The sequence below is a fragment of the Zingiber officinale genome, chromosome 7B, assembly GCF_018446385.1.
Source record: "Zingiber officinale cultivar Zhangliang chromosome 7B, Zo_v1.1, whole genome shotgun sequence".
Taxonomy (NCBI): domain Eukaryota; kingdom Viridiplantae; phylum Streptophyta; class Magnoliopsida; order Zingiberales; family Zingiberaceae; genus Zingiber; species Zingiber officinale.
In genome coordinates, this window is record NC_055999.1 from 71,964,148 (window position 1) to 72,036,236 (window position 72,089).

The 72,089-nt window shown below is 40.7% G+C and overlaps 2 protein-coding genes across 3 annotated transcripts; both read left to right on the top strand.

Moving 5' to 3' along the window:
• Nucleotides 1–16,159: 16,159 nt before the first annotated feature.
• Nucleotides 16,160–30,915, top strand: LOC122004429 (merozoite surface antigen 2-like). The gene is made up of 4 exons (XM_042559319.1): nucleotides 16,160–16,316; nucleotides 24,378–24,607; nucleotides 24,874–25,023; nucleotides 30,613–30,915. Exons 1-4 carry the CDS (start codon nucleotides 16,160–16,162, stop codon nucleotides 30,913–30,915), a joined length of 840 nt encoding a protein of 279 aa, XP_042415253.1.
• Nucleotides 30,916–40,976: 10,061 nt separating this feature from the next.
• On the top strand, nucleotides 40,977–45,637 carry LOC122005997 (calcium-dependent protein kinase 1-like). Of its 2 annotated transcripts, none has more exons than XM_042561291.1 (8): nucleotides 40,977–41,696; nucleotides 42,474–42,617; nucleotides 42,708–42,860; nucleotides 43,145–43,260; nucleotides 43,340–43,516; nucleotides 44,047–44,174; nucleotides 44,260–44,359; nucleotides 45,253–45,637. In XM_042561291.1, the coding sequence occupies exons 1-8, from the start codon at nucleotides 41,111–41,113 to the stop codon at nucleotides 45,304–45,306; spliced, it is 1,458 nt and encodes a 485-aa protein (XP_042417225.1). In that variant the 5' UTR covers nucleotides 40,977–41,110; the 3' UTR covers nucleotides 45,307–45,637. The 2 variants fall into 2 exon arrangements, with proteins under 2 accessions (XP_042417225.1, XP_042417224.1); XM_042561290.1 differs by lacking the exon at nucleotides 45,253–45,637 and adding an exon at nucleotides 44,875–45,036.
• Nucleotides 45,638–72,089: the final 26,452 nt, after the last annotated feature.

Below are 72,089 nucleotides of genomic sequence, written 5' to 3' on the forward strand. Positions count from 1 at the left end.
TTGGGTTTTAGGGGCTTGGGACTTGATTAGGGCCAATCAAGTTGGATCAACCGACCGATTGACTCATGCTCAATCAATCGGTTGATCGATTGGGTGAGGTGTCGCGACAAAAACATCTCCCAATCGATCGGTGGATCGATTGGGGAGAATCGGCGCGAGCACAGAAAGCTTCCCAATCGATCGATTGGGAGCCTCCAATCGATCGGGCGATCGATTGAGAGACAGGAAATCGCGCGAGAACCCTGAATCGATTGGGCAATAGATTCAGGCGATTTCTAGAGAGCACATAGGTGCTCTGGATCGATCGACCGATCGATCCAAAGCCTCCCCAATCGATTGGGAGCAATCCAATTGATTGGGATCCGACCGTTGGCGCTGGATAAAGTCGTTGCGAGCGTTTTCTTCAGCAACTTTTTCATCAGATCTTCGCCCGATTCTTCTACGACACACAGCGATTTCTCCACAGAGCTCACCGCCAGTTCTTGAAGCTTTTGGAGCAAGGTGTTCTTTCACTTCCAAGGTCAAGAGGCAATCCAAACAAGAAGGGAAAAGCAAGCTAGGGTTTCTACCGTGTAAATCTTGTAAAGTTTACTGTTTTATCAGCTTGTAGTTTGTTCTTCTTGTGTATCTTTGTGTGTGAGTCCTGTACAGGCTTCTCCGTCTTCGGTAGTTACCGTAGAGGAGTGTTTTCATAGTGGAGAGTGTGTGTCGTGTGTGGATCTTTGGATTAGTCACCTCTTCTTGAGGTGGATACCAAGTAAATCCTTGTGTTAGCGTTGTAATTGTGTTTCTTGTATTTTCCACTACATATCATCACCAAGAAGCAAGCAACGACGAGCACGACGAGTTATTCACCCCCCCCCCCCTCTAACACATTTTGACCCTAACAAGTGGTATTAGAGCGAGGTCGCTCTTCATCGGAATCATCGCTGGAAGGGGCAACAAAGCTAGAGGGCAAAGAAGTTGAAGCAAATTCAAAAGTCGAAGACTTTATCAAAGGCTCAACTTCAAGATGGAATTCCGAGATGGACTCGGATTAAACACGAGGGTGCCTCCAGTATTTACTATGACGAGCTTCGATTCTTGGAAATCAAGAATCGAAATTTTTTTGATGATGGAGATAGAGAAATGGTTTGCTCTAATGGAAGGCTTCAAAGCTCCAAGAAATTCAAAAGGCAAGACTCTAAAGAGGAGCAAGTGGAGCCAAGAGAAAATTCAGAGGAGCAAGACAAATGACAAAGTGACCAAGCTTTTGGTCAATTTATTGCCAAGCAATATTTTGGCTCAAATTGGAGAATTCAAGGATGCCAAGGAGCTTTAGAGTAAATTGGCAAATATTCATGAGATCCCCTCCACTGTATAAAATCAAGAAGGATCCAAAGAGGGTGACTCAGTGGATTAAGAACAAGAGCAAGAGGACTCCGAAATTGAGAGATGCTCAACTTTCGAAGAAGAAGTCCAAGAAGCCTCATCTTCAAAGGAATGCAATGAAAAGAGCAAGGAAGGAGCATATTCCTTGTTCCATGTACAAGATGAAGATGAAGAAGCCTCCACCTCTAGGATTGAGGGGGAGAGACCTTCATTGGCACCGGATCAAGAAGAAGGAGAAGCTTCTACATCTGGGTCAAGTGGAGAAGAAGATGATGCATCCTCCAAAAATCAAGATACATCAAATGGAGGATCAAGTGTCATCCTTACACATGAAGGTATAAATGTTTAATTAAAAATAAAAATCATATTATATGTTTTGAGTGTAGGGAACATGGACACTACAAAAGCAAGTGCTCTAAATTGGCCAAGAAGGGCCGAGTGGCACCAAAGGGTAAGGAGAAGCCCAAGGAGACCGCCCCCACAACAACGAAGAGCAAGGATCACATTGTGTGCTTCTTGTGTCAACAAAAAGGACATTATCCGAGTCAATGTCCAAAGGGGAAGAAGGCAGTCAAAGTCAAGGGAGGAAGCACAAGTCAAGGGGGAGCTTCCAAGGTAAAACCCAAGGTATCATTTATTGAGTCTATCCCCTTGAATTATGGTAAAAAGCATGTTAATTCTAGTTTATATCATTTTAATATTATTTACCATAAAAATAGAAAGCATGATAGCATTAAGGAAAAATATGTAGCTCTTCATGCTAAAACTACTACACCTAGGATTAGGAAGGTAAATAAAAATCTAGGCAAGAAAACTAAGGATCATAGTTATAAGCCTAGAAATAAAAATGCTCAAGGACACAATGAAAAATCAAAATCTAGGGATTTATGGAAAAAAATCAAGTCTTGAGGTCAAGGCTTGATAAAATAGAAAAGACCTTAAAAAGGATGGAAAATATCCTAAAAGGGCAAAAAGAGCATAAAATAGGTCTAGGAGCACATAAGTCATCCAATGGTCATAGGGGTTTGGGATACAAACCTAGAACCAAGAAGAATATGCCTTCTTATCATAGGGTTCCATATAGTTATGAAATCAATCCTAGGTCTAGCGGTCAAGTCAAGGATACAAGGGAAGGTATCCCTAGGAGTATCTTTGCAACGAATGTGACTAAAACTTCTAAGAAGTCTAAGAAAGTCACTAAGAAGGTCACGAGGGAGGCAATCCCTAGACTTGACCTAGAAAAGGTGACCAACGCTTCTAAGAAGCCTAACAAGGTCATTAGGAAGGTATCTAGGGAAGTTATCCCTAGTGAGTACCTAGAGCATCCAAGCAGCACCAATAGGTTTTGGGTTCCTAGGAGCATTTTCTCTACCCCTTAGATGGGTTAGAGAGTGTCAACTCTAATTAGAAGAGTAGTTAACCTAACTTTGATGAAGTTGACACTTGAAGAGCATTTTTAAGGTTATTATTAACCTTTGAAAATGAAGTGGATTTTCATTTACTCTTTAAAAGAGTAAAATGTGTCATAATTTGAAAATTTTGATTTTATTGTAAATTGGCACAAATTGGGAAAATATAAGAAATACTAAGTTGGGGTTTTAGTATTTTCTTAGGAATTGAAAGTGTTTACTCTTTGGATGAGTAAAATGTGTCAAAGATTTGAGGAATATACTTAATTGTAATTGACACAAATGTAATCATGGGTTAAAGAAATTCCAATTTGAATTTTGACATTTTCATGAGTAGATAAGGGCAATCTAGGTTAATTTAGGTTTAGCTAAGGATTTAAGGACACTTAGATAGACGATCTAGGTATTTTATTTAAGTTAAATTACCATGATTTGTTTGTCCATCATATATCATGACATCATCTTTGCATTCATGCTTTATGATGAAAAACACAAAAATACTATGTCATGTCATACATACATCATGTAGTTATAGGAAAATTTTCTTTTGAAAATTATGTATTTTGATATATGTCATAGCATATCATGCATTATTTTTTTATTCCTTGCAATTAAGGACAAATGACATTCATTAACAAGTAACATCCTTGGGGATGTTCAAAATTCTTAAAATGTCTAGATAGAAATGCATGATCCCTAGTTTAGGGCAAAACCAAACTTTACATTTCACAAAGACTTATAAGATGACTTGTATGTGTTTTTAGTGCACATTAGATACAAGTGAGATGTTAGGATGATGAACAAAACTCAAGATGTTGATTTAGTGCATCTAGTTGAGTTTTAGGTTCATCAAAACAAATAGTTATGTGTTTTTCAATTATAGAAAAATCTAATGTACAAGTCATGTGCATTGAGCCCAAAGAATATGGTTGGATATTGGTTTTGAAAATGATTTCAAATACACTTTGGAAAACCTTGGTGAATACTATCTTTTGATAGTAATTATCATTGAAAAGTTAAACACAAACTTGAAGAAAATACTAAAGTTTTTACAAATTTTCAAGTTTGTGTCAATCTTTGAAAATAGGAAGTATTTTCATAGAAAACTATTTTTCCATGATAGTGTATACCCTAAGTAATGTCTACACGAATTTTCATGATTTTTAGAATTTTGTAGAATTTTTTGGGAGTTTCTGGAAATCACTGAAATTACATTTCAGTTTTTCAGGCCTTCAATCGATCACCCGATTGATTGAAGTGCCTCAATCGATCTAGCAATCGATTGAGAAGGGGTTTCTCGCGAACAAAAACTCAGTGGATCGATCCACACTGCTTCAATCGGTCCAATGATCGATTGAAGTGCTGAATTTGGCTGGGAAAGTCTGTTGTCAGCATTTTAGATCATATTTAGTCAAGGTAATCATTCCTAACCCCTCAAAACACATTTGTTTACATTTAGGAGGAGTTTTCATGATGAAAACAAGATTGGATTGGCTAAGGAAGACTAAGTAGAAGTTTATGTTGAGGTTTAGTTTCATTATTGAATTTTTAAACCTCAAAACTTCTAAATTTTGGATTTCCTAAAGATTTGGGGATTCCAAGTCATTGTTGGTGCAATAACAGAAGTTTGAAGCATGTCTTTAGGATGAGTTACTCTTCAAGGACATGAAATTTATTTTCCAACACCATTGAAGGTGGTTAAACCTTCGTTTGGAAAAGCAATGCTCAAGGTTGAGCATTGAAAAGCAATGAAGAGTCGATATCTTCATTGTGGGGTTATGGATGCTCTAGGATGAGCATTATAACGTGGAATAATGCTCCAGAGTGAGCATTTAATACAGTGAATGGTATGAGACCTTCATTGTTGGATTGGTTAACGCTCAAGGGTGAACGTTGAAGATAATGAAGGGTATGAGACTTTCATTATGGTGTTGTAAACAACGAGTGAAGTTGTGAATAACGGTGAGTAACTCTTCAGGAGAGAGTTCTTTTTGATGTGTGTCAATAGGGGGAGAATGTAGGGTTTAAGTTAGGTCTTCATTACCTAAAGAGGGAGTTTGCCCTCTAGGAAAGGGGGAGAATAAAGGAAACCCGCATTCATATTTTGGCATGAATGAAGGAAGTTGAGGCTATGAGATTAGCCTAACTTAAAGGTATTGTCAAACATCAAAAAGGAAAAGATTGTTGGTGCAATATTCTCTAGGTCAAGGTTGACCTGGTTGACTAAGCTTGAGTCTCGATGTTTGGGTTTCGATATTTGACAATACATGGAGACTGAAAATACATGGAGATTGCAGGTGCAATAATTCATTTGGGAAGATTATCCTCTGGTCAAGGTTGACCAGTTAGATGTGGAGAAGAGTCAAGTAGGCCAAGAGTGACTGGATACTTGACTGAGAAGTCCTGGTGAGTGAAGCCAGGCAGTTGGAAAATCCTGGTGAGTGAAGCCAGGTGAAAGACCTAGTGAGTGAAGCTAGGCAGAGGAGAAGTCCTGGTGAGTGAAGTCAGGCAGTTGGAAAATTCTGGTGAGTGAAGTCAGGTGAAAGACCTAGTGAGTGAATCTAGGCAGAGGAGAAGTCCTAGTGAGTGAAGCCAGGTAGTTGGGAAATCCTGGTGAGTGAAGCCAGGTGAAAGACCTAGTGAGTGAAGCTAGGTAGTATGAAAATCCTAGTCAGTGAAGCTACGTGAAAGTCCTGGTGAGTGAAGCCAGGCAGATGGGAAACCCTAGTGAGTGAAGCTAGGTGAAAGTCCTGGTGAGTGAAGCCAGCAGATGGGAAGTCCTAGTGAGTGAAGCTAGGCAGAAAGGAAGACCTGGTGAGTGAAGCCAGGCACGTGGAAATCTAGGTGGGTCAAGGATGACCGAATTCCTGGTACTGAGAAGTCCAAGTAGGTTAAAGGTTTGACCGAATACTTGGCACGAGGAGAAAAATCCAAATGGGTCAAAGGGATTGACCGGACATTTGGTGAGGAAGTCCTAGCAAGTCAAGGGCGACCGGATGCTAGGCATGATGTCCCAACAGGTCATGGTTGACCAGATGTTGGGTTTTAGGGGCTTGGGACTTGATTAGGGCAAATCAAGTTGGATCAATCGATCAATTGACTCATGCTCAATCGATCGATTAATCGATTGGGTGAGGTGCCGCGACTAAAACATCTCCCAATCGATCCGTGGATCGATCGGGGAGAATCAACGTGACCACAGAAAGCCTCCCAATCGATCACCCGATTGATTGGGAGCCTCCAATCGATCGGGCGATCGATTGAGAGGTAGGAAATCGCGCGAGAACCCTGAATCGATCGGGTAATTGATTCAGATGATTTCCAGAGAGCATAAAGGTGCTCTAGATCGATCGACCGATCAATCCAAAGTCTCCCCAATCGATTGGGAGCAATCCAATCGATTGGGATCTGACCATTAGCGCTGGATAAAGCCGTTGCAAGCATTTTCTTCAGCAGCTTTTTCATCAGATCTTCGCTCGATTCTTCTCCAACACACAGCGATTTCTCCACAGAGCTCACCGCCAGTTCTTGAAGCTTCTTGGAGCAAGGTGTTCTTTCACTTCCAAGGTCAAGAGGCATTCCAAACAAGAAGGGAAAAGCAAGCTAGGGTTTCTACCGTGTAAATCTTGTAAGGTTATCAGCTTGTAGTTTATTCTTCTTGTGTATCTTTGTGTGTGAGTCCTGTACAGGCTTCTCCACCTTTGGTGGTTATCGTAGAGGAGTGTTTTTATAGTGGAGAGTGTGTGTCGTGTGTGGATCCTTGGATTAGTCACCTCTTCTTGAGGTGGATAACAAGTAAATCCTTGTGTTAGTGTTGTAATCGTGTTTCTTGTATTTTCCGCTGCATATCATCACCAAGAAGGAAACAACGACGAGCTATTCACCCCCCCCCCCTCTAGCACATTTCGACCCTAACACATAGGCACTACAGTGGCACTATAAAAAGGGGTTCCCATCTAAAGGAAGACATGTGCGCAACTTCATCATTCTACACACTCTTTTGCTACAACATTCCTACTGTTCTTTACATCACCAGAAATTGACTTAAGCGTCGGAGAGCTAACGCCAAGAACCCCTTCCCAGCCCGGCATTAATGATTTTATGCTACAGGATCACGTGGAGTCTTCGCTTCATCAAACTTCTAACCACATCTCTAGGTTGCCATCTTCTCCGCTTTAGAACATGAACATATTTGACATTGTTTGTGAAAACTTCACCTGCATTCGAAATGAAAAGATGGAAGATGTTGGACGACTCACCATCGTGACGCTAACACAAGAGTGTTAGAATGTATACTAAAAGACTAGCTTTTGTATAAACATTTATTTTGAAATAAGAATCACATTGGTAAAATGTCTGCATTTGGTTAAATGCAGTTGCCCATTTAATTTATATTATAGATAACATGGTGTGTGGTGTCACACAGAAGATCATATTATCAGTTCCTTATAAATTATAAATAGAAGCTCACAACTAAGATGGATTGGGGCAAATCATAGGAATGGTTGTAGTGTAATTTGGTACTAATTTATCTTGACTATAAAATTACACTAGTACACTATGTGTGTATAGAGCAGAATCATTTGAGGTTGTTCCTTTTATACTGATTGCATAAAAGAACATAACCTCTGTTATTATGGATGTACGTACTCTTAATCCCGATAAAATAACAAGCACATGTACTTAGTATTTATTTCTTTAATTTATCAAAGGATGAGATTTATTCGTTAAATCAATAGGCTCAATAAGTTGGGAAATAATATTATTTATATGGTGTATTGTTGATTATAGAAGACAATTGTGTCCTATTTATTAGGATGATGATGCCCCTTTGAGGAGCTCATAAGGATTGTCATGTAAACCCTGCAGGTGGATTTAGTTCCGACATGACAATGAAGTTGAGTGGTACTACTCTTGGAGTTAGATGTTAATTAAGTGAGTTGTCGGTAACTCATTTAATTAATGGACATTCGATATCTTAAACACAGGGAGATTAACACACTCATGATAAGAAGGAGCTCATAATGTAATATGAGATTGGTGTGGTAGTTCAATAATAACTCTTTAGTGGTGTGAGTTATTATTGATGAACTTGAGTTGGGTGTTCGAGTCGAACACAGGAAGCTCAAGCTCATCAGGAGGTCAAAACTAATTCCTCCTCTAGGTCCCTATTGTAGCCTCTATGTATAAAGTCTCGCATCCACCCAAGTCATTCTTATGGTCGACCACATCCTTGCTTGGTGCCCAAGCAAGGGGTCGGTCAAGATGGGTTTAAAAGTGGGTTTTTAATTTTTTTAAATCTTTCTTTTTGTAGCCATCTACAATGTTTTAAAAGAGAGATTTTAAATTTTAAAAACTTTCCTTTTTTGAAGCCATCCACATGATTTTAAAAGAGAGTTTTAAATTTAAAAAATCTTTCCTTTTATAGCCATATATAATGGTTTAAAAGAGAGATTTTATTTTTGTTAAAATTTTCCTTTTTTGTAACCATGATTTAAAAGAGAGGTTTTAATTTTAAAAATCTTTCCTTTTTGTAGTCATCTATAATGTTTAAAAGAGAGATTTTTAATTTTAAAACATTCCTTTTGTAGCCATCCACAATAGGAAATTTAAAAGAGAGATTTTAATTGTTGTTAAAATCTTTCCTTTTAGCCATTACCAAGGATTATAAAAGAGGATAGATGATACCTTAGAAATAATAATCATCTACACAATTTCTATTCCTCTTCTATTCTCCTTGTGGTCGGCCCCCTCATATTCTTATTCTCCCTTTGCTTTCTCACCTAAGGCCGGCGACATCAAGAGGCTTCAACCATCTTGTGGCCGGCGGGTTGCAAGGAAGAAAGAAGAACAAGAGGTGGTGTTCCTAGCTTTGATCCCTTGGTAGCCGAAAGTCTTGGAAGAAAGAAGGACTTGGGTAGTTTTTGCGTCTTGGTAGATTGTCACCCACATGACGTCCAAGAGGAGGAGAGGAATACATCAAAAGATTAAGAGGTCTTTAAGATACAAAGAAAGGTATAACTAGTTAATTGTTTCCGCTGTGTACTAGTTTATTTTTCCTTTGTATGGATCCTGAAGTACCAAGACAAGAGGCTAGCGATCTTGTGCTTTGATTGAGGTCTCTGTAGTTTAACTTAGGGTTTACTGTAAGGAGTTTAAATATTCAATTTCTTTGAAAGGCTTTGACTAGGAAGTGGTGGATGATCTGATACACAAGAAGGTCGAGTGTCACGCCAACGACCTGGAAGCCAATCCTTGAAATAGATATTTAATCAACTTCTGTAATATGGTTTAACTTTTGATGAACACATGGGTTGAACTTGGATTAATAATGTTAAGTTTCATTTGCAATCCAAGTTTAACTTTTGAAAAGCACATGGGTTGCTAGGAAAAGTTCTGTGCTTGTACAAATTTTTGTATGGGGGAAATAGAATGAAATTCCAAGTAGTGCGAATAATTGGTATCAGAGCTAGTTTTCTGCCCTTGTGTGTTTGGTTTTCAGTTAAATTATATACTTTTCATACATAAATTTATGTAGGATAATAGTAGGATGTGCAAATAGATTAACTCTGTGGTTGTAGGAATCCTAGTTCTAACTATTCTGGCCCTATTGTGTTTGTGTGTGATTTGGACCCTCGGGCATGTCGAGGACATTTTATATGTGTGCATGATTGTAATTATTAAATACAGTAGGAGCTATATTAGTTTTAGGATTTTACATTCTGTTCGATCTATATTACTTGTACATTCCCTTGTGGAATATAGGATCGATAAATGTAAAATTTTATTTTTGTCGCGGATCGTATCCTTGCGAGGCATGGTGCTATTTGAGGACCAGAGGCGCAGCGGAAAAGGAAGCATGATAGACGTGACGACATGACCCGTTGGTGGTGGCTAGGGTTGGTGGCACATGGAGGACAGCTATGGATGAGGACATAATAGTTGGAAAATTATTTTTCATATTTATTGCCTTTTATGCTATTTATATGTGTTGTGTGTGTGTGCATGTTAAAATTCCTTGTTTTAAATAACTAAGTGGGAGAGGAACTATTTAAATTCTACGGTCTCCATTACTGGTTTGTAAGTGATGCATTCAAACTTGCGCGTTAGCTTTGAGTGTCTTCCTCCACATCGGATGAGTTTGTTTGCGAATCACTAGATCAAACTCCCTTTATGAATGATTGTAGGAAATTATTTAGGTTTGTGTGATCTTCTCTATCTGAAGGGGCACAATCATATTTAATGGACTAAGTATCAAGTAATGATATACACTTAGGTGCATTTAATAGTATTCTCCCCATCGGAGTCACTGCTATTATTTGTGTGACCAAAGAAAAATCAACTATTAATTTTATTTGTCATAAAGTTAGGTTGACAAGATAATAAAATTAATGGGTAAAACCCCCTCTTACAAATGTTTGAATTTGTATACGTCCACACTATCGTGGCATACAAAATTCACGGTGTTTTGAGGTATTAGTGAATTTAAATGATATTATTTGAGGAATTAATATCATTTTAAATTCTAAAGTTTTGACCAAATATTTTATAATTCTTAGGATTTCAAATGACTTTCAATCCTCTTGCTGTTATATTGAAAAAAACAAACTTACTAGTCCTAATTACATTGATTAGAAACGAAACTTAAACATTGTCTGAACTGCTGAAGGCTACATGTTCATACTTTTTGAAATCTGTCTAAGCCTACCTAATAGCGATTCTAGTGAAGAGGAGATTGAGTATCATAAGAAATGGGTCAGAACAGATGAGATGGCGCGGTGTTACATTTTGGCTTCTATTTCAAATGTGTTGCAACATCAACATCAGGCCATGCCTACCGCTTATGACATAATGCACAATCTCAAGGAACTCTTCGGACACCAGAATTGGGATGCTAGGCAGGAGGCTATGAGAAACTTGATGACAACCACCATGACTGAGGGGACACCCGTAAGGGATCATATCCTCAAAATGATGGCTCTTTTGAATAAGATGGAAGTCCTTGGAGCATAAATCGATGGGAAAACCCAGGTTGATATCATTCTCCAAACGCTGCCTAAAAGTTTTGAGCAGTTCCGCCTGAACTACAACATGAACAAAAGGATTTATTCGTTGGCGGAACTTCTAACAGAACTTCAAGCAGCAGAAGGGCTATTTCATCAATGTTCTCAAATTCACATTGCTGAAAATATATCTGCTTCTAAGTCGAAAGGAAGAAAGAAAAAAAAGAAATAAGTTGGTTCAGCAAAGAAAGTGAATCGATCTCTAGGGACTAGGTCGCATGTAGGTGTGAAGAAGCCGAAGGGCAAGTGCTTCACATGCAAACAGTCTGGACATTGGAAAGTAGACTGTCCTCGTAGAAAGGAGAACAATTAGGGTATATCTTATTCTCTAGTGGTTGAAATATGTTTAATGGTGTTATCTACCGGTACCTAGTGTGTAGATACGGGAGCCACTGATCATGTCTACAATTCATTACAGTGGTTCCAAGAAACTTGACGACTACATGAAGGGGAGATTACCGTCTACATGGGCAATGCTACAAAAGTGGCGGTTGTTGCAGTGAGAGATGTTTATTTATCTTTTGATAGAAATAAAACATTGATTTTGAGAAATTGTCTTTATGTACCATGTTTTAGAAAGAACTTGATTTCAGTTTCTAAACTATTTATGGATGGATATTCTGTTTCTTTTGATGACAAAGTAGTTGCCAAGAAAAATAGGGTAGTTATCTATTCTGGTACATTAGTTGGCAATTTGTATACTCTAAATCTAATAACTCACATGATACAACAAATGAAAATTAATAACACATCTTCTAATTCTAATAAGAGAAAGCAACCTTCAAAATAAACCAAACATATTTTTGGCATCTAAGGCTTGGTCATATTAACTTGAATAGGATTCAAAGGCTAATAACCGATGGACCTTTGGGTTCATTAGTGGTGGAAAATTTTCCAACCTGCAAATCTTGCTTGGAAGGAAAAATGACCAAGAGACCTTTTAAGGCCAAGGGGTATAGAGCCAAAGATGTGTTGGAATTGGTTCATTCTGATTTGTGTGGACCTATGACTATCCAGGCAAGAGGTGGTTTTGAATATTTTGTCTATTTTATAGACGACTATTCGAGATACGGGTACATTTACTTGATGCGCCGCAAGTCTGAGTGCTTTGATAAGTTTAAAGAATACAAGACTAATGTGGAGAAACACTATGGTAAAGGTATTAAGATACTACGATTTGATCGTGGTGGCAAGTACCTCTTAGGAGAGTTTAGGAGTTACTTATCATAGGTCAGGATTCAATCCCAACTGTTTACATCTGGTACACCCCAACAGAATGGTGTGGCAGAATGAAGGAATAGGACTCTTATGAAAATGGTTAGATCAATGATGAGTTATTCAGAATTACCAAATTTATTTTGGGGATATGCTCTGGAAATGACAGTGTATATTATGAATTTGGTACCTTCTAAGTCAGTAACTTCTACTCCCATAGAATTATGGAATGAGCGTAAGCCTAGTCTGAAACATATTCAGATTTGGGGTAGTCCAGCACATGTGCAGAAGGGAGATGTTGATAAGTTGGAATCACGTACAGAAGTTTGCTTGTTTGTGGGTTATCCTAAAGGAACGAAAGGTGGTTTATTTTATAGTCCTAAAGATCAGAAGGTCATTGTTAGCACCAATGCCTGATTTTTAGAAGATGCCTATGTAATGAACCACAAGCCCATGAGTAAAATTGTTCTTAAGGAAATAAGAGAAGACACGTCTACTTTAGTACCAACGGTACAAGATGAGATACCACAAGAAACTGCAGCATGTGTCACAAATGATGCACAATTACAAGTAGTACCTCGTCGTAGTGGGAGGGTTGTTAGGCAACCTGATATATTCATGTTTTTGGGAGAATCTTCAGACTTGATCCCTGGTGAATATGAACCTGATCCCTGGACATATGATGAAGCACTTCAAGATAAAGATGTAGCATCTTGGTAAAGTGCAATGAACTCTGAAATAGAATCTATGTACTCTAATCAGGTCTGGAGTTTGTAGAACCACCAAATGGTGTAAAAACCATTGGATGTAAATGAGTCTACAAAAGAAAAATAGGGACAGATAGGAAGGTGGGAACCTTCAAAGCAAGGCTTATTGCAAAAGGGTATACTCAGAAAGAGGGAATCGATTATGAGGAAACCTTTTCGCCGGTAGCCATGCTTAAGTCTATCCGGATTCTTTTATCTATTGTCGCTCATATGGATTATGAGATTTGACAAATGGATATCAAGACAGATTTCCTTAATGGAAGTCTTGAAGAAAATATCCATATGAATCAACCAGAGGGATTCATTGCGAAGGGCAAAGAACATCTTGTACGTAAGCTCAGTCGGTCTATCTATGGACTGAAGCAAGCTTCGAGATCTTGAAACATCTAATTTAATGAAGTGATCCAGTCTTATGGATTTATTCAGTGTCCCGATGAGTCTTGTGTATACAAGAAGAGTGATGGAAACGTGGTGGTATTTCTTGTACTATACGTAGATGACATTTTACTCATTGGCAATAATGTCAAAGTGTTGTCAGACGTAAGGGTATGGTTGTCCAAGCAGTTTGATATGAAGGATTTTGGAGAATGTGGACATATTCTTGGGATCAAAGTAATAAGGGATCGTAAGAAAAGAGTGTTGTGCTTATCCCAAGCTTCATACATCGATAGCATCCTAGCTCGTTTTAGCATGCAAAACTCCAAGAAAGGTTTTCTACCTTTTCGGCATGGAGTACCTTTATCTAAAGAGATGTCTCCTAAAACATCAAAGGAAATAGAGGACATGAAGGCAGTTCCTTATGCTTAGGCTGTAGGAAGCCTAATGTATGCGATGCTATATACGAGACCGGATATCTATTTTACCATAGGCATGGTTAGCAGATATCAAAGTAACCCAGGACAAGGACATTGGACTATTGTAAAGCGTATATTGAAGTGCCTGAAAAAGACTAGAGATTATATGCTAGTTTATCAGGCAGATGATTTGCTCCCTACATGAATTCAGACTTCCAATCAGATAGGGATAATAGTAAGTCGACCTCAAGGTATGTATTTACTTTGGGAGGTGGAGCCATAGCATGGAGGAGTGTTAAGCAGAAATGCGTTTCAGACTCCACCATGGAAGCTGAATATGTGACAGCCTCTGAGGCAGCCAAAGAAGCTGTATGTCTTAAAAACTTCTTGATAGACTTAGATGTGATTCCTGGTTTATCCAAAATTATCACAATTTATTGTGATAATAGTGGTGCAATAACAAACTCGAAGGAACCACGAGCCCATAAGGCAAGTAAACACATTGAGCGCAAGTACCACATGATACGAGACATCGTAAAGCGAGGAGAAGTTGTTGTTGCCAAGATTACATCAGAAGATAACCTGGCAGATCCTTTCACTAAGGCCCTTCCTGCAGAGCTTTTGATGAGCATGTTGAGGGGATGGGGATCAGATGTATGGCAACATATATGGCAACATAGTCTTTTAGTATAAGTGGGAGATTGTTAGAATGTATACTAAAAGCTTAACTTTTTGTATAAACATTTATTTTGAAATGAGAATCATATTGGTCAAATGTCTGTATTTAGTTAAATGTAATTTTCTATTTAATTTATATTGTAGATAACATGGTGTGTGGTGTCACACAGAAGATCATGTTATCAGTTCCTTATAAATTATAAATAGAAGCTCACAACCAAGATGGATTGGGGCAAACCATTGGAATGGTTGTAGTGTAATTTAGTACTAATTTATCTTGACTATAAAATTACACTAGTACACTATGTGTGTATAGAGAAGGACCATTTGAGGTTGTTTCTTTTATACTGATTGCATAAAAGAAGAGAACTTCTGTTATTATGAATGTGCGTACTCTTAATCTTAATATAATAACAAGCACATGTACTTAGTATTTATTTCTTTAATTTATCAAAGGGTGAGATTTATTCGTTAAATCAATAGGCTCGATAAATTGGGAAATAATATTATTTATATGATGTATTGTAGATTATAGAAGGAAACTGTGTCATATTTATTAGGATGATGATGTTCCCTTGAGGAGCTCATAAGGATTGTCATGTAAACCCCGCAGGTGGACTTAGTTCCGACATGACAATGAAGTTGAGTGGTACTACTCTCGGAGCTAGATGTTAATTAAGTGAGTTGTCAGTAACTCATTTAATTAATGAGCATTCGATATCTTAAACACAGGGAGATTAAAGCACTCATGATAAGAAGGAGTCCATAATGTAATATGAGATTGTTGTGGTAGTTCAATAATAACTCTTTAGTGGTATGAGTTATTATTGATGAACTTGAGTTGGGTGTTCGAGTCGAACACAGGAAGCTCAAACTCATCAGGAGGCAAAAATTAATTCCTCCTCTAGGTCCCTGTTGTAGCCTCTATGTATAAAGCCTCGCAACCACCCAAGCCATCCTTATGGCCGGCCACATCCTTGCTTGGTGCCCAACGTTCTGATGAAGACCGCCTCGACTTCTGAGGCTGACCAGATGCCCCAGAAGTTCCCTGACCTGTCCGACTGCGACCACTCTACTGTTGTGTAGCCTGTGGCTGCTGGATCTGTCCAGATGTCCGATCCGTCTGTTTCTTTTTCTTGTCTGGGTATGCTCTCCGGTGAGTTGACTCTATCATCAGGGCTCTATCCAATGTTCCTATGTAGGAAGAATTACCAAAATCGGCAATCTTTACTTGTAGATGTCCATCCAGTCCCTAGACAAACTATAGCATGTGGGATCTATCCTCAGTAACTAATTCAGGACAAAACCTGGCCAACCAATTAAACTCATCATTGTACTCTATCACCGAGCGGTTGTTCTTCTGCAGACTCAAAAAATGCTACCGACAACTCATCTGATATGCTCGTAGGCAATACTGTCTCTCAAAAGCCTCTCTGAAACTCGCCCAGGTAATATTCTGCTTGCCAATAATGGAACGCTGCGTATCCCACTAGGTGTCGGCCTCATCCCATAGGTGGAAAGCAGCCAGCTCCACTTTCTCCCACTCAGAGCAAGCCATGTAGAAGAAGGTCCGCTCCATGGTCTCTATCCAGGACTAGGCCACACTCGGATCAGTCTCTCCTCAGAATAGTGTGAATCGACTCTTCATCGGCTCTGCCAATGCTAGAATTCGGGCTCGTGCTGCGACAATATCAGTGAGGTGGGTAGGGATCGACAAGGGAACTGGCAGAATCCCTGGAGCTGGTGGTACAGGTAGTACTGCTGGATAGACCGGGGGAGGTACTCTCGGTGCTGCTGCATAAACTAGAGCATGTACCACTGGTGGTATTATAGGGTCGATATGAGTGGCCGCGGTTGGAGGTATGGTAGGTGGTGGTACCGGAAATGGAGCAACCAATACCGCTGGTGCGGGTGCTGGGTACACTATAGGCATTGGAGGCGCAGGTGCCACTGGTGCCGGGTACACGGTAGGTCCAGGTGGTGGTGGTGCCGGGTACGCAACAACCTCTGCTGGTGGAGGTATCGGGTTTGCCATGGGTGGTATAGTGTATAATGTATGGGTGGGTACCTCTAACGAAGCCACCGGAGTCTGAGAGCCCGACGCGCCCGTAGTATCATGAGTCCGTCCCTGACCGACAAGTTCAATCCCAGTAGGGATCTCTGGTGAGTCCGTTGCCAGAGATTCCAAAGTCCTCTTATGTGGTTGTCCAGTACCACGTCTCGCAGATACTGCCCGTGTAGATCTTCTCATATCTGTTAAGTTATAACTCAGATATTACTACAAATAACAAAAATTATAAAATTACCTTTTTACCTATTTGTCGTCTAGAGATGTTCCGTCGCTGTCCAGCCCCCATTTTATAACCTCGGAATTCCGTACGAGAAAATCGACGGAAACTCGTACAAATTCGAAAAATAAATACCCAAGTTAACTAGCAAACTTGGGCTAACTCTCAAATCCAGAACACGAAAAGCAAATATCGTAACTTGCCCTGATATCAACTAAATTGGTATCAGATTAACACACAAAACCAAAATACGAAAACAAAGCATCAAAAATCCTGGCTCTGATACTAAATAAATTGTCACGCCCCGGGAGAGTTCTTGCTAGAAGAAATTTCAGCAACATCTCCCCTGTACGGGTGACAATCTGAAACTTTCTACAACACAACCATACACAGCCAACACTGTCGGAATATATATATATATATATATATATATATATATATATATATATATATATATAAAATAAGCAAGCACCCATGCAGTTTAATAGTAAACAAACCAAACTAAAGCAACGATAAGGAAATCATCTCAAATATCCTACTCAACTACACCTATAAAACTCAAATCTTATATCCTACTCAACTACACCCATAAAACTCAAATCACCATCATACATCCAAATGAAAACCCATCGATAATAAAGGATCATTCAAGATCCAAAGTGCCAAAAAGATACAAGTCTGAAAACATAAACGATAACATAATAAGAACCAAGACAAAGATCCAAAACGGAAAATCCTTGCAATCTTGAGGGGGGGAGGACTAGTGACTGGAAATCCTCTGGACAGCCTCAACCTAAAATTAGTAATATCAACGGGGTAAGTCAACTCCTCAGCGGGTAACTACTGACATGCATAGTAAGAAATAACAACTAATAATAAATATACATACAGTCTCCTGGATATATATATATATATATATATATATATATATATATATATATATATATATATATATATATATATATATATATATATATATATATATATATATATATATAAATGCAAAACTGTAAGGAGCAGGAGCATCTATACTAACCAGGATCAAGGTATAGGGATAATAATATCATCATACCTAGAGTATTACAAATCCTGTATGCATGTCAAACATATGCATCCACCAAATATGCAACATATAAAGTGCAGCAAACACAAGCAATAAATGCAGTCAGTGCATATGATGCCAATGACATATCCTGGTCACCCCTGATGCCAGTCAGCCATCTCACACACGATGGTGAAACTGAGTGGGTAGGGCTGTGACAACCGTGCACTCTGCCATCACTACTCCTGAGTGACCGAGTGGACGGGATGCTGTCAGAGTACACCTATCCTCCTTACCCCAAATCATAAGTGGGGGAGCTCAATGCTCTCATCTCCCTGAGGTAGTTTGGAGGAGGGATCCTAGTTCTACTACCACGCTACGCCATACTACCAATGAGTGGATCAACGGAGCCCTTGATAAAGCAACCTGCTGCAACACACCTGCCTGATAAAAACCACTAACCCATGAGTGGTTGTGTGTGCAGATCCATGTAACTGGCGATGTGCTCAACAATAATGGAGCCAACAATCGCACAGCATGCAATCATGCGAGATGATGCATGACACTAAGCATGGAAATATCCTGATCCTATCCGTCTCTACCAAAATGTGCACCAAAAGATATATGAATCAAATAAAATATCCTAGGTACACCTAGTCAGGTAAAATAAATCAATGTCCTGAACATAATAAAGCATGGTATGTCATTACCTTAAGGTCATATTTAATCAAAGGAACATGAATGCAACAACATGAAATAAATACAACATGCTCAGGTAATAGATAATGACATACCAATGTAGAAATGAACATAAATATTACTACTCATTAAATATTACTATGCATATCAAATAACAATATCTTAAAAGATAAGTCAAAGTATCCGTCTCCAATAAGAGGATCGTATCCGAAATAGATCCCTCGTCAAGACACTATCTCAAATCAAAGTCCTGTAATATCAAACATATAATTTTAGCTAATTCCAAATGTAACAAGCTAAACTAAATCCTAATTTCATTAGGAACCTCCATTTGGATTGCCCTAAACAATCCAACCAAATTAACTAACCCAAATTGGATTCCACATACTCATTTATCAATCTAATACAAACTAATCGCCAATTAACTCATCTGTTAATTACCTCAACTCATACCACTTGACTTATGGCCAGAAATCGCAACTGCTATCGGGGAATGCCAACTGAAGGTTTACTGTTGCCCACCCTTCCTTCTCCTCTTAATAAATAATCCCAAACTTCTAAATAGAACTAAGATAGAGTAACCATGCTTAGGTTAAGAATTTGGTTACCTTTCATTTCTTGTTCTCAGATGACTACTCATGGCGACTAGTGGAACTGTCAAAACTGGTGGTCAACAAATCTGTGCAAGCCGCTCATAAAGGCCACAACCGGTGAGGCTACGATTTGCCCTCCAACGCAAGGGCTACGATGACTCAGGAGAAGACAAGGGCATAAACAATTATCTGCTGAAGGGAAAGAGTGGCACCGACAGTCAGTGAGGTGTGTTGGAACCTTGACACCGCTAGAGGGGGGGTGAATAGCGTCTCACCCAAATCGTCACTTCCTACACTTGTTAGTACGCAGCGGAAAACAAAATACAAATACTAACAATAGAAAGCAAACCTAACACGTTGATTTAACGTGGTTCGGAGATAAAACTCCTACTCCACGGCTATCCGTAAGGTGGATGATCCTGATCCGTCGGTGGATGATTCCCCGGAGAACTTCCGGCTATCTCACGTAGCTCCTTGTGGGTGGAGAAACCTCGCCACAACCTCGTACAAGCACGCTAGATCACTTGGAGACTCTAATTAGGGTTAACCACCACTAATTTCATCAACCTTAACCAAGCTTCCAATGCTTGGTTATATAGGCCACAAGTTAGAAAACCCCGCCTATCAGTCGACTGCCAAAACTAGCAATCGACTGCCCTCTATGGAAATTCAACTGTTACATCCCAACGGCTCGATACTAGAACTAGCAATCGACTGCCAAAACATGCAGTCGACCGCTCCACATTGACCGAATGAACAGAATCATTTTGTTCGCACCCAGTCGACTGTGCGGTCGACTATACCAATCGACTGCTAAAACATGCAATCGACTGGTACAGTACTGCTATAGTAAAACCCTAGAGTCTAGGATTTGACCCCCGAGTACATTCGCTCAGCACTCATCCTCGCCCGACCAACCTAGACCTAGCCTTGTAGCCTCCTCCATCAGCCTTGCGTCCCTCGGATGCCTCCCCATCCTTCATGTCTTGCCTTCTGGAGCCTCCATCGGCCTTGTCATTGTTGTCGGGTCTTCCTTTGCTAAGAGGTCACGCCTCTGGGACTTCATCCGTTGTCAAGTCATACTTGGACTTACGTTGCCAAGACTACATGCTTGGACTTACACCTCCAAGACTCATCCTTGGACTTTCCTCCTTTGCCAAGATCACACTTGGACTTTCCTTGTTGTACCTGTATCCTGCACACTCACAATGCATATTAAATTACAACAATAATCCTAACTTAAACCTTTGCCCAAACATCAAAACCTAGGGTCACTAGATTCCTCTAACAAGGTGGATAAAAATGCTAGGGATCCTCTGCCGACAAGCTCTCGGGTAGCACCATCCACTGCTCTGATTCATTCCTAGGCCAGAGGAGGAGGTAAAAAGCTCGGCAAACAATAGATCGGGGCTAGGGTACAACCATAAGAGGAAATCCGTGCGCTTGGCTTCCGGAGAGTGATCACGACCAGGAACCAATGGACGACGACCGGATCAAGGCTTAGGTAATCGATGTTGGTGAGAAGAAACGGTAGTTAGGGAACAGGGACGGTGGCGCTCGGGCGACAATGGTGGTGATCGGGGTGACGCGAGAGGCGATAGACGACTGATCGGAAGCGGAAAAGGAATCGGGTGAGGAAATGAAGGGAAGAGAAGTGTCGGCTTCTCTTGGCCAACGTTTTATGCACGCGGGAGGAGAGGAAGAGGAAACAACCGCGTGCATCACCGGTTAGGAAAAGGAGGAGATGGCATGAGAGGAGAAGAGAAAACGGTGAAAAAAGAAAGAAAAAGAAAAGAAAAATAAAAAGAAAATCAAACATTTCCTCGTTTAAATGGGGTAGCCTAAACAGGCTTTCTTGGGGCTCAATATTTGATCTCCTTAAACTCGTCATACGAGCTCCAAAAAAATTCCCAGAAAATTTCTAAAAATTACTAAAAATTCTCTTATGGTTATTCGCCCTTTTTCAGTATTTTATATTCTCCCCCACTAATAAAAATTTGAACCCCAAATTTTCGTTATTACCATCAGTAAGTACTAACAATAAATAGATAGTATAAATGCTGAACGAAAATTAACTCACATACCTCAAGTGAAAAGATGGGGGTATCGAGCTCGCATCGTATTCTCGAGCTCCCATGTAGCCTCCTCGTCCGAATGATGTTGTCATCCGACTTTAACAGCCGGATAGTCTTGTTCCGCAGCTGACGCTTTTTCTGGTCTAGAATATGTACTGGAACCTCCTCATAGGTAACGTTAGGTTGAATAGGAACTGAGATATCTATCAGCACATGTGCCGGGTCGGATATATATCTCCTCAGCATAGACACATGGAACACATTGTGAACGTCTGCCAGGGACGGTGGTAGTGCCAGCCGATAAGCTACCGCTCCAATCCTCTCCAAGATTTAGAAAGGTCCAATGTATTGCGGAGCTAGATTACCTCTGAGGTCAAATCTCTTCACCCCTTTCGTGGGTGAGACTCGCAGAAAAACATGGTCACCAGTAGAGAACTCTAGGGGTCTCCATCTCTGATTAGCATAACTCTTCTGGCGGTCTTGCGCCTTTGACATCCTCCGTCTGATAGTATAGACCAACTCTGCCTCCTGCTGAGCTCTATGGGGTCCTAGTAATTGGGCCTCTCCAACTCCTCCCAGAGGGTGGATATCCGACAAGACCTACCATACAACGCTTTAAACGGTGCCATCTGGATAGCCGAATAAAAGCTGTTGTTGTAGGCGAACTCTACCAATGGCAAATGGTCATCCCAACTGCCTCCGAAATCCAATACACAAGATCTCAGCAAGTCCTCCAGAGTCTGAATGGTCCGCTCTGACTGCCTATCAGTCTGCGGATGAAAAGCTGTACTGAAACGGAGCTGAGTGCCCAAGGCCTGCTGCAGACTCTGCCATAATCGGGATGTGAACCGAGGGTCTCTATCCAAAATAATATTCAAAGGAACACTATGTAATTTGATGATCTCCCGGTAATACATATCTGCCAATCGATCCAGGGAATTAGTCTTCTGGATCACTCAGAAGTGCGTGGATTTGGTTAATCGATCAACAATTACCCAAATTGCATCATGGTCTCGTGATGTCCTAGGCAAACCCACCACAAAATTCATAGTAATGTGTTCCTATTTCCACTCAGGAATAGAAATCCGCTGAAGTAATCCGGCAGGTCTATGATGCTCAGCCTTCGCCTGCTGACAGACAAGACATCTAGCTACAAATTTCGCGATGTCTTTCTTCATGCCATTCCACTAGTAGGAACGCCTCAAATCTTGATACATGCGGGTCCCGCCTGGGTGGATAGCAAATCGGGAGCGATGAGCTTCCTGAAGTAAATCCTCCCTGACCAGGTGAGATGGAGGTATGCATAATCGACTTCGGAAATATATAATACCCGCATCATCTCGGGTGAACTCTGTCTATTGCCCGGAAGTTATCTGGCTGCCAATAAACTGAAAATGTTGATCTCCGACCTGGGCCTCCCGGATCCTCATCCTGATCAACGATTGAGAAACTATCAAGTCCGTGACTGAAGCTCGATGGCAAGCCAAAGTCCCTCTGGACTTCCTGCTGAGTGCATCGACAACCACATTAGCTTTCCCCGGGTGGTAGCTAATGGTACAATCATAATCCTTCAAGAACTCCATCCATCTCCTCTATCGGAGATTAAGTTCCTTCTGGGTGAAAATATATTTGAGACTCTTATGATCCGTGAGAATCTCAAAGATAATGCCGTACAGATGGTGCCGCCAAATCTTCAAAGAAAAGATGATGACGGCTAGCTCTAAATCATGTACAGGGTAGTTCTTCTCATGCTCCTTCAACTGACGAGAAGCATAGGAGACTACTCTGTCGTGCTGTAATAGAACAACGCCCAAACCCTGAAGAGATGCGTCAGTGTAAAGTATGAATCTATCCTCTCCAGCGGGTAAAACCAACATCGAAGTCGACACTAATCTCCTCTTCAGCTCCTAGAAGTTGATCTCATAGGCCTCGGACCACGTGAACTTCACGCCTTTCCTGGCCAGGCGTGTCAGTGGCATAGCTATGTAGGAGAAACCCTCAACAAAACGTATGTAATATCCTGCTAGTCCCAAGAAAATACGGATCTCCTGTACTAATTTCGGCTGCTCCCAACTGGTGACAACCTCGATCTTCAGAGGGTCTACTGAAATACTTCGGCTAGAGACCACGTGACCCAGAAAATCGACTGAAGATAGCCAGAAGGCACACTTGCTGAACTTCGCATATAGCTGATGTCGTCGAAGAGTCTCCAAGACTGTGCGAAGATGCTGTGCATGTTTCTCCTCGGAACACGAATAGACCAATATGTCATCAATGAAAACAATAACAAACTGATTAAGATACTCCAAGAAGATGCGGTTCATCAAATCCATAAATACTACTGGAGCATTGGTAAGCCCAAATGACATTACCAAAAACTCATAATGGCCGTATCTGGTACGGGATGCTGTCTTCTGAATATCATATTCTTTGACTCTCAGCTGATGATATTCGGACCGTAGATCAATCTTAGAATACACTGATGTACCTCTAAGCTGATCAAATAAATCCTCGATCCGAGGTAAGGGGTATTTATTTCTGATGATCACTGCATTCAGCTGTCTATAATCTATGCACAACCTCAGAGTACCATTATTTTTCTTGACAAATAATATTGGAGAACCCCACAGAGAAGCACTAGGGCGTATAAATCCCCTGTCTAAAAGATCCGGGAGTTGAACCTTCAGTTCGTTCAACTCTTTTGGTGTCATACGGTAAGGAGCTTCCGATGCCGACGCGATTCCTGGAATCAACTCAATAGCAAACTCCACTTGCCTTCTGGGAGGCAAACCTGGTAGCTCCTCTGGAAATACATTCGGATATTCTCGGACTACTAGAATATCGAAGAGTTGAGAACTACTGCCGTCTTCAGTATGAATCAAAGATAACAGAAAACCCTGACAGCCATGTGACAGCAGCTTCTGAGCCTAAATCGTCGAAATTGTCGATATACCATCGTCTCTGATGCCAGTGAATTCCCACAAGGGTTGGTTTGGAGGCCAGAATGTGACCACCCTCGTCTGACAATCAATAGAGGCATGATATGCTGACAACCAATCCATGCCAAGAATAATATCAAACTCGACCATTTCCAGTACTAAAAGATCTACCGTAAGTATCATGTTGCCAAAGTCTAACGGGCAACCTCTGACCTCCTGGTTGACGTCCAAAGTATCACTGGACGATAGAGAGACGGGTAGTCGCTGCGATCTGATAGTGGGTAATCTACCAATCTCCCTCATAAAGGTCAGGATATAAAAGAATGCGAGCTACCAGTATCTATTAGCATATCAGCAGATAAGGCATAATGAAAATTGTACCATGGAAAATGGATATGTCGGCCCGCTACGCATCCTCTCTGGTAACTGCATGAATCTATCCAGTCTCTGGCGAAGGTGGAGATGGTAGTGCTGCCAGCGACGTTGCATCTGGGCAAGAGCCGACCACTGAGGCGGTGCTGGATACGGGGCCAGAGGTGGAAGAGAGGACTGCGATTGATACTGTACTAGTGGATGTGGCTGCGTCTAGTACTGAACCAGAGGCTGGAGTTGCCAATACTGGACTAGGAGCTGAGGCTACAGCTGATATAGAAATCCTACAACAGAACTCTGTGGTACCATAAGGGCACTAGAGTGCTCCTATCCATGCATGTCATATGCAGTGCTGCAGGGGGAGCCGTCCTCTACTGACGATGCGAAGTTTGGGCTCTGTGCCCTCCTCGCTGAGTCGTTAGCTGACTGAGCTGAACTCCATGACTAGAAATTCCGAAAGCAATATGCTGAGCCTTCAACGAACAATCTTGGCTCATGTGCCCAGGCAGCTTTTAATAATAGAAAACTAACTGTCCCAGGGTGCAGGTTGATGTGGTGTGCTCTCTAGACCCACACCGGGCGCAATGGATGTCACTGGCGGGTTGTTTCTGGGTCTGCTGAGGAGGCCAGAAACATCGTGATGAAGACCGCCTCGACTTCTGAGGCTGACCAGATGCCCCATAAGTTTCCTGACCTGTCCGACTACGACCACTCTGCTGTAGTGTAGCCTGTGGCTGCTGGATCTGTCCAGATGTCCGATCCGTCTGTTTCTTTTTCTTGTCCAGGTATGCTCTCTGGTGAGCTGACTCTATCATCAGGGCTCTGTCCAATGTCTCTATGTAGGAAGAATTATCAAAACCGGTAATCTTTACTTGTAGATGTCCATCCAGTCCCTAGACAAACTATAGCATGCGAGATCTGTCCTCAACAACTAATTCTGGACAAAACTTGGCTAACCGATTAAACTCAGCATTGTACTCTATCACCGAGCTGTCGTTCTACCGCAGACTCAAAAAATCCTACCGGCGAGTCATCTGATATGTTCGTGGGCAATACCGGCTCTCAAAAGCCTCTCTGAAACTCGCCCAGGTAATATTATGCTCGCTAATAATGGAACGCTACGTATCCCACTAGGTGTCGGCATCATCCTGTAGATGGAAAGCAGCCAGCTCCGCTTTCTCCTACTCGGAGCAAGCCATGTAGAAGAAGGTCCGCTCCATGGTCTCTATCCAGGACTAGGCCACACTCGGATCAATGTCTCGTCAGAATAGTGTGAATCGACTCTTCATCGGCTCTGCCAATGCTGGAATCCGGGCTCGTGCTGCGACAATATCAGTGAGGTGGGTAGGGATCGACACGGGAATTGGCGGAATCCCTGGAGCTGGTGGTACAGGTAGTACCGCTGGATAGACCGGGGGAGGTACTCCCGGTGCTGTTGCATAAGCTGGAGCATGTACCACTGGTGGTATTGCAAGGTCGATATGAGTGGCCGCGGTTGGAGGTACGGTAGGTGGTGGTATCGGAAATGGAGCAACCGATACCGCTGGTGCGGGTGCTGGGTACACTGTAGGCACTGGGGGTGCGGGTGCCAATGGTGTCGGGTACACGATAGGTCCAGGTGGCGGTAGTGCCGGGTATGCCACAAACTCTGCTGGTGGAGGTATTGGGTTTGCCACGGGTGGTATAGTGTATAATGTATGGGTGGGCACCTCTAACGAAGCCATCGGAGTCTGAGAGCCCGACGCACCCACAGTATCATGAGTTTATCCCTGACCGATAGGCTCAATCCCAGTAGGGATCTCTGGTGAGCCCGTTGCCAGATATTCGAAAGTCCTCTTATGTGGTCGTCCAGCACCACGTCTCGCAGATACTGCCCGTGTAGATCTGCTCATATCTGTTAAGTTATAACTCAGATATTACTACAAGTAACAAAAATTATAAAATTACCTTTTTACCTATTTGTCGTCTGGAGATGTTCCGTCGTTGTCCAGTTCCCATTTTATAACCTCGGAATTCCGTACGAGAAAATCGACGGAAACCCGTACAAATTCGAAAAATAAATACCCAAGTTAACTAGCAAACTTGGGCTAACTCTCAAATCCAGAACACGAAAAGTAGGTATCGTAACCTGCTCTGATACCAACTAAATTGGTATCAGATTAACACACAAAACCAAAATACGAAAACAAAGCATAAAAAATCCTGGCTCTGATACCAAATAAATTGTCACGCCCCGGGGGAGTCCCTGCTAGAAGAAATTTCAGCAACATCTCCCCTGTACAGGTGACAATCTGAAACTTTCTAAAATACAACCATACACGACCAACACGGCCGGAATATATATATATATATATATATATATATATATATATATATATATAGCACCCACGCAGTTTACAGTTTAATAGTAAACAAACCAAACTAAAGCAATGATAAGGAAATCATCTCAAATATCCTACTCAACTACACCCATAAAACTCAAATCTTATATCCTACTCAACTACACTCATAAAACTCAAATCACCAGCATAAATTCAAATGAAAACCCATCGATAATAAAGGATCATTCAAGATCCAAAGTGCCAAAAAACTACAAGTATGAAAACATAGACGATAACATAATAAGAACCAAGACAAAGATCCAAAACGAAAAATCCTTGCAATCTGGAGGGGAGGGGGGGGACTAGCGACTGGAAATCCTCTGGACAGCCTCAATTTGAAAATAGTAATATCAACGGGGTGAGTCAACTCCTCAGCGGGTAACTACTGACATGCATAGTAAGAAATAACAACTAATAATAAGCATGCGTATAGTTTCCTGGATGTATATATATATATATAACTGTAAGGAACATGAGTATCTATACTAACCAGGACCTGGGTATAGGGATAACAAGGTCGTCAAACCGAGAGTATCATAAATCCTGTATGCATGTTAAACATATGCATCCACCAAATATGCAGCATATAAAGTGCAGCAACATAAGCAATAAATGCAGTCAGTGCATATGATGCTAATGACATGTCCTGGTCACCCCTGACGCCAGTCAGTCATCTCACACACGATGGTGAAACCGAGTGAGTAGGGCTATGCCAACCGTGCACTCTGCCATCACTGCTCCTGAGTGACCGAGTGGATAGGATGCTGTCAGAGTACACCTATCCTCCTTACCCCAAATCATAAGTGGAGGAGCGCAATGCTCTCATCTCCCTGAGCCAGTCCAAATGAGGGATCCCTGTCCTGCTACCACGCTGCATCACACTACCCATGAGTGGACCAGCGGAGCCCTTGACAGAGCAACCTGCTGCAACACACCCTGCCTGATAAAAACCACTAACCCATGAGTGGTTGTGTGTGCAGATCCATGTAACTGGCGATGTGCTCAATAATAATGGAGCCAACAATCGCATAACATGCAATCATGCGAGATGATGCATGACACTAAGCATGGAAATATCTTGATCCTATCCATCTCTACCAAAATGTGTACCAAAAGATATATGGATCAAATAAAATATCCTAGGTACACCAGGTCAAGTAAAATAAATCAATGTCCTGAACATAATAAGGCATGGTATGCCATTACCTTAATGTCATATATAATCAAAGGAACATGAATGCAATAGCATGAAATAAAAACAACATGCTCAGGTAATGGATAATGACATACCAATGCAGAAATGAACATAAATATTACTACTCATTAAATATTATGATGCATATCAAATGATAATATTTTAAAAGATAAGTTAAAGTACCCGCCTCCAATAAGAGGATCATATCCGAAATAGATCCCTTGTCGAGACACTGTCTCAAATCAAAGTCCTGTAATATCAAACATATAATTTTAGCTAATTCCAAATGTAACAAGCTAAACAAAATCCTAATTTCATTAGGAACCTCCATTTGGATTGTCCTAAACAATCCAACCAAATTAACTAACCCAAATTAGATTCCACATACTCATTTATCAATCTAATACAAACTAATTATCAATTAACTCATTTGGTAATTACCTCAACTCATACCACTTGACTTATGGCCAGAAATCGCAGCTACTACCGGGGAATGCCAACTGAAGGTTTACCGCTGCCCACCCTTCCTTCTCCTCCTAATAAACAGTCCCAAACTTCTAAATAAAACTAAGATAGAGTAATCATGCTTAGCTTAAGAATTTGGTTACCTTTCGTTTCTTGTTCTCCGATGACTACTCATGGTGACCAGTGGAACTGCCGAAACTGGTGGTCAACAAATCTGTGCAAGCCGCTGACAAAGGCCACAACCGGCGAGGCTATGATCTGCCCTCCAACGCAAGGGTTGCGATGACTCAAGAGAAGACTAGGGCATAAACAATTGTCTGCTGAAGGGAAAGAGTGGCACCGGTAGTCGGTGAGGTGGATAAAAATGCTAGGGATCCTTTGCTGACAAGCTCTCGGGTAGCACCATCCACTGCTCTGATTCGGTCCTAGGCCAGAGGAGGAGGTAAAATGCTCGACCGACGGTAGATCAGGGCTAGGGCACAACCATAAGAGGAAATCCGTGTGCTTGGCTTCCGGCGAGTTATCATGGCTAGGAACCAATGGACGATGGCCAGATCAAGGCTTAGGCAATCAATGTCGGTGAGAAGAAACGGTGGTTAGGGCACAGGAACGGCGACGCTCGGGCGACAATGGTGGCGATCGGGGCGATGCGAGAGGCGATCGGCAGCTGATCGAAAGTGGAAAAGGAATCGGGTGAGGAAATGAAGGGAAGAGAAGTGTTGGCTTCTCTCGGCCAACGTTTTATTCATGCGGGAGGAGAGGAAGAGGAAACCTTCGCGTTCGACGCCGGTTAGGAAAAGGAGGAGACGGCGTGAGAGGAGAAGAGAAAATGACGAAAAAAGAAAGAAAAAGAAAAGAAAAATAAAAAGGAAATCAAACATTTCCTTGTTTAAATGGGGTAGCCTAAATAGGCTTTCCCGGGGCCCAATATTTGATCTCCTTAAACTCGTCATATTAGCTCCAAAAAATTTCTAGAAAATTTCTAAAAATTTCGAGAAATTCTCTTATAGTTATTCGCCCTTTTTCGGTATTTTACAATAGGTTACCCCCAAAGCAATGGCTAAGCGGAAGTCACCAACAGGGAAATCCTCAGAGGACTCAGGACTCGGCTCGACCACGTTGGGGGGAGCTAGGTAGATGAAATGTCGTGCATGCTGTGGGCTTATCGTACTACGCCCAGAAAAGCCACCGGCATAACCCTGTTCCACTTAGTATACAGAGGGGAAGCGGTGGTACCGATTGAGATAAGTATTGAGTCTGATTGGATGCAGCTCTATGACAAGAAAAACCCCAAACAGCATCTCACGGAGCTAGACTTAATAGACAAGAATAAAGACAAAGCAACCATGCGACTGATGGCATAATGATAGAGGATGAAGCAAAACTATAACAAGAGGGTTCCAGGTCGACAACTTAGTTTAGAAAAGGGGCAAATTGATCGGCGATGTAACCAAGCTAGAGGCCCCATGGGGTAAACCGTATAAAGCAATTCAGAAGCTCAACTCGGGATCTTATTATTCACAAGATGAAATGGGGAAAAATCTAGAATGACCTTCGAGCACGAACCATCTATAACCCTATTGGGCTGGATAATAAGTTCGTGAATGCATTTATATAATCTGTAATAATATTCGTTCAATGGATGTAGGAGGTTTTCAATGAAAAATTATTACGTGTCAAAGACTCTCAACCCGTTCGAGCGAGTTATAAGTGAGCAAATCTCTCGTGCTAAATGTCAAAGATTCTTGACCTGTTTGGGTAAGTTATAAGTGAGCTAAGCTCTTACGTTAAGTGTCAAAGACTCTCGACCCGTTTGGGAGAGTTATAAGTGAGCTAAGCCTTTACGCTAAGTGTCAAAGACTCACATATCATTCGGTTTTGTTATAAGCGAGCAAACCCTCATGCCTAAGTGTCAAAAAATCACATGCCATTCAGTCATGTTATAAGAGAGTGGAGCCCTCGCCCAAAGTGTCAAAGACTCGTAGGTCATTCAACCATAGTATGAGTGAGCTTAGCTTACCTTCTACATGTACACGGACAAGTATACAAATCCAAGTCTCTTATGCTAAGGATAAGTTAAAAGAACAAAGAGCTCTAGAGCATCGAACAGAAATGCATCGCTTCATACTTAGAAAATTTTTACAAGTTGCGCTTGGTGGTAAAAAAAAGGCTAAAAGACTTAAAGAAGAAACTAAGCCAGGTAGTATAGCACGTCGTCGGGGAGTGAATCTAAGATCTTCTTCCTCTTTATAATTTTGCTCGGAAGATCAAGGGAGATGTAGCCATCGTCCTTCAATTGGAGAGTCCCGTCGATACCATAGTTAAAAAGGCGGACAACAAGGGAGTCCAGTCAGAAGAAGGAGTCGGTAGTGCAGCCTCCCTCTCAGGAATCTCAGAGGTGGATGATTCCCCCCGCTCGGAAAGGGGAGCTGAAGTTGCCAAGTGGGAGGATGATTCCACTCGGTGCTGCTTGCGACATTGGATCAGCGGCTCGCCAGAAGTGGCCGACTCAGATGGGACCGCGATTGGCACCATAGATGGGTGCTCAGGCGGTAGCTCACCAATATGAGCCACTGTCTCGCCAACCACCGCCCGACTTCTTCCTACTTCACTGGCCACTACTCGACTTCCTCCTGCCTCGTCGGTCGGCTCGTCCGAGTGCTTGATTGGCAACAGGTTGCAACTCTCCAGCTCGACCACCCCTTTTGTGTTGATGTCTACATCGACAAGCTTACACTTGCCGCTCAGCAATGTTCGGTTCATGATTCAATCTACAAAAAAATAAAGAGAAATCAGTTAGATTCAAATACGACAGAAATAAGAAAATACGTACGAAGAGGGATGGGATGCCGCATTCAGATAGGGCTTAGCCCGAATACATACAGGGCACCCTCCAAGAGAAGTTTGTGTATGTGGTACTTCTGACCGGCCATGCTTGCAACTTCTTAGAGGTAGCTGACTGGCTTCTGTATCTGTTGGTCAGTGGTGATTTAGATATCTCTATCTACTAGCTGGTCGGAAAGCCAGGCTGATCGGGAAGATGGACAAAAAAGTAATGATCCTTTTAGTGCTTATTGGAGCTGGACATTTTATCAAAATATATAGCGTCCACTCGAGCTTAGAAAAGGAAGGCGCCCGACTCAGAGAGTTTCGGGCAATAGAAGTAATGGAAGATGCAGGGTATGATAATTAGCATTTTTATCTGTTATTTTGACTCTTAGACTTAACATTTTTACCTTCTCGCATGCTTAATTTGGTGTTTATACTGTGTTGCGAGTAGGAACTTATTTTGGACTTAATTATAAATTTTCTACAAATTGGAAAATTTAATCTCATATTTTTATGTGGTTTTATAGGAAACTCAAAGAGCCATAAATTAGGGTTTGTTCGAATCGAATTTGGCTTGATTTGGAGGTCAAACGGAGGATATCAAGCAAAATCAGTGTAAACCGTTGATCTAAATCAAGAGAGATCTTATTTCTTCATTCAGATCTAAATAGCCTACCCTTGATCTAGATTCGAAATAATATGAACCATTGGATCCAAGCAAAAAGACAACTTGATCCAGACCACTCATCTCTTCATCAACTAGATCAAATGACCAAATCTTCATCCATCTTCCTTACAAAGATGGATAGTCAAATTTTAGATCCCTCTTCTTGGATGGCTAGGATCAAGAGGGGCACCTCTCTTCACTCACGCAGTGGAAAAATAGAGACCCAATCCTTTCTCCAAGCATTTTCATCGGCTATGACACGCGACTTCTCAACCCCCGCACCTCTTCTCCTCCTTTCTTTCTTCTCTCCGGCCGGTGGCCCCTCTTCTTCTCTTCACTACCGCCAGCCATCCATCCACAATCTACTCTTCTTCTTCTCGATTCCAAGTGGCAAGCGACAACAAGTATCTCTTGGCGGCGGATGCAAGCGACGACGATGATTCCCTCAGTTAAGCTCAACTCATCGGCGGGGTTCTTTGGTGTTTACCTTCTTCCCTCGAACCCTAGAGGCTGGCCACAGCGGGTTGCAAAAGCTAGATCTTTAAGGTTCGGTGATGGCAGCGAGCTCCGACCTACTTCACCTCGCCGGAGTGGTTCTCCGGCGTGATCTCCACCGTCCGGCTACCTTCTAGTAGCTTCACCACCTGGGGTTCAAGCGACAGCGCAAGGAGGCAGCGACGATGGTTCATCCCATTTCACAGCATCTCCATTTCCAGTCAACTTCCATCCGAGGGGGTTCTTCGTTGGAAGATTCGTATCCATCATTGTTGTCGAAGCGTGCAGAAGATAGATTAGCTTAGGTTTCATTACATGCTTTAGGTTTCGTTCTATGCTTAGTTTCGTTGATGCTTTACTTCATGTTGCCCTTTTAATTTTTGCAATTGTAGTTAGGTTAGACTCAGCTTTCATTACTTGCATTGTCTTTCATTAACTAGATTAGGTTTCATTTAATACTTTGTCATTTCAATCCTTAGTTTAGTTGTGTTGATGGTGAAATCCATAGCGTAGAGTGACAATGCGTTGTGAATTAATTATTTGCACTTAGTTAGATTGCATTCCAGCATTAGATTGGTTTCCTACTTGCTTCGCTTTTCATTTGTTAGGTTTATAATTAAAATCTAAAACCCCCATTTCCATATTAAAAATTTCAAAAATAGGAATAACATGCAATCCTAGATTATTATACTATCGTTGCATTCATTGGGAGACGACCTGAGTTATTTCTATACTGCATTAGTGTAATTAGAAGGGGTTCAGAACTTAAATTCTTTTGATATCGTTTCATGGAAAAAAAACAAAAATGAAACATGATAATCAAATTGGCATTGTTGCCGGAGATGTGTAGCGGTGTTTGGTGATCTTAGGATTATTTTTCTATTTTCTCTCTTATTTTTGTTTCCTTTGTGGTTGTAAAAATTTAAAAACATTGTTAGGGTTTAATTATTTTATCTCTTGTATGCACACATTCTATCTTGTATATTTTCCTGTATCTTTTGATTATATTTGCATGTGTTTCAGGTAACACCAGGAAATCTCTTTTGTGTCATCAGTAGTTCCAGAGTTTTAGAGTTTCAGTGTAATTAGGACCTCAGATTTGATGAGCGACATGGAGAATAACATTAAAAAGAAAATAGATTTAGGCACCAAATTTGTCAGATGATTCATTCTGCATTCGATATTTTGATTTAGAGGTAGACTTCGAGTTATGACAAATTATATATCTATTACCAAAGTTTTATGGACTATCTGGTGAAGATTCCAACAGACATTTAAAAGAATTGGATATGGTTTTCTCTTCATGGAACCCATATGGTATATCAGGAGATGATGTTAGACTTAGAGCATGTCCATTTTCACTGGCGGATTTAGCAAAAGATTGGTTGTATTGTCTCCCACCCAACTCTATCACCAGTTGGATCGAGATGAAAAAATTATTTCTAGCGAGATTCTTTCCTGCTTCTAGGACTGCAGCTATTCAGAGGAGTATTTGTGGAGTCTAACAATTCACAGGAGAATCATTTCAAGAATATCGGGAGAGATTTAAAAGACTTATTGCTAGTTGCCCTCAGCACCAGATAAGCGATCAACTACTAATTATATACTTCTATGGGGGATTGCTTCCCAGGGGCAGGAGTATGGTTGATGCAGCTAATGGAGAGGCTCTAGTTAACAAAACATCTACTCAACCTAGAGAACTTATCGAGATTATGATTATCAGCAGTATGAGACTAGACCGATGATTGCTAAAGATGTTCATTCCTTTGCCAGTGTATTTCCGACTAGGATCTAGTATTAGCAACCTGATCCTCAGTATTATTAGACTCATCAGTAAGACAGGTAATAATTCATTTGTAGGATTCAAATATGGGAACATACAATAAGGGATTTTTGAGTGGGCCAATTTTATCAACCTTACTTTCAGCACCATTAGCCTGAGCAAGATTTTAAGGAGCAGCCACAATAATTCTAGCAACAACAAGACAACAAGAAACATAATTCCAAGAAAGTGTTGGGACCTTGACGTCCCTAGAGGGGGTGAATAGTATCTCACCCAAATCGTCACTTCCTACACTTGTGAGTATGCAGCGGAAAACAAAATACAAACTAACAAAAAGAAAGCTAAACCCTATAAATAATAGGAAAGACAATAAACCAAAAATAAACCGTAACACAAGGCGTTTACATGGTTTAGAGATTAGGGCTCCTACTCCACGACTATCCGTAAGGTGGATGCTCCCAATCCGTCGGTGGATGACTCCTTGGAAACCTTCAGCTAGCTCAAATCTCCTTCTCGGTGGAGAAACCTCACCACAACCTTGATCCAAACACTCTTAGTTCACAAGAAGAGCTTGGAGGCTTTGGAAGACTACTAATAGTGGTTAACCATCTCTATTTCGTCAACCATGCACAAGCACCCCGAGCTCTATTAAATAGAGCTCGAGAGGAAAACACTAAGCTGTTTTCCTGCTACCAGTCAACTAGTGTATGTACCAGTCGACTGGTCCTTTATGTGAAGCCGACCGTTATCCAACGGTCGGCTACCAGTCGACTGTTATAGTGTACCAGTCGACTGCTACAATGTACCAATCGACTGCTACAATACCAGTCGGCCGCTATAGTACTGCTACAGTGTCACAATAGTACTGCTAGAATATCGCTACAATATTGCTGCAGTACTACTACAGTAAATCCTAAACACATAGGATTTTACTCTGAGTACAATCACTCATCACTCGTCCTCACCCGACCAACCTAGACCTAGTCTTCTAGCCTCCTCCATCAGCCTCGCGTCCCTCGGATGTCTCCCCATCCTTCATGTCTTGCCTTCTGGAGTTTCCTTCGGCCTTATCCATATTGTCGAGTCTTCCTTTGCCAAGAGGCTCCTCACCTTCGGGACTTCATCCATTTTCAAGTCACACTTGGACTTACGTTGCCAAGACTACATGCTTAGACTTACACCGCCAAGATTCATCCTTGGACTTTCCTCCTTTGCCAAGATCACACTTAGACTTTCCTTGTTGTACTTATATCCCACACACTCACAATGCATATCAAATACAACAATAAACTTAACTTAAACCTTTGCCCAAATATCAAAACCTAGGGTACTTAGATTGCTCCAATAGAAAGAACACATTTATCGACACAGCTATAGTTGATATTAGATCAACCTACTGCATCAATTCTTGAAGAGACGGATTGTAGAGTGTGTGATATTCCTGACTTTGATTTTGCTACTCTACATGACTCTTCTAGTTTTTTTATCGTGATGTTGTAGTTGATTCTGATATTGTTGTTGTTGATGATATTGTTGTTCCAGATATTCTTGATGTTGCAGGTATAGGAGATAATGAAGGAAGTGTAGGGACTTGTGTTGTAGAGACAAAGCCCCAAGAATCGCTTCCTTTGATAATTTTATCACCCGAGTCAGCTGAGCCAGTTAAACCTGTTATTCTACTTTTTGATGATGGAAATGTAGGGATAACTCAAGAATCACTTCCATTGATTGTACCTGATCCAGAGGCAAATCTTTTATCTGTCCAAGATGATGTCACATTCAATGTTCTAGAGCCTCCAGGTACTTTTCAAGAGGGTAAGGACAATACTTCTTCTGAATTCTTAGAAAATTCTATGGAGGTAATTAGGTCTGATTTTATAGAATGTAACACATCTTTTGATTTATGCTCTGTTACTTTGATATTGTTTCTTACATTTCACTCAGCATGTGTGCAGGAAATGCATCCTTTTCTTTTTAGTGCACAGGATTTCTTCAGGTATTTCATTTGCAGTCAATCACACAAAAATGCATTCTACCAATTGAAGAACACCTTAACTTTCTATGCAATAATCAAGTTTTTGGAGTGGACAGTCCAGCTGAATTATCTACGGCTACCGAAGAAAATTTTTACGAAGTCGAAAGTGGAGGGAGCATTCCTCACTTCACATACATTCATTCCACTTCCAACTTGGCTTCTGGAACTGAATTGGCTTCGACCGCTAGAAATTCATGGGAGTCTGTTCCATTTCACTTTCTCTTTTTCTTTCTGCTTGTATATATTTCTTTGCTTTGTTTGCTTATGCTAGGTAGTTTATTTTTAGTTTGTCTTGTCAGTTTTCATAATAAATTCCCTATGCGTTCTTTGTATCATCTTAGAAATTGTAAAATCTAGTTAAAGTTGATTGTCGAGTTTAGTGAATTATTGTCATGATTGGATTCTTGGATTGCATGTAGTTACAACTTGGTGATGGATTTCATGTTGATAGATTGAGATGATAATTTTGATATACCTAATGAGGATTTTTAAGCCTATTATTCCTATTGATGTGTGATGCACTTGTGGTAAATGCTACTCTAGAACTTGCTTAATTCTTTCGAGACCACATTATCATAGGATTGCATAATTTTTATGAAGGTTATCTCACTTGCTTTTATTCATTTTTTTTATCACATGTTTCTTGAATAAATTCCATATCATCCATTATATCATTTGTTTCTCTTTTCCATTTATTTCCCTTTATTCTTCTTTTGGGATGTGGATATTTTTTAATGTTGCATGATGAGTGTTTTACCCGAGACGGACAAAAATTTAAGTGTGGGGGAGACGAATAACTTAGTAGAATTTAGGGGAAGCATAGGTAAGCCATGGTTAATCACCATTGGTGAGTCATGCTATTATCTTTGTATTTGAGCTATTGATGATGATGTATAAGGAAGGCACAACATGTTGTAAGAGTTTTTAAAAAAATTAAAAAAATAGAAAATGAAAAAAAAAAACAGAGAATGAAAAAGAAAAGGAAAAGAAAAAGGAAAAAAAAAGAAAAAAAAAATAGAAATGAAAAAAAAGGAAAAAAAGAAAAAGAAAAAAAAAAGGAAAAATACTTTGACATGTTGTGCTATTTTTTATTCATATATGGTAAAACTTTTTGAAAGTGACAATCTTTATTGTAGTAACATTTAGATTCCATTGTATATCATGAGTGATTTTTATTGAAAGACTATAGTAGAAGTTGTCTACATGTTTATTGGATTTGTAAAATTTTTTGACATATTGTGCCAATTTATACTCATTTGTGGTAGGATTTTTTGAGAGTGAAAAATCTTTATTGTAGCAAAATTTAAATTTTATTATATATCATGAGTGGTATTTTATTGAAAAGCTATAGTAGAAGTTGTTCACATATTTATAGGGTTATGGGAAGCTAGCTTGGAAGTTTGGATGTAATATTTTTGGAGCAGTATTCTTTTCTTGTATTCATTTATATAGCATTCCTTTATGTCTATGTCTTCCACATTACTTTGCTTTATCTTCCTCATTTCTTTTCTTACCATTATCATTTGCTTTGATTATGCTTTCTTACCTCATAAATAAGCCTTTATTATTTTATTGTGCATTCTTATGTATATGATAGTGGTGGAGATTAGAAGCAAAGCAAGCATATGGTAGTGCATAAATCATGAATAGCTTGAGTGAGCTCCACTATTACATGTACATGAGAGGAGAGTCACCATCACTTTTCTTATGAAGTTAATTTGTTATTATTCTCAGTTTATCTATTATGGATTGAAGTTATCATGTTTGTTATTCAATGTATGAATTGAATCTCCATGAATGCTTGGGTCTTTGGAATTTGACAATCCTAGGTAATTTTCTTTCACTATTTTCTAAGCATGATTGAGAATTGTTAGTGGAATACATTTTTAGTTGCTTTCTTATTATGTTTAGTGTACCAAGGGAATCCCATACAGGCGGAATAAAACTACGACTCCACACAGTAACCTAAAGGAATTAGACATTAACTGATGCAGTAGGATATGAAAATATTTACAGACTTCTGAGAAAAAAAGATGGATGGGAAATCATAGGCCAACCATAAATTGGTCTTTGAAGAATGGAAGAAACCCGTCTGGAGGCAGATGAGGGCTAGCATAGGTAGAGGGAATGACGATTTGGTAATCATCGGGGAAATGGTAAGTTAGCTTCATCTGATCGACCTTGTCGTCGTTGAATTTGAACTCGATGGAGGTATACCATAGCCTAGGGACGACTGGAGGTGGAGAAGGAGAAATTGCCATTGAACAAAGGATGGAAATCAAAGAGCAAAAGGAAGAAAGAAGAAAGAACTTACTAGAACAAGAGAGGTTGTCGGTGATGAATAAAAAAAGAAGAGCAAGGAGACGAGGAAGACGAAGACAAGGAAGGCAAAGAGGCTAAGGACAAAGTTAAGGGTTTATAAACCCTATGGGTGATCGACCCTAGCCGCCCGATTTAGGGCTTTGGAAAACGAGGTTTCATTGTGACTGTTGAATTCAAAAAGGTAGTCGTTACATCAAACCCAAATAGCCGCTTGTCACATCATGCATGCGATGATATGTAAGGGTGACACGTGACATTTGGTTACAAGTGACATTAATGAGGGAGTATAGAGCATGATTACAAAGCCTGGTCCAGCATGCTTTGCATTAATGGTTAAGAATTTGAATGACTTTTGAGAAATTAGGTTAATGTCAATGCCAATTGAAAGGTACTACGTGGGTTGAGCGGTTGGAGTAGAGATCAGAAGGAAGGCAAAAAACAGCTAAGTGTTGGTGATGATATCGTCGAGCGGTATTATAGTCGAGCGACGACTATAAACCCTTGAACAAAGAAGATCACAGTTGAGTGACAACTATAAACCCTTGAGTATTGAAGATTACAGTTGAGTGATAGCTATAAACTCTAGAGTAGTAAACATCACAGGCGAATGACGACTCTAAATCCTAGCACACCTGATCGGGAAGAAAGAGTTTCAGAACACACTAACTGTCTAGTCAGTCGGACTTACAACTTTCTTTAACTAGACTTGAGGGGAAGAGTTGTGATACGATGATAAAGAGGGGCCCCATCAAAGATAGGCCAAAGCAAGGAAGACCGACTGACGGGGAAGTCAAAGTCAAGGAAAGAGTCAAAGTCAGCCGAGTAGGCTAGTTATAGCCGAGCGGATGGCATGTCTAAGCAGACATGCAAGGCCAAACAAATAACTTGAGGTTAAGAGACAAACAGGTAGTACATCCCTGGCCCGACCGCCATCCCCGCTGACGGGAGGCGTGTCCGTCCAGATGAGAGGCAGCCCTCCGACAACGAGAAAGCTAAGTAAAGGGAGTGAGCTCTATGCAACACAGCCGAGCAGCCATTGGTCGGCTTACATCGGGATCCACCCGTATATCTCCTCGTACTCTTTTAGAGGTTTGTGTCACTAATAACAGAGCATGTTCCGCAAGCAAATCGTACGATAGAAACTTCCAGACTGTTAGATTAGAGATATGCATGCTCACTTAAAGAAAGGTGTCAGAGATACTTTTTGACTTGTTTTTTCATAGGACACTTAAGGAAACGTGTGCAACTTTGAGATACAAGTGTAGGCACTACAACGACACTATAAAAGGGGTTCCATCTATAGGAAGAAGTATGCGCAACTTTTTCATTTTATACGCTCTTTTGCTACAACATTCTTACTATTCTTTACATCGCTGGAAATTGACTTAGCGCCGGAGGGCCACGCCATGAACCTCTTCCCAGCCCGACATTAACAATTTTGTGTTGTAGGATAACGTGAAGTCTTCGCTTCGTCAAACTTCCAGGTACATCCTCAGCTTGCCATCTTCTCCACTTTCAGACAAAGACATCATATATCCTAAAATTTTTATTATCTTTATTTTTTATTATTTTTATTATTTTTTCTTTCCCTATATAATTTTTTACTTTTTATTGCTCAATCCATTCCTTTTATATTTCTTTTCAATCTCTCAAATTAAATAGTATTTTAATATTTAAAGAGTAAATTTTATTTTCTAAATTTAAAAAATATTATGAAATCTAAATTTAAAAAATAAATATATTTTTTATATAAAATATTAAATTTATGATAAATTTTAAGTTCAGAGCAACTGAGGAATGAGAGAACATTTTCCGATCAATAGTAGTTAAGAATTGTCATTACAGTATATTTGCACTTTAATTTCTATAATGTGTAAATTGTTTGTGTTTAGATTTTATCAAAAACAAAATATAGAGAGAATTTTAAATATTTTTTTTTATCAAGTTTGTTTTAAAAAAATTAAAATTAATTAAAATCACTTTAATAATATTAAAAAATTTATAAAATTATTATAGTAATTATTAATTAGCTACCATTGTAACAGTTATCTACAACTATTGTATTATAATTCGTCAAATTAATTAAAGGATGATAAATTTATTCTAACACAATCTAATTTTGACTTTCAGGGAGAAACAACACCATTTCTCCTATAGTCATTTTTTTTTTACTACGACAACTATCTATTACAATATTATTATTATTATAATAATTAAATAATAGTAAATAAAATTATTGTAGCAGTTACTAAATAATTATTATAATAATTTTATAAATTTTGCGATGATTTAGATTTCAATTAAGTTGATAAAAAAATATTGCATATATAATAATTTTAAATAACTGTTATATAATATTTGGATAAAAATATTTGTAGTATAAAAAAATATAATTTTTAAAGAAAGTAGCAGTCTTTTACAACGATAATTAAGTTTTTTTTCTAAAATTTTAAAAACACCCCCCAAAAAGAATATAATTATGTATTTGTCTTAATCGAGGCGCGAGGACCATTAAACGGGGCGTGAATCCCTCGCTTTCTTCCCTCCCGTCGTTGAATTCCACTCGTCGCTCCCCTCATCGTTGACGTGGTCCCTTCCGATCTCGACCTAACCGCGACGACCACCGGCCGCCGATGGGCAACAACCCCTCCCGGCGCGGCCGCGCCGACAGCGGCAAGAACCGCTCCCACCTCCGGAGCACTGGCAGCATCGGCCGCGTCCTACGCCGCCCCAAGGAGGACGTCCACTCCGCCTACTCATTCGGCCGGGAGCTCGGGCACGGCCAGTTCGGCGTCACCAGCTTGGTGACCCACAAGACCACGGGCGAGATGCTGGCCTGCAAGTCGATCGCCACCCGCAAGCTGACGCACGCCGATGACCTCGAGGACGTCCGCCGGGAGGTGCAGATCATGCACCACCTTACAGGCCACCGCAACATCGTCGAGCTCAAGGGCGCCTACGAGGACCGCTCCTCCGTCTACCTCGTCATGGAGCTGTGCGAGGGCGGAGAGCTCTTCGATCGCATCATTTCCCGCGGCCATTACTCCGAACGCGCAGCCGCCTCCCTATGCCGTGAGATCGTCAATGTGGTGCACTGCTGCCACTCGATGGGCGTTATGCATCGCGACCTCAAGCCTGAGAACTTCCTCTTTCTCAACACCAACGAGGACTCGCCGCTTAAGGCCACCGATTTCGGCCTCTCCACCTTCTTCAAACCCGGTATTTAACCTAATCAATTAATTAACTGTGATTGAACCAGAAAAAGATATCGTATTTTTCTGAAAAACAAAATCAATGCATCACAATGTGATTGGATATCGTTTCTCCTCATATATATTATGGCAAGCCCTAGAAAATTTGATATCCTTCTGATTTCACGTTTCAATTTCAGAAGATCTGGCTACCAGAGAAAAGGATTAAAAGAGTTTCTCTTTGGTGCCCTGTTTGAGCAAAAATGTTTGGAAATAAGAATGAATTATGTTAAGAAATTTGATCTCATTCAAGATTTTCCATCATTCTTTGTTAAAATCGTACAAAATATTTCAATTAGAGGCAGAAGTTCTATAGATTAACTAGCTCTATATTTGTAAATTTGTGCTAATGCTTATGTGGTAAAATTTTGGAATGATTCTGTGTCATAGTTTAGTTACTCAGACTTACCTCTGAGGTTTTGACACATTTGGATGCAAGTGTCTAATATAGCCGTTTCTAAAAAAGTTACATGTGACAATGGAGATGTTTAATGTAGAATTGGAGTGTGGATGTCTGGCATAGATACAAGATGGTAAATGAAAATTCCTAGTATTGGAGTTATTTAATATTTTAGTGGCACGGGTTATGAAATCAAGTTTTCAACTACCACACATATCATATTCTACTAAATAAGATTGTTCACTTTTCTTGTTTCTCCTAAATGCAAGACTTGATATTCAATTGTCGATAAGTTGCTTTTCTTTTGGGAATTGGTTCCAAACAAAGAATGACTTGCTTCTGCAGGAGAATTATTCAAGGATGTTCTTGGTAGTGCGTACTATATTGCTCCTGAGGTATTGCGAAAGAATTATGGACCAGAGGCTGATATTTGGAGTGCTGGAGTGATCGTCTACATTCTTCTTTCTGGCGTTCCTCCTTTTTGGGCTGGTGCACACTAATCAAATTAGTTGAATTAAATTTAAAATCATTGTCTAAACTTGTGAATTTTCAGCTGAATTGCTACACTTATCTCTTCAGATAACGACCAAGGCATTTTTTCTGCTATACTACGTGGGCGTTTGGATTTCTCATCCGATCCTTGGCCAAATATATCAGACAGTGCAAAAGATCTAGTGAAGAAAATGTTAAGAGCAAACCCAAAAGAACGACTTACAGCAGCTGAAATTCTCAGTAAGATTATCAACAATTAAATTATCATCTTTCAGGCTACAAAATCCTATAGTTAAGTAGAAATCTTACCTTCATCATGCAAAAATTTGGTGATGAAGTAGTGTTTCCTGATGAACTAGTTTACGTTTGAGCTAATAGCATTTTGTTTTGGATGATCTTACTGCTCAGCTTCAATACTTTCTTTCATAAACATTCTAATCGCAAGTCTTTTCCTAATGCTGTTCAGAAATCTTTTATATCATTTATAGATTCACTTAGTGTGACATTTTGCCATATTACTGCAGCCCATCCATGGATAAGAGAAGATGGGGAAGCTCCTGATAGCCCACTTGACCTAACAGTTATGACTAGAATGAAGCAGTTCAGGGCCATGAACAAGCTTAAAAAAGTAGCCCTGAAGGTAGCAACACATCTCGATCCATTTTACTTCTCTGGCATATGTTTGGTGCTTAAGTTTGCACTGTTATACTTGTGCCCAGGTGATTGCTGAAAGCTTGTCAGAGGAAGAAATTATCGGTTTGAAGGAAATGTTCAAATCAATGGACACTGACAACAGTGGCACATTGACTGTCGAAGAACTGAGAGCTGGAATTCCCAGATTGGGTAACATGGGAATCAAGATTACTGAATCTGAAGTTCAGCAATTGATGGAAGCAGTATGTCATCTTTACAAGGCTTTTCATATTCATAAGTTCATCCTTGAAAATGGAACACCCATAAGTAATTTTTAAAAAAGCTTAGTTCTTGTTTCCAACTCCGAAATTATACTATATGAACTTCACTTGGTATTTGAATCATACAAAACCTAATTAAGGGATAGAAAGTCAAAATTTTAGCTGAAAAAAGTTTGTCATTCCCTGACATGAAGCTCAGTTGATGTTTCGAAAACTGGACCATCCCTTTAATTTAACCAATCAACTAAGGAAATGATGACCAGTGTGGTCCAAGTGAACTAATGGACATATTAGAGGTATTTAAGCCTGTTCAGCTGGAACAGCCACAACAAGCAGGGTGACAGGGCCACATGGTGGGCCAATTTTGAAACATTGTTCTCAATAGGTTTAACACTGCCACAGACAGTACAACCTGAAAAATGAAAATATTTTATTATGCATGTGAAGTGAAAGTGTGGTTGTTCCGCTCATATTATGGAAGTATTTGATCTTCAACTTGATGTTTCCAACAGGCAGATGTGGATGGAAATGGGTCTATTGATTATATGGAATTTATCACCGCTACAATGCATATGAACCGAATGGAAAAAGAAGATCATCTGTACAAGGCGTTCCAGTATTTTGACAAGGACCAGAGCGGGTAACTTATCATTTTCATGTTTCAAACTCACTCATTTTTCCAGAGTAAGTGTTGCACTCCATTTCACATACCATTTTTTCGCTAGATACATCACCATTGAGGAACTGGAGCAAGCTCTCATGGATTACAACATGGGGGATCAACAAACAATTAAGGAGATAATTGCTGAAGTTGATATTAACCATGTAAGCTGTCCATTCCATTAGTGAATTTTGGTAAAGATAGATTTTGTTGTTTCTGATTTAATGCAGAAGAAAAACCTTGGTATGCTTTAGTTTGCTTGAAATTATTGCTTTCGTTTTAAGCGTGATGCAAATGTAGGATTATTATTATCTGCAAAAGGAAACTTATTCTAGTTAAAGAAGTGGCTTTTTAGGATTTAGACTAGATATGCAAGTCTGATTCTTAATGTTTGATAAAATAGTTGAAAATTGCTAGTAGTCGTTAAAGGAAGTATGATAAGCTATTCCGTTTGGAATTTTATTGCTCTCGACTTGATGTGCAAATTTTCAGAGCTCCAGTTTGTCATATGGAATTTAAAACATAAAGTTTTTTGAGTCCAAACACAAATAATATGACTTTTGCACAGAATATTAGGAAATTAATTTAAAATCCTCACAGTGATTAAGCTTTACATAGTTTCTGATTTAACATAAATGGCTAAATCTGAGTACTGAGTTTGTGAACAAAACCTCTGCAGAGAGAATCAAATTTTGGTTCCATCAGGTTTGATTCTTCTGGACAAAGTTACAGTGAATTTGAACTCGACGCCATACAGCGACACCATGAGGTCACTCGGAGCATACCTGTGTGTGATTCAAAATATTTTTTTATTGAAAATTGCTAATAGCAAGAATTGCACATTTAAGGAGAATGAAGTTTGTATGGCTTACTTTGGAGTGCAAAATTGATATAGTAGGTTAGTGAACATAATTTCTGCTGAACCTAATTGATCTGAAATCATGTATTGCTGTGAATTAACAAAAAAAAACAAAGAATAAATTTACAATCTATGATTATTTTCAGTCGAACATATGATAATATTAATAAATAAACTTCTTTTTTTCCCCTCATACAGGATGGGAGAATCAATTATGAGGAGTTCGTAACCATGATGAGGAATGACAGCTGAAGTTATTCATAAATGATAGTTGTTTCCACAATGGAGTTCAGTACAGCAATATATCCATGATACATAGCTTCAGTCGCACTAATTCGGCGAAGGACTACTGCCATGGCAAGGAAACAAGTAACTTTCCCTTTAGTAAACAAAAAAAAAAAAAATGATGTAAACTTAACCCGAAACATTATCTTGTATATCTGAATCTGTTCTTACAACTCCACTTTTTCCCCCTCCTTTTTAAATTCTCATTCCTTCATTTTTTTATTCCATTGTTTGAATGGATTTGGTGTATGAGTTCATAAACACTTGAAGTTTTTTTATCTACTCTTCTGATGGCTAAGGAATTGAACTTTTTACTGAGATCGGCATGGTCTCATCATGAACATTTATCCTTTGTTTTTAAACCTCTGGACAATGTTTTTACTTCTTAAATCAAACAAATGTTCATAATTTTATATGGAACGCCTTACTAGTATCCATTTGACTCAAGTAATAATCTCGTTTTTATCTTATTAAATATTAAATTTTGCAAGTAATTTAAATTTATAATTTATAATTTTATTTTATTGGGCAATTATTATTATATAAAAAATTCAATGATTCAAGATTTGAACCCAATAACCTTTAGATTCACCTAACAATTGATGTTTAATTATTCATAAAAGTAGAACCATGCCGATTAACTTAGTTTCTAATAACATCGAGTTGCTTCTCTCGCGGTTGCTAGCTATTTTTCTCACGGTCTTGAGCTGCCTCTCGTGCGGCTGCAAGCGACTTCATGGTGTCGCTATTAGAGATTCGAATGAGACCACTCGACGAGGAAAAGAATAAAAATTCATTTTATCAATTTTGAGCAGATATTTTTTTAAAAAAAAAACCCACTTCATTTTATAATGAATAATTTTTTTTAAAAAAAATACAATCTGTCTTCTCTCTCGCGGCTGCAAACCAGTGGCGGAGCTCATCTTGGTGGGGAGACTGGGCCCAAGTAAAAATAAATTTTAAAAAATTATATATTTGGCACTATACTATATATTATTGTATTGTATAATACTCTAGCTTAGCTCACGATTTCTAGAGGATTCTCAGACAAAAATTTGAACAATTTTGATGGTATTAAATTTCATATTTATTCATGATAAGCATCTAATCTCGATTCTTCTAATTTCAAAACAAAAATATGGAATACGATAAATTATTAGAAATGAAATACAATACAGTCGGTTCAGTGTGGCCACTTAGTTGGAACTAATAATTTTTGTTTATATCTTTTCTGATCTTTCCACAGGGCTCATGTAAACTTCGCTATTAGATATGGAATTGCATCTTTGTGTACTTTGTTTGTGTCTACAAAATTTATTTTTGATTTTTGCCATAAAAAATTGCTATAATTAGTTGAATTTTATCTATAAGATTTTTCAAAATTTGATGTCCTCGTATTTAATGATCAACTTAAAACTTTTATATATATATATATATATATTCTAACATAGTATTTTAAGGATTGAAAATTTTTAAATGATGCTTTAAAGAAGTTAGTATGTCCAAGAAATATTTATAGATATATGCATTCTAACATAGTATTTTAAGGATTGAAAATTTTTAAATGATGCTTTAAAGAAGTTAGTATGTCCAAGAAAAAGTATATATAGTGTATTGGTTTATAAATTTTTGATATTGACATTAATTCTACTTACAACTATGAGTATTACAAAGAGTGCATGTTTTCTGCCATTAGAATTTTGAAAGATAGAATGCACAAATGCAAAATATAATGGGTGATAATCGGAGGAATATAACTTTAAAATATAGGTAGAGAAAAATACATTATTAATAGTGACATTATATCATACAACAGTTAACAAACAAATTGAAGAGCCAACAAGTATAAGATAGTTATTTTATAACACTTTATAATTATAAAATTTTGTATTTTATTAATTATATTATATTATATTATATTATATACTAAATTAAAATCCCCTAGTTGCCAGCAATCCCTGGCTGCCACTGTCTTAGATTTGATTGAAAAATGATAAATCCAATGTTAGTACTTTGGGTAGTTTTAATATGGTTAATTAAATTTAGTTAGATTTTATTATATTTGATCCTTGTGTTTAAGTGTGCAGGAGCTTAGAAACACAAGAAGTCGAGTGGAAGACGTAACTAGCGAGAAGGATGACATAGGAAGGGAGTCGACGGGCTCGGTGCATTCGAAGGATGAGATATTGCAGAAGAGTATACCGTCAGATGAGAAAGACGCGCGTGGCGGTCTAAGGGACGAGAAGCCGAGGAGGAAGGCTGCTCAAGGAAAAGGTCGGAGCTGGTTCGGGTGAGCTCAACTCCGATTAGCTGGAGAATCACCTACACGAAGAACTATGCGAAGAGATCAGCTTTAAGCTGAGTTACCTTGTGGAAGGCGCCTTCCATGGTTTGAAGGTGCCTTCGATGAACATTACGAAGGTGCCTTTGTTAGTCGTTAGTTGAGGAAAAAATTTTATCCTTGGCGGATAAACTCTATCCGATGGAAGGCGCCTTGGACCTCTTTGAAGGGGCCTTCAAGCTGTGGATAACTCTTTCCAAGGGCTGTAAAAAAACTCCTGGACCTAGGAAATAATCATCAACTCTTGTATTCATTTTCTAGCAACTTTCTGAGCATTCAACGAGTGTAAGAGGCTTCTCTGCCTTCAATGAATGAGATTTTTAGTGCTTCTTTTACCTTGAATTAACAACCACATAGGTTGTAACCAAGTAATTTATTTGCCTATTCTTTTTAGTTATTAATTTAATTTAGTATAATTGTTCTACTAATTAGAGTTGAAAGATAGAGAAAGGTTTATTTTATTTTAAAGGCAATTCACCCCCTCTTGTCAGCCTCCATTGCACCAACAATTGGTATCAAAGCCATAATGACTCAGAAGGACTAACCGCCTATTGAAGCACCAAGATGATGACCAGACCGAGCATCTATCCGTAGAAGTTTGAAGGAGATTTTGTACAATGGAAACGTCGGATGGAGGTATTCTTTAAAACGGACTTGAGATTCTCTTAATTATAAAATATGATTTTATAACTCTTAAAGACTTACAAGGAAATAAAAAAGAAGAATACCAATGGATCAAGAAGAAGCAAGCAGACTTCGTAGCGACGAGCCGAATTCTACCTGCTCAGCGTACTTCCACCCCAGGAAGTCAATCGGATTGGAGATTACGAATCAACAAAGAAACTTTGGGAGAAGTTCTTGGAGCTACATGAAGAAAACTCTGAAGCAAAGCTCCCGAGAAGAGATCTTCTCCAGAATTAACTGACGAACTTCTGGCTAAATGAAGGAGAATCAGTAGCGCAACTGCACACTAAATTGGAGTTGATCATCAGACTCACGAATCTTAGAAAAAAGGTAACAAATTGAGATTCTCTAAGGTACACTAAATGCTTTTCCAAGGATACCCAAATGGTCCTCAATTATCAACTCCTATTATATTTCTAAAGATCTAGAGGTAAGCCCATTAGAAAGTTTATTTTCTACTTTAGAACTTCACGAATCTAGATGTGCAGAATCAAATGAGCCCAGACAAAATATCGTCCTAAAGGCAAAAACGGACGATCCAGACTCTGAAGCGTCAATCGTTGAAGACGATGCAACCCTAATGGTAAGAAAATTTAGCAAATTTATTAAATCTAACAAATTTAATAAAACGCAGGCTAAGAAACATTCTCAGAGCAAAAGGAAGGTAGGATGCTACAACTATCAAGGAGAAGGGCACATCAAAGACGACTGTCTTGAACTAAAGAAGAAGGAGCAAGATAAGGGCAAAAGACCAACAAGATCGAAGCGCAAGATCTTGAAAACTACATGGGATGAATCGTCATCCTCCAAGTTCGAGATCGAAGCTTATGCTGGACTAACTCTAATGACAAACCACCAAGGAGAAGATGAAAGCAGCTCAGAGATGAACATCGATGAAAGGGGAGGATTATCAAAAGAAAGCTACGATGAAAGGGGAGCATTAGAACGCGAGGTAAGTGAGGTACATGTACTTTCTCCCAATTAGTATTTCCAATTTATTAAAATACTTTCAAAGAACATAGTACAATTAAAAAAAGATAATGCTAGGTTAAAATTAAACTTAGAAAAGTCTTGCCCTTTAGATATGTTTGACAATCTAAAAATAGAAAATGAAAAATCGAAAAACAAATAGAAAAACTAGAAAATGACAATGCATATTTGAATTCGAATATCTTTCGAAAATCAGCATTAAAAAATAATGGTAGAATTAATTGGTACATAAGAAATTATCAAGGACAAATTAGGAAAATCCCTAGAAACTATGTACCTTCAAAATTTTTAATAAATCCAATAGGCAGGAACCTATATTGGGTTTCAAAATCTTTTTTAGATTAAACTTTAATTTTTTAATTATTAGGATAGAAATTGTCAATTAGAAAAATATTTTTTTTTCAATTTTTTCTATTGAGTTATTTTTTTTTGAAAATCATATTTTGAAATTTAAAATTATTTCACATATTTAAATTTTAAAAATCTTTTTTCTGTGATAAAACATAAAATTATCTGTTAGAAGAAACATTTTTGAAATTTTTTGTTCATGCTAAAGCTATTTTCTGTGAATTTATTTTTCTATGATGAAACATTATATTCATTATCATTACAAATATTTTTTAAAATTATTTCTAAAATATATTAGCTTACTGGTAATCGTTACAATGTATCTTTTGAAAAGTTCTTAAAATTTTTCTAATAGTATACTTTATTTTTTTTTCCAAATTTTTCTTGATTGTTTTATGTAATCAAAGGGGGAGAAATAAGTAAAAGTTAAGGGGGATTAAGGGTTGATTTTTTTACGTAATCAAAAGGGGAGAAATAAGTAAAAGTTAAGGGGAAGTTAGGATAATTCCCATAATTTTTATCCTAGTATTTATTTTGCAATTAACTTGTTTAATTCATTGCCTTACTATATTATTTCATTGCATTTTTAATCCTAACTTGAACTTGGGTTGATGCACATCAAAAAGGGGGAGATTGTTAGTACCTCGGGGTAGTTTTGATGTGTTCAACTAAGTTTAGTTAGGTCGTATTATGTTTGATCTTTGTGTCTAAGTATGCAGGAGCTTAGGAACACAAGAAGTCGAGTGGAAGACACAACTAGAGAGAAGGATGACACGGGAAGGGAGTCGACGGGTTCGGTGCATCCGAAGGACAAGATGTTGAGGAAGAGTACACCGGCGGACGAGAAGAACACACGCAACAGTCTGAGGGACGAGAAACCGAGGAGGTAGGTTGCTCGAGGAGAAGGTCGGAGTTGGGTTCGGGTGAACTCAACTCCGGTTAGCCGACGAATCACCTACGCGAAGAACTACGCGAAGAGATCAACTTTGAGCTGAGTTGCCTTGTGGAAGGCACCTTTGATGAACAGTACAAAGGAGCCTTCGAGCCTTTGAAGGCGTCTTCGCTAGTCGTTAGCTGAGGATAAAGTTTTATCCTCGGCGGATAAACTCTATTCGATGGAAGGCGCCTTTAAGCCGTGGATAACTCTTTTCAGGGGTTATAAAAAGACCCATGGACCTAGGAAATAATCATCAACTCTTGTATTCATTTCCTAACAACTTTTTGAGCATTCAACGAGTGTAAGAGGCTTCTTCACCTTCAACGAAAGAGATTTTTAGTGCTTTCTTTTACTTTGGATTAACAACCACCTACGTTGTTATCAAGTAATTTCTTTGTCTCTTCTTTTTAGTTATTAATTTAATTTAGTATAATTGTTCTACTAATTAGAGTTGAAAGATTGAGAAAGGTTTATTTTATTTTACAGGCAATTCACTCTTCTTACCGTCCTTGCTGCACCAACACCCAGCTCCTAGGGTGATCAGTTCGGTTCTATGGAATTTTTCCACCGGTTATCATGGGAAGTGATACGTGTTATAATGAGCAGATCCAGAAGATGATGTTGTAATCAAAATCAAGCTAAAGTGGCGGTCAAAATCAGGATAGAGGAGCCTTCTGCACTTCATTCTGTTGATCGCCTAGCCTCAAAGTTCTTGGGTCCTACCCGTATGGTTCTAAAGTAGGACGCTTGGATAAGGCTGACCGGTAACAAACCTGGTCAGATATAAGGACTCTAGGACTTTACTCTAAAACTAAAGAAATAATATGATCAATAAATGGTTGGTCGGGTTCAAAGGAGTCTAGCCGGATGAAAAGCCGACCGAGCTCTAGGCACTTAAGCCTTCTAAAACTCTTTATGTTCGCAAGACCGGATGAAAGGTTGGTCAGGCTCGAGATTCTTAAGGCTTTCTGTGTATGTCTGGCCAGGCAAAAGTCCAGCCAAGCTTCGCTCCTTTAGCGTCGTAAAGATTTAGGTATACGATCGGTCTGATAAAGGCTGATCGAACATAAAACTTTCTTTGTATGCCCGGTCAGGCAAAAGCCTTGCTGGACTTACCACCTTTAGCCTCATAAAGATATGGGTATACAATCGGTCTGATAAAGGCTAGTCGAACATAAGACTTTTTGTGTATGCCCGGTCAAGGCAAAAGCCCGGCCTGACTTAGTGCCTTTAGTCTTGTAAAGATCTTGGTATACGATCGGTCTGATAATGGCTGGTCCAACACAAGACTTTTTGTGTATGCCCGACCAGGCAAAAGTCCAGCCGGACTTAGCGCCTTTAGCCTCGTAAAGATCTAGGTATATGATCAGTCTGATAAAAGCTGGTCGAACATAAGACTTTCTGTGTATGGCTAGCCGGACAAAAGCTTGGCTGGGCTTCGCACCTTTAGCCTTTTAAATATCTGGGTATACGATTGGTCTGATAAAGGCTGGTCGAATATAAGACTTTCTGTATATGTCACTATAATAAAAATATTAAAAGACAACATTACAAAGACAATGATATATAAAAAATCGTTATGAATTTTATTAAAGATAACGATTTTTGATAAAATTGTTGTCTCTCAACTTCCATAATATATAAAAAAAACATACAAAATTGTTTTTGTTGAGACACTTTTTTTTAATCAACAATGATTTTATAATGATTTTCTAAAATCACTATGCACAACCGTTTTAACTTTGACTTTATTTTTCCCCATCACAGTTTGACTTTCTCTCTCCCAAAACCTCTTGGCGCCTTGTTTTCCTCCTTAAAGCCAATTTTCTTTCCGTCTATTCATACAATCTCTTCCCGTTGCCGCTGCCGAAATCCTAGGCAGCTTCATCCAACCAAACCTACCAAACCTCTCCTCCGAACTCCTCTCAGCTTAACCCTCTCCCGTTGAAACGTGCCATGTTACAGTAGACCAGCAGCGAGCAGCGGACGACGCCCTTCCACGCTCATGATTTCTTTTCTGTTTGCCGAATCTATGCTGGTTTGTGGAGGTGGAGTCAGGCCTGCTTCTACTGACGCTGACCTTGCTCCTCGGTCTCCACTTCAATGTAAATGGATGAAAGCTTTTCCCACTGTTTCATGAACCTCCATATTCTATTTTTCTGTTACCCGTTCCTTAGCTGTTTAGATTTGGTAGGTATGATTGTGAACCAACATCATTTGTGGAGAGTTCTATGCTTGATATTGCAGCCCTTGGATGTGGGGAATCTAATTGTTATTCTCATTTGCTGTCCTCAATTGTGAGCGACACTTTCTAATTTGAAACAGTATGTAACAGGATCGAGTTCTCATAGGAAGGACAACCAAAGATGGAAGTTAGAAGAAGAGAACACTCGTAGCCACATCTTTTTGGATGGAAATGGAAGTTGTGATTCCATATTAGGCTCCACTTGCAGATGCGTGGAGTTTTCTCTTGCTTAGTTGAATAAAACAAATTCTATCACCTAGCTTTGCCCAGTGAAATTTAGAACAAGTTTTATCATGATAAGCTGACATTATCAGATTTAGTTCCATCTAGATTAGATGGTTTTATCTCTATCCTTAAGGGACCAAATCATTTTAAAATATTTATCTGAAAATCATACTATATAGTTTTCTCAGTGTCCTATGGAAAAACCTAAACAACAAACTATGATGTGCATCAAGTGTTTTTTTAGTTTATATCGAAGTAATTAGTGTATTTCTTTTTTTTTTTTCTCAACTATATGCTTTAAAAAATGTTTGATTTCCTTCAATTATTAGCCCTTCTTTAGTGTAGATACCAGTTTCTGCATAATAAACTGAAAACAGGAGGTAAGCGTGATAAAGTACTTCTAAGAAAAAGATATTAATCTATCTTTGGTGTGATATTGCCTCAACTACATTTTTTAGTATTAGGACTTAGGAGGTCAAACCAGATTTGATTTTATTGCTAGTCAGAATCTTATGCCGGATAAGTACTTTTGTGTATGTTTGGCTCATATTAAGGATAACATCAATTGGAAATGCTAACTGTACTGATGTGATTACTAAACATTTGTACTATCAATAAATTATTAATGCATTTCTGGGCATACAAGGACCTTGGAGAGCAGATTATGAGATAAAGAAGTCCATATTCTTTATATCAAAGAACACAAAATCTTAAAGTAAGAGGCGACATTGTAATACAACAAATGCTGTCCATCCTCGTGAAGATTTCAGGTTGTTTAACCGAAATATAATATTAACTTTTAAAGGCAATAGATGATATGACAATGACAATTTTAAGATATTTCCCTTTTTTCATTAGGATGTTAGACAAACATGGAATTTGGCACCTATATCCTAGATTTTTTGGTTTGTTGCTAACAAAAAGGCATCTTTGTACTGTAATTATTTATTGAATATTTCTTCTAAGTGGTAAAGAGTGTAAAGACTTTCATGTGTTGCTCATTATTTCATTTCAATGTCAGGCTAAAGTTACATCTCTTGTAAATGAAGTGGATTAATCACCAGTCAGCTTAGTATTTCATTTCAATGTCAGTCTATTAGAGTTCACCTGGTACTTGATTAATTTTTTCTTTCTCTATTACTTGGCAGAAAAAGGGAGTCTGAGTTTGAATATGGAATTAAGGCGTGGACGATTGCAGTTACACTGAGTTATGGTTAACTAGTGTCTAATTGTAATGATTTCGTGTTTCAAGGGAAATAACAATGACAGTTTTGGTCATGCAGAGTGTTTTTGAATGGATTCTTGCAACTTTCTGATTGATCTAAGGCTCCACAAACTTTCATCTTACTCAATTTATAGTATATTTCATTAGATCAAACATTTTCTAGTTATTCAAAAGTTTGAGAAGCACTGTCTTGGATTTTATTATCTACACCCATATAATATCTATTTCCTATGTAATTTTTCATCTCTTCTTGATTCTGTTGTTGGAGCAAAGTTAATATGATATTTCTTAATATGACAGGAGTCGAGGCTAGAGGCTTTTTATTTGGTCCTCTAATTGCTTTACCTATAGGGGCAAAATTCATTCCTCTAAGAAAGCCAAGAAAGTTGCCAGGAACTTTCACGTTTCACAAACATATGCAAAGTAAAAACATTTTTGAACACAATAGATACACATTTTGTGATATTCTTTGTATATATCCATTTTATCTCATCTTGTGAAATTTGAGAAAAGATGTGTAGCTCTTGGTTGGAATTATACGACTCTGGTATACTACAATATTAATACGCACTATGTATGGGTTTGCATGGATTATGGATGGACACTAGATTCGGTGTCAGTCATCTGACTTATCTTCATCCGATAGTGCTTGTTTTAGTAAATCTGGATAAGTACACTGCATGGAATTAACCATCTTGTTTCCTTGCTTCATCACCTTTATCAATCAGCTTGAGGTAATTTTTTTTTTTTTTTTGTAAAATGGCCTGACCCTTTTCTTTCCATCTCCCACATAAATTATACAGATTGGTGAATGGTTTACGGTGTGACAGATGATTCGAGGCCGCTCAGTTCATTATCTTTTTATTTTATTAAAACAGTGTAAGGGAGAATAAACATTCACCTGTTTGCATAGATAATAATAATTTTAGGATACATTGGCACCAAAATGATGCAGATGTCAAAACACACTGACAAGCAAGGAAGAAAGACCATTCAACAAGTAGGAAAACATGCAGGTCAAGGAATAACAGCTGCATTATTGAGAGAGGAAGATGAAACTAAAGAATGCTGGGAAAGAAATCCACATATCTGTTACTTGAGCCTTAGGATTGAAGAAGAATGATGGTTCAACACTTGCCCAATCTGGCAATGAAAAGGCCAAGCCAGGAGTACGGTGCTCCCGGGATGAGTGTTTCCTCTCCCAAAAGCCACCCTTTTTAAATATTTACCAACTTAAAGAAAATGTGGTCGACCATGGTTGAAGCAAGGATACATTATACCCCATGTAGTTATAACAGGGCCACAGACAAAGCATAGGTGATTAGAACTTTCTTCGGTGTGGAAGTCATTCCTAGCACAAAGAACACAATGAGGATCGAGTGCCATCAGTCGCTATTAACTTGTCTTGTTTGTAGGTATCTAAGAATATAACTCAACTCTTCCGTTCTTTTACTGTACAAGGATAGTAGATAATCATTTCATCAAAAGACGATCGAATTCATATAAATTTTAGAGAGTAAGAATAGGAAGAGAGTTTTTAAGTAGCTTAAGTGAATAGAAAGGAGATATTGATGTACTTATAATTACCACCAATTATGTTATCACAATTATCCTTCACAGTTTATTGAATTGCAGAAAATGATAACTTATCAATATTTGTTATCTATCCCTTTCACAGTGCTGATTGTGAAAATTTTGATTGAATTGCAGAAAATCTGACTAATTTCATAGAAAGAAATTAATGTTAAAACTTATTTTACTCATTTACATACCTTCGCAGTGCTGATTGTCTAAATCTTCAGAATTTGGACGATCTTTATTTCTGTAGTATCCATCTTATTCTTTGTTGAGGTGTTGCTTATTGTTTTTTTAGTTTGCACGATTCATAATTATGGACTAAATGGTTTCGTTTTATTTTCAATTAATTGTATGAAGTGATCTTCTTGGGGTTCAAGAGCTAGCAACAATACAAATCAAGTGTTATTATGTATCAACATGCTATTTGAGTCTTTGTGGTGAATTATTTAATTTAATGTAAACAATAAGGGCAAAGGTAATCTATAATATCTTTCTAGCATCTCTTAGTCTAGCTTAGCTTTTGCTATGATTTTAACTATAATTTTTTTTAGAAAAGGGAGAAAGCATGGTTTGCAAGTTTCTGAAATTCTACATTCGATGATCAGCATGCAGAAAAGGGATCGGAAAAAGCATGGTTGTGGTCTGCTTCTGTATAAACTTAATTTTGCGGTCTCATCTTTTGTGGTTGTTATGATTGGATACTTGTGGTCATGTTTGAGATACTTGTCGTAATTATAGAAGTTTCTAAACCTAACTAAAGTGAATGTATATAAATTGTGTACTTAGATAATAATTTTGGGGTTGGGACAGGATGTATATGTATATTGAACTGAATGTATATATATATAGTTTTTCTTACAAACATAACTATTTATAACCATAAATGTTTCTTATAAAAAACAACAATTTTGAAATAGTGTGAAAAAAATTATTATCTAACAATAGTTTTTATCTATTCGCAATATATTTTCTAATCAAGATAGACAATGGTTTTTGATCATTGTAAAAAGTATTTAAAGATAATAGTTTTAAACTAAATCTTGAAGAAAGACAACGGTATTTATTTATTGTCAAAAGCATCTATTGTGCGCGATCAAAATTGTTGCAAAATTACCAATTACAATGGTTTTTAACCATTGTAAAACTATTGTCTTAACGCAAGGGGTTTAAAGACACTTAGCTTCATAAAGTTCTTAACATATGCCTAGACAGGGAAATGTCGAGCGGGTTTAAAGGCACCTATCCTTTAGAAGTTTGACATGAACGGTCTGCCGGGGGAAGGTTGGCTAGATTTAAGATTACCTAATATCATACCGTCTTTTAGATGTTGCTTTAATATACAATTGATGACTCCTCAAATGAGTTTTTGGCATATTTAGGGTCACATCATACGTTGAATAAATTTTTACAAGTATCTAGTATACAATGGAGCAGATTAATGCAAAGGCAGGTATAGTATAAATATGGCCGGCCTTATAGACCGGTCGAGATATATTCAGCAGATAACTTCTGACAACATTATAACAACTTACTAGAATTTGTTGGGGAATATTCATTTGAAACATTCTCCGAAGGTTATTATGTTTCTCATAAGCCAGTTAATCAAGATGGCATATTCCTTTAACGACCTCAATAATGGCATGAAGCATAAATGACAAAAAATGTACACATATGGGTTGAAAAAGATTCCTCAGACTATCATTGCGAAGCACCCAGACTGTATTTTTTCCATCACTTAATGAACTTCAACGCAAGGGGCCACCTCACAATCGCAGAGGTTGAGAGGTGGTATATAAAGGGGGATCATCTCCGTTGGCAAGGTACGCAATTTGACATTATCTAAACTTGACGTCCGTGCATATCCTCTATTGTTCTTCTTTGCCCATTCACCGAAAAGTGTACTGACTTGAGTGTTGGAGGACCTTGCCAGGGACCCCTTCCTTAGTCTTTAGTCACTAACGCTTTGTTGGATTGTCAGATTGTGCGCAGGATCATTGAGGAAGGTTCCATTCTAAGCTAAAGAAGTCTTCTACTGATCAACAAATCATCCACCAGATCCAGCGCACCATCTTCTTAGTCTTAAGACATAATCAAATTTGACGCCATCTATGAGAATTTTCGCTTGAATCTGGAACTTCGAGATGGAGGAGGCTTGAAAACTCATAACTGTCACTCTAATGCCTGAGGAATTTGAGATGATTGTCGAGGCTCGAGTGCAAAAAGCATTGCAGTAGCGACAAGTGGCTACTGGAGGCATGCTACCACCGCCACATTTGGCAGCGTCAATAACAGCGCATCAGAAGGAAAGAAGAGTTCAAGAGGAAGGCCTTGCTCATTTGCTTCCTGCACCTCTTTCACCAATCGGGCGCCTCTGAGTACTCTTCGGCACACCACCTGAGCAATTGGGCCAAGGAGGAGTACTCCAAGAATCTTCGAGAAAAGCACCTGTCCGAGATAAGCACAAATGAAAAGCTGTAACCAGTGATAACTCTCCTGAGTGAATCATCACCCCATTCTCTTAACGGGTACTGGAGGATCCATTGCCAAAACACTATTAGAGTTTGAACATAGAGGAGTATTCGGAGATAATTGACCTAGAGGATCATCTCCTCAAATTTGAGAATGTCGTCCTTCTCTAACAATTTACGGACGGTGTGAAATGTCGAATGTTTCTCACCACATTCGGTGGGGCATCCCAACGATGGTTTAAACGGCTACCCGATAGCTCTATTCGTTGTTTCAAGGACTTTCGTAAGATATTTCTCCATCACTTCTCCAGCAACCAGTGCTATCACAAAATCCCTTGGAGCCTCATTTCACTCAAACAGGGCCCCAAAGAGACACTCCGAGCTTATATCAAGAGATTCAATCAAGTGGTTATGGAATACCCACAACAACAATAAAAATTTTAGTGAGGGTCTTTTCTCAAGGGCTCATCGACAACAATTTTTTCTATGATTTGGTAAGAAAACCTTCAACGAACTTTGACCTACTGATTGAGTGGACAATTGAATTCATCAATATTGAAGAAGCACAGACTGCTCGAAAGAAGGAGGGCACCACGCCTACTCCCGCTCTAGCCATCGAGCACCCGATGTTACCTGCCCCTCCACCCAAAGGACCTCGAGAAGGTCCTCAATACTGTCATCTAGAACCGCGGTCTTAGGCCATGCTGTTGGTTGCTACTCGGAATAACGTTCTAGTTCTCCTGTATAAAAATTTGCACAAGCATAGAACTATCCTAGCTACCCATGTGCTCTACTAAAGTTAAATTTGGATTGCAAACGATGCTTAATATTATTAATCCAAATTGTCCTTCAGAAGTTAAACTTGGATTGGAAATAATACTTAACATTTTTACTCCAAATTTAATCGATGTGTTCTTCATAAGTTAAACAATATTACAGAAGTTAGTTAAATATCTATTTCAAAGATTGACTTCTAGGTTAAACATGGCGAGACACTAGGCCTTCTTGGGTATGAGATTATCTACCAATTCTTAGACAAAGCCTTTAAAAATAAATCAGATATTTAACATCTTACAGTAAACTAGGTTTAACTACAGAGACCTCAATATTAGCACAATATCGAAACATGAAATCGAAACACAAAATCGATAACAAAAACGATAGCCTAAAATCGATAGTCTCTTGTGTTTGGTTTTTCAAGATCTATACAAAGAAGATGAACTAGTTATGATGCGGAAACAAATAACTAGTTATACCATTCTTAGTAACTTATAGACCTCTTGATCTTCTGTTGTATTTCTCTCCTCCTCTTGGACGTCGTGTGGGCGACGATCTACTAAGATGAAATCCACCCAAGCCTCTTCCTTTGCTTCTAAGTTTCGGCCACCAACTGACCTCCAAGGGATGCTAGACAAGAGAGCTTCCTTCTCTTCTTCTTCTCCTTCAAGCAACCGGCCACCAAGAGAAAACCAAGCTTGATGCCGCCGACCTCCATGAAAGAAAACAAAAGGAGAAGAGAGAAGGAAGAGAGCCACCCACCAAGGGAATAGAGGAGAGGAGTTTTGGCCACAATAGAGAGGATGCAAGGCTTAGGTTGTGTATCTCATGAGGCAACCTCTCCTTCTCTTTTATAATCCTTGGTCATGAAAAAAAAGGAAAGTTTTAAACATAATTAAAACTTCCTTATTTGTGGTCTCCCATTAAAAAGGAAATTTTAACAACAATTAAAATCTCTCTTTTCTAAATTTCTTATTGTACATGACAATAAAGGAAAGTTTTAAAATTAATCTCTCTCTTTTAAAACATGTAGACAACTACAAAAAGGAAAGATTAATTAAAACTTCTCTTTTTAAATCATGGTTATAAAAAAGAAAGTTTTATCAAAAATTAAAATTTCTCTTTTAAATATTATAGATAACTACAAATAAGGAAATTTTTTAACAAAATTAAAATTTCTCTTTAATCTTTTGTAGATAGCCATAAAAGGAAAGATTTTAAAATTTTAAAACTCTCTTTTAAAACCATGAGGATGACTATAAAAGGAAATTTTAAAATTAAAATTTCTCTTTTAAATTTCTTTATGAATGGCTATAAAAGGAAAGATTTTAACAAAATAAAATCTCCCTTTAATCCTAGTGGTGCGGCCGACCCCATGCTTGGACACCAAGCATGGTTTTGGCCGGCCACCTCTTGGGCTCCAAGTTGATGCTTCGCCGACCCCCTTGCTCCAAGCAAGGATGTGTCTGACCCATTACTTGGGTAAGAAGTGGACTTGATGGATACAAGACTTTATAGAGGCTACAACAGGGACCGAGAGGAGGAATTGGTTTTGGTCTCTCGATGAGCTTGAGCTTCCTGTGTTCGCCCCGACCACCCAACTCAAGTTCATCAATAATAACTCATACCACTAAAAAGTTATTATTAAACTATCCCACCAATCCCATATTACATTATGGGCTCCTTCTTATTATGAGTGTATTAATCTTCCTGTGTTAAAGATATCGAATGCCCATTAATCAAATGAGTTACTGTCACTCACTTAATTAACAACTAGCTCCAAGAATAATACCACTCAACGTCATTGTCATGCTGGACTAGGTCCACCTGCAAGATTTACATGACAATTCTTATGAGCTCCTCAAGGGGACATCATCAACCTAAATTACTAGGACACAGTTTCCTTCTATAATCAACAACACACCATATAAATAATATTATTTCTCAACTTATCGGGTCTATTGATCCAACTGAATAAATCTCACCCATTGATAAATTAAAGAAATAAATACTAAGTATATGTGCTTATTATTATATCGGGATTAAGAGAACACACTTTCATAATAACAGAGGTCTTTTTCTTTTATGCAGTCAGTATAAAAGAACAATCTCAAATGATCCTGCTTAATACACTCATAGTGTATTAGTGTATTTTTATAGTCAAGATAAACTAATACCAAATTATACTACAACCATTCCAATAGTTTGTCCCAATTCATCTTGGTTGTGAGCTACTATTTATAATTTATAAGGAACTGATAACATGATCTTCTGTGTGACACTACACACCATGTTATTTACAATATAAATTAAATGGACAACTACATTTAACATAAATGCAGATATTTGATCAATGTGATTCTTATTTCAAAATATAAATGTTCATACAAAAAGCTAGGCTTTTAGTATACAACCTAACACATGCAACACGTAGAAGTTCCTTGGGAAGTTCCACGAAAGTGCTGCACATACCATCAGACATCTACTCATAATACTAAGGATTATTATACTCTGCAAAATCAACAAAACGACAACCCCAGATATCGTCAGCATTCTCCATCTTTAAATCGCCGATCGTATCAATAACAAAATAGTCCACTCAGGATTGGCTACCGAGTGATTGAGTAGCAACAGGGAGCACTTCAACCCCAGGACGAGCAAGCTCAATCACTCGCCCAAGTTTAGCAAGAACAACCGTTGACTCAACAAGAGGAGAATCGTAACAATGCTACTCGGGGCAATATTGACATGATCGCTGGAGGACTAACTAATGGGGATTCCAACTGAACGAGGAAGTCGCATGCTCACAGACTGGAAATCCATGAGGTTGGTTGCAGTTAAGAGAAGGCACAAGGACCCGAGATTAGCTTCGGGCCCAGAGATTTAGAGGGGGTGGAGGTCCCTCATGATGATGCTTTAATTGTAAAATACCGAACTAGATAATAATTAAATAACAAGGTTTAATAGGCTAATAGCCTTAATAGAATTTTGAGGAATTTTTAGAAATTTTCAGAACTCATATGACATATTTTAAGGGGATCAATTATTAGGTTGTGGGAGAGCCCGTTTGGATATCCCAATTAAGTGGGAGTTGATTGAGAAACTAATCTAGGACTTAATCAAAGATACCTAAGTTTATAAATCCTTTTCACTTCTTTACCCGTGCCTAAGCCCTTCCCCACCGCCGACTCTCCCGATCCCTTTCCTCTCCCTCTCGCGCCGCCTCCTCTTTCTCCCTCTCTTCCGCACGATCGACGCCGACGACCCTCTCATCGCCGGTGCCGATCCGCCCTCTTCGGTCACGAGCGAGAAGTGGTCCCTCTCCGAGCTTCCTCGCATCATCGCAGACGCCGCAGAACGTGATTCTGGCCTTTCATTTGCCCTAGCACCGATCGCCCCATCGCCGTCGCGACCTAGCTCCCTCACGCGAGCACCCCAGCACCGTCGATCCTCTCCTCACGCGATCACCCAACGCTTTGGACTGGATGTGTCGCCGATCCTCCTCGCACGAGCACCCCAGACGCCATCTCTGCCCTAGCGCCGGCCACCCGATCCACTGCCACCTCCGGCCACAACAAAGGCTATCCAGCAAGTACTTTCCTCTATGAATGACATAATTAAGTTTGGAAGTTGTAGTTCGTTTGTTCTTCTGTTGCTTGTTTGCACTGATTTCGTGAAGTTGTCTCTGATTTACCTAGACGGATTTGGAGGATAGGGATTCGGATTTGGGTGGATGACTCTATTTACCGAGGGGGTTCCCTTTCTTGTTCTTTTGCATTTGATTTCAGTGGCGAGATTAGGTTTGTGGGTGATGCGGCATGTTGTAGGTGCTTCTGTGTTGCTTGACAAAATGTTCTTTGAATGCTAGTTTGAATTGGCAAGAGGAGGATTCTATTTAACGCTGTTCTTTTTAAGGCTAGAAGATTTCCATGGGTAGATTCATAAATGGTGTTTTAGTTTGGGTTCCTAGTTATGCCTTGCGATGCTTCGGTGGAATAAATTTAGAAGGTGTAGGATTATAGAATAATTAGAGTTGTAGTCTAAATTTATTTCGCATGAGTTGGATTTTTATTCATCAGTATTCCTATGATTTTACATGATGTTAGCTAGAGAAAGGTTTTTACCGTACTGGTTTGTGAAGTTAGGGATTAAATCGGAGGTTGTTCAGTTTTAGCATTTTATGTTTGGTTTTGGTGTTAAGTGATTGGAGTTTGATTTGAAAGTGACTTTTTGGCTTTCATACGGTTTGGTTGTGTTTTAGGGATAGTTCCAGTAAGGATGGATTGGGGTTTTGTCTTCGTGGTCGCTTTATTTTCATGATGAGTTTAGTTAGCTAGTTTAGGTTTGATATAGTTATAGTATGCATCATGTGTTTGCAGGATTTGATTCGATACGGGTGATTCGACATTGGGTTGGTTTGGCACAATCTTCGCAATAAAGGCGGGTACTTCTTGCTTTGTCTTCTTTAAGTACTTTGATCTTGGTGCATGAACTAATTTGGATAAGGACTATTTTACCTTGACTCCACTCTTAGTTTCTTGCGCTTGATACTTCCACGAAATCTTTGAGAAATTCGTTCCATATCTATACAGTCTCTTGTTGTTGTCCATAATCAGTAGCAGATACTAAATATCATATTTGTATGCTGATCCGGCGGTAAAAATCCGGAACCCCACAAGAAGGAGTCAACGCTGAGGGGAGGTCAAAGGGTCTAGTGGCTCGCCGGAAAAGGACGAGCCGACCGGACTCGGAAGAAAGGGAAATCTGATAGTAAAAGGCACCCTGGTAGGGACCAGGGTTCCGACGCTCAAATGAAGCAGTGCATAATGACCGAGCGGAAGGATGTGCCGCCCGGCCGGCGCAAAAGAATTAAGGCCGTCCGGACGACGTTCTTCGCCCGCCCGGCAGGCCGGGCGTCCCGGTCAGGCGGTGGGTAAAAGACGGGGACATCTCCTGACAGTCGTCAAGTCGTATGGCTATGCCATACTTCTAGTCTGACAACGGGGGGTCCTGCTGTCCCATCGAAGAACATGCTCGGACTGTAGCAGTATGGTGTCAGGTAAGCTCTCTGACAAGTGCATACCGGGGTATGAGTTGCTGACACGCATGCACCTCGGTGGGCGTGCATTAGTTCCTTCTCCGTCCTATATAAAGAGGCTATTGCTCCGCCAAAGGTACGGATGATACAAGCTTGGCAGCCACTTTTTCCACCACTTACCTGACTTGAGCGTCGGAGGGTCGTCGCCGGGAACCCCTTCCCGGCTAGACTCTTGTGCAGGATCGCCGGAGCTTCGTTCGACCAGCCGGAGATTCACTCCATCGACTAGGAACGTGCCACGTGCCCAGCGTCCTTTGGTTCAACGATTCGGACAGGATCAAATTGGCGCCGTCTGTGGGAACGCACCTGCATCCGAACAAGAACGATGGACGAGGCTGGACGACAACACACGGTGGCGCTTTCGACGGAAGAACTCGAAGCTCTAGTCGAGATAAGGGCCGCCAAACTTGTGGAACAAAAACAGAAAGCAGCGGCCGAATGGCCGGAGCAACAAGCAACATCTGCGTCGAGCGGCTGAGCGGAAGCACCTCCAGCCACCGTCGCATTTCACCGGGCCTTATTTCGCACCCCTGAAGCCGCACCAGCTCGGAGAGATAGAGGCTCTTCTTCAGACGAAATGCCAAGGCGGGATGACAGAAAAGGGAAAGCTCCCCGGGCGGACTCATCTCCCGAGCGGATCAATCGCCAATTCTCGGAGGCTATTCTACGAGACCCTCTACCCAAGCACTACGTGCCTCCGACGATCGGCGAGTACAACGGAACAACGGACCCGGATGATCATCTGGGTAAGTTTGATAACACAGCTACACTCCATCAATATACAGATGGAGTAAAGTGCCGCGTTTTCCTTACAACTCTCTCGGGATCGGCTCAACGGTGGTTTCGGAGGCTGCCGGACGGATCCATCGCTAGCTTTAAGGACTTCCGAACGGCCTTCCTCCACCACTTCGCTAGCAGTCGGCGTTATCAGAAGACAAGTGTCAGCTTATTTGCCATCAAGCAAGAGTCGAGAGAATCGCTTCGAGCTTACATCCAGCGATTCAACCAAGTGGCGATGGATATCCCAACGGCCACATCGGAGACGATGATGAATGCCTTCACGCAGGGCCTTGTGGATGGGGACTTCTTCCGGTCGCTCATCCGAAAGCCGCCCCGAGATTATGATCATATGTTACATCGGGCCAACGAATACATAAACGTGGAAGAAGCGCAAGCCGCCCGGAAAAAGGAAACTCCTACCGAGCGGGCACTTATTCATGCCGAGCGGAAACAGCACGCCGCTCAGCAGCCGCCCAAAGGACCGAGGGCCGAAGCAATTCGATCCCCCCACGCCAGATCGCACGTACAAGAAGTGGCTGCCGCTCGGCCCAAGCCAAAGAAGAGGTGGACCCCTATGTTCTGCTCCTTCCACCAGACGGATACGCACAACACGAGGGATTGTCGAAGTCTTCCCTTCGTGGTCAATCCCGTTCCCAGGAAAGCCGAACGACGGTCTCCTCCCATCGACAGGAGACAAAGGACCCATGAAGCCGACCGGGCCCGCACCGAGAGGCGATCGGCACCGATCCCCAAGACAGGAGAATCGCCGGGCGTCTAGAGAACGGTCCCGACCGTCCACTCGGGAGGAGGAAAACAGGAGCAATACTTCCCGGGGCGAGATCAACGTTATTGCTGGTGGGCCGACCGGAGGAGACTCCAACCGAGCCAGAAAGGCGGGCGGCAGCTCCAGATCCACGCGGTCGGTTGCAGCCAGGAGCGGGCGAGTGGACCGGAAATCACTTTTGGACCCGGGGACTTAGAAGGAGTTGACGTGCCCCACGACGACGCTCTGCTCATTAAAGCGGTAATAGCAAATTACACTATTCACCGCATATTCGTTGACACAGGGAGCTCGGTCAACATCATATTCAAGAAGGCGTTCGATCAGCTGCAAATTGATCGAGCCGAGCTGCTGCCCATGACAACCCCGCTCTATGGGTTTACGGGCAACGAGGTCCAGCCGGTTGGACAGATCCGGCTGGCTACTTCGCTGGGAGAGGAGCCGCTCAGGAGGACCAGGACCATAAATTTCGTGGTGGTCGACTCCCCCTCATCCTACAACGTCATTTTGGGACGACCGGCGCTCAGTGAATTCCCAGCGGTCGTCTCAACCTTCCATCAGAAGATCAAGTTCCCCGTGGAGGACAAAGTGGGAGAAGTACGAGGAGACCAGCTAGCAGCTCGGCGATGTTACATCGAAATGGTCAGAGCAGAAGCTAATTCCGCTCGGAAGGCGCCCCGAATCGAGGTACATCCCGTAACTGAGAAACCTCCTGCTTTAATTTATGATGAAAAGGAGGAGGTTCAGATCCATCCGACCCGATCGGAGGCCACGACTTTTATCGCCTCTGATCTGGAGAAGGAGCAGAAGGAGGAACTGATCCAATGTCTCCAACGAAATCATGATGTCTTCGTCTGGTCGACACATGAGTTGCCCGGAATTTCCCCGAACCTAGCGCAGCATGAGTTGCATGTCCAGCCGGATGCTCGGCCAGTGAAGCAGAGAAAAAGGGATTTCAGTGCCGAGCAGAATGCCGTCATCTGGGCGGAAGTAGAGAAACTTCTGGAGGCCGGCCACATACGCGAGGTGCAGTTCCCAAGCTGGCTGGCCAACGTAGTATTGGTCTCCAAGCCGGGCGGCAAGTGGAGAGTCTGCATCGACTTTCGGGACTTAAACAAAGCATGCCCCAAAGATTTTTATCCCCTGCCCAGGATAGATCAGTTGGTGGACTCTACGGCCGGCTCCGAATTAATTTGCATGCTTGACGCCTATCAAGGATATCATCAAGTGCCGCTCGTCCAGGAAGATCAAGAAAAAGTAAGCTTCGTAACGGCCGACGGCACATATTGCTATAATGCGGGCCACCTATCAACGCTTGATGAACAAAGTGTTCAAGGAGCAGATTGGGCGTAATCTGGAAGTCTATGTGGACGACATTCTTATCAAATCCGTCCGAGCGGCCGATCTTTTCAAGGACATGGAAGAAACCTTCCGAACGCTGCGCAAATATGGAGTTAAGCTAAATCCCCAGAAGTGCCTGTTCGGAGCGAAAGGAGGGTGTTTCTTGGGGTACATAGTGACCGAACGGGGAATCGAAGCAAATCCTAGCAAGGTGAAAGCTCTGCAAGACATGCCGCCCCCAAGAAATACAAGAGAAGTGCAGAGGTTGACCGGTCGGATAACTGCTTTGTCCAGATTCATCTCCAAAACCGCCGACCGGAGCCTTCCATTCTTCAAGATCCTGCGCAAGGCTACTAAGTTCCAGTGGGACGAAGAATGTGACCGAGCGTTCGGAGAATTGAAGACATATCTTAATTCTCTGCCAGTGCTAGCCAAGCCGATCGGGGGAGAGTCACTTTATATTTATTTGTTGTCAACTGAGCATGCTGTAGGCTCAGCACTTGTGAGGGCAAGCGATGAAGAGCAGCCGGTGTATTTTCTAAGCCACATTTTAAAAGATGCTGAATCTCGTTACACCGGGCTCGAGAAGTTGGCCTTTGCTTTGGTTCTAGCCGCTCGGCGCCTTCGACCGTATTTCTTGGCTCACACCATCATTGTCCGGACGAACAGTCCACTCGGAAGAGTACTGTTGAATCCAGAAGCGTCCGGACGACTTATCAAGTGGACGACAGAATTAAGTGAATTTGACATCCAATATCAGCCCCGCTCGGCGATCAAAGCCCAATCCTTGGCTGATTTTGTGACCGAAGTGCAAAGGCCAGAGCCGGAAGCTATGTGGAGAATATATGTGGATGGATCCTCCACTCGGCTCGGAAGTGGGATCGAATATTACTACTCTCACCTCAGGAAGAAAAGATGCACCTATCCGGCTAGATTACAAAGCTACTAACAATGAAGCATAATATAGCCGGATTGCAGGCAACACGGCATGTGGGAGCCGGTCGGTGACACTTTATTCGGATTCACAGTTGACCGCCAGCAACTTTTCGGCACCTTTGAAATCAACTGCGTTCGGCTTAACTCTGAGGCCTTTGAAAAACTCAAAGCTACTTTCCGAGAGGTGCCGAGCGGAGAACCAAACGGCCGATGAGTTAGCCAACTACTTAAGCTCAATAACGGTCGCCATTCGAACCAATTGAAAAATCGGTGGCGCATGTCGACGGATGCAAGGCCTCACGTTTCCAAGTAGTGGAGGCGCCCATTATAGAATTCCTCCGTTCGGGCACCACACCATCCGATGAATATGCAGCCCGGCTCCTCGAAGAAGAGCCGGTCGGTTTACTCATCGGAGATCAGCTTTACAAAGCTTTCGCGCTTTTGAAATGTAAGCTCGGAGGACTCGACACATCCTCCGTGAAGTACATCAAGGTTAATGCGGGGGTCATCCGGGCGGGCGCTCGTTGGCAAGAAGATCCTCTTGGCGGATACTTTTGGCCAACTTTACAAGCAGATGCCGCTCGGACGGTAGCTACCGCCTGTGCTGAGATATCACAACTTCTCCCATCGACCGAGAGGAGATGAAGGCATCAATCGTCTCATGTCCGCTCGATCAATGGGGAATGGATATTGTGGGTCCATTTCCGATGGCGGGCAAAGGAAATTCTTACTAGTGGCGGTGAGACTATTTCTCCAAGTGGGTGGAGGCCGGGCAGCTCACTGAACAAATGGTTAAAAAATTCATCCGGCAACACATCATTTGTCGGTTCGGCATCCCTCGCCGACTAGTGTCCGACAACGGGCGGCAGTTCACAGGGAAGATGTTAGAGGATTGGTGCAAAAGCTACGGCATTGAGCAACATTTCACGTCTGTGGCCTATCGTCAAGCTGAAGTCGCCAACCGGAAATTCTTCAGATTCTGCGTTCGGCTCGACCATTTGGGAGGAGTTGGCGGATGAAGTGCCGAGCGTCTTGTGGGCCATCCGAACGACGCCAAAAGAAGGGACAGGAGTCACACCGTTCCATTTGGTATACGGAGGTGATGTCGTCATTCCGGTTGAAGTCGGCGTCGAGTCCGCTCGGATCCAGAGCTACGATGATGACAACGCCGAAAGGAGGAACATGGAGCTGGATTTGGTAGAAGAGGAGAGGGCAAAGGCGTCCGTTCGGCTGATGGCATACCGTCAGCGGATGAAGCAAAACTACAACCGGCGCGTCATTCCCAGATCATTCCAGGTCGGCGATCTTGTCTGGAAGAAAGTCAAGCCGGTCGGCAAGCTTGAAGCTTCAAAATCATCGAAAAGCTTCGCTCGGGCGCGTATTATTTGGAAGACGAGGACGGTCGGCAGCTAGATAGACCGTGGAGCGTGAACCATCTCCAGCCTTACCGGGCGGGGTGAAAGGTGTATCACTGTAAATCACCCTGTGTACTTTTTTTTCGACTGAATACTGGAAATGCGGAGATGAAGAATCAAGAGAACAGATATAAGGCATTGTCAACAAGAATCGAAGGCCCCGTCCCGTTCGGACGGAGGTAAATTATCCGAGCCAAAATGCTCGACGAAGCAGACCCTGAGCCGTTCGGCCAGGAGTACGTTCTCCACGCTGGGTGAAAGGGGCATATGGATTATCCGAGCCGTGCGCCCGAATAGCGAAGGCCCCTTGAACCGATCGGCCAGGAGGGGTATGCATTTAGATGCGCAAGCAAAATGACCCGTGCCGTTCAGCCGGGCATAAAACCTGTTCAAGCACGGGATAAGTTGTGAAGGCCAAGGTCGCTCGACCTGGTAAGGAGTTAGCCTGGAAGCCCGTCTAGCCCAGACGTTAAACCGTAGAGTCGCGCCGACCGGCTATAAATATCCGCGCCGTCGAGCTCCGATGTTAAATATCGAGAGACGAGCCAGCGTCTGTAAATAATCCGAGCGGACGAATCGACGAGCCCCGTCGTTAAAAATCGAGAGCCGCGCCGACCGGCTATAAATATCCGCGCCGTCGAGCTCCGACGTTAAATATCGAGGCGAGGCGTCTATAAATAATCGGCGGACGATCGACGAGCCCGTCGTTAAAATCGAGGCTGCGGCCAGGCTATAAATATCCGCGTCGACGCCGGCGTTAAATATCGAGAGCCGGCGTCTGTAAATAATCCAAGCGGACGAATCGACGAGCCCGTCGTTAAAGATCGAGAGCGCCGACCGACTATAAATATCCGCGTCGACGAGCTCCGTCAGAGACGAGGCGGCGTCTATAAATAATCCGAGCGGACGACGAGCACCCTCGTTAAAAATCGAGAGCCGCGCCGACCGCTATAAATATCCGCGCCGACGTCGAGCTTGACGTTAAATATCGAGAGGCGAGCCGCGTCTATAAATAATCCGAGCGGACAACCGACCGTCGTTAAAATCGAGAGCCCGCCGACCGGCTATAAATATCCGCCGTCGAGCTCCGGCGTTAAATATCGAGAGGCGAGCCGGCGATAATCCAAGCGGACGAATCGACGAGCCCGTCGTTAAAGATCGAGCCGCCGACCGGCTATAAATATCCGCGCCGTCGAGCTCCGGCGTTAAATATCGAGAGACGGCCGGCGTCTATAAATAATCCGGGCGGACGAATCGACGAGCCCCGTCGTTAAAATCGAGAGCGCGCCGACCGCTATAAATATCCGCGTCGAGCTCCGGCGTTAAATATCGAGAGACGAGCCGGCGTCTATAAATAATCCGGACGGACGAATCGACGAGCCCCGTCGTTAAATCGAGAGCGCCGACCGGCTATAAATATCCGCGTCGACGAGCCGTAGAGATGAGCCGGCGTCTATAAATAATCCGAGCGGACGAATCGACGAGCCCCGTCGTTAAAGATCGAGAGCCGCGCCGACCGGCTATAAATATCCGCGCCGTCGAGCTCCGACGTTAAATATCGAGAGACGAACCGGCGTCTATAAATGCCTGAGCGGAAGGCCTTGCGAAAATCCAGCAAAAACCCCTGAGGTGAGGTGCGAAACAAAAGATGGTTAATCGGAATTAAAAATGCGAGCAACTGAACGAGCGATGTCCGTGCGCCGAACGGCTACTCAGTTGCATTATGAAATACATTGAAGACAATTCGCTTGCCTGGTATAGCAAGGTACCGAGCGGGAGAGTTTTAAAGAACACTTAGTCGCGATGGGGGAAAAATGCCTGGCCAACATAAAAGATGAGAGGAACAGAAAATTATCTACTATGCAAGCCAAAAAAGGTCACTACAGCGATAAGTAGGGCCAAACGGCGGGAATACAAAGAAGTTTATAAAAGCTCTCCTCACACGTCAAAATCAAAAAGAGCGTCGGGGATGGTGTCCATCACACCCGCTAGATCCTCAGGGGGGATGGACAGATCGGCAGGCAGGTGACCTTTGGTCTTCAGATAGCCCACCGCCGCCTTGATTGCCTCCTCGAACGTGAGGGATATCTTGTCGGTAAACTTCTCTCCGAAGTCTTCCGAGCGGAGGAACGCCTTCCTCACTTCGTCCGAGCGGGCCGACTCCCCCTCTTGATATTCTTTGAGCGCGGCGTGGGCAGCGTCGCTAGCAGCTTGGAGATCCTTCAAGTCTCCATCGAATCTTTGGAGATCAGCCGAGCGGCTCTCCTTCTCGGTGGCCAGCAGAGCATCCAGGTCCTTGATGCGTTGCTCCAGCCCCCGGATCTCCACCTTCATGTGGTCCATATCGTTGATGGCCTGTTGCTTCCGAGTGGTCGCCGTCTTGATCTCCTTGTCTCGTTGTTTAATCATCGTTTCAAGCCGAACGACCTTGCTCGCCAAATCATTAGCTCATTTCCGTTCGGCTTCCAACGATTTTTTGGCTTTCTCTAGAGCGGCCGTTGAGTTTTTTCAATTCCTCCTCCAGTCGGTCAACCGATCGCTAATGGCGATCTGCTCCACCAGTTCGCTAGCAAACGAGCAG

Coding starts and splice junctions, on each gene's coding strand:
- LOC122005997 (XM_042561290.1), top strand. CDS start 41,111: ATGGGCAACAACCCCTCCCGGCGCGGCCGCGCCGACAGCGGCAAGAAC. Junction 42,618..42,707: donor CGTTCCTCCTTTTTGGGCTG/GTGCACACTAAT, acceptor TTATCTCTTCAG/ATAACGACCAAGGCATTTTT. Junction 43,517..44,046: donor TTCAGCAATTGATGGAAGCA/GTATGTCATCTT, acceptor TGTTTCCAACAG/GCAGATGTGGATGGAAATGG.
- LOC122004429 (XM_042559319.1), top strand. CDS start 16,160: ATGGTAGGTGGTGGTACCGGAAATGGAGCAACCAATACCGCTGGTGCG. Junction 24,608..24,873: donor TCCTACAACAGAACTCTGTG/GTACCATAAGGG, acceptor TGTGCTCTCTAG/ACCCACACCGGGCGCAATGG. Junction 25,024..30,612: donor CCGACTACGACCACTCTGCT/GTAGTGTAGCCT, acceptor TTTGCTCGGAAG/ATCAAGGGAGATGTAGCCAT.